This window comes from Magallana gigas, chromosome 9 (genome assembly GCF_963853765.1).
Source record: "Magallana gigas chromosome 9, xbMagGiga1.1, whole genome shotgun sequence".
NCBI lineage: Eukaryota > Metazoa > Mollusca > Bivalvia > Ostreida > Ostreidae > Magallana > Magallana gigas.
In genome coordinates this window covers 2,432,809-2,493,756 of record NC_088861.1, presented here as the reverse complement: position 1 = coordinate 2,493,756, position 60,948 = coordinate 2,432,809, and the positions used below count along the sequence as shown (strand labels likewise).

The window sequence follows — 60,948 nt, the reverse complement described above, 5'->3', positions numbered from 1 at the left end:
AGTTAGAGGGTTTACTATGAATCTGTAAGTCATGAGTTCGAATCCCATTGGGGGTTTTACAATTTTTACCTCTCCAAATCATTTCTAAAAGCCATTTTTTGGCTAAAAATTGTAAATATTTGAAATTTCTAAACCAGTGAAAGTATTCTAATTATAATATACTTTTAATCAATCCACATAAATATCGACAGATGTCCCAAACCACCTTAATGATTGTTGGTAAAATAACGACAAAAATTGCGTAAATTATATTTTCATTTAATCTCAAAAATATAAAATGAACTGTCACAAATATACATTTAATTTTATCACAGAAAACCATTTCTTGGACTTGCATAATGCATCCTTGTCAAGACGCAATACATTATAGAAACATATGTACCTGAACAAAATGGTGATAAATAATAAAACACAAACCCAATGAAATCAATTCATGTCTCTCTGACCTCCACAAACTAAATTTTACAGCACTGCTTTCTATTAAGTCTGCTTGGCACTTCTGTATATTGCATTCTACATGTATATATTTACAGTGGCATATTACCCTCTATGCATATATAACAATTCTTTCAACGAATTAATTTAAAAAAAGATGTTGGAATTTTACTACAAATATAAAAAATAAAATAAAATGTACTATTCCATTCAGTAAATTTTCTACTATCTATACCACTGAAAAATAAAACAGGTGGGAATCTTGGTTTTTGGTTTTATTAGTTGTTTGCTTTCTTAATGCATTATGGCCAATACTGCGTATACATATTGTGCTCGTGTCATCCAGTTTAAATTACAAAGCGTCTTCATTAATTAGGTTGTAAATGTACTCTTCAACAGACACAGGTAAGACACCTGTAAATCAATATCCACGTGCGGATCATTCATGCATCATTATCATTGGTTCATCAATTATTACACAATCGTTAATTATTAATCCTGAGATAGATAAAATACTCCACTCAAACAGATCATACAGATTACAGGTGTAAAAATAAACTGAACAATTACTTCATTATAGTCCTACAAATGGACTGACTGATATACCCTCTGTCTGATCAGACAGCGGCACATCTCCATGTGACTGCAGGTTACACACAAACAAATATGCATTCTGAATGAATATCTAAGACAAAAGATGTTCCCAGCAGGTCAGAATTTGGGAACATGGGATATCATGCCAGGATTTATAAAAGGCATGCATACAATAATGAGGACATTTAAACTTGACTGTTTTTCTATGTGTGAGAGAATGAAAATTATTTCAAAAATGTATCTATAAGATGCATCATATGCTCTATTGAGGAACTGGGTTTTACATTTCTGTTAAATCATAATTTGAAAAAGAAAAATTGCATCTTTTGTACAATAAAAACAATACAAGAAAATTCAAATAATAAGAGACAATGCACAGCAATAAAAAAATACATCAGCCTAGAACAGTGCTGATGTTGGGAAGAATTGGCGTGGCTCCGATTAACTTCTCCGTAGCAGCGAGTCTTTGGTGAGACTAGTGTACCTCATGTCGTAGTCTGGCCAGAAATCAGGGGCGATTCTAGCTGCATCCTTGTACAGTGGCTCCAGCAGTCTTCTGTTCATTGTACCAAACCTAGTCAATCACAAAGTTTATCATTGCACAGGTATAAATTGCTAATTAGCAAAAAATCACATAAGCCGTGGAAATGCAGCAAGATAAACTCAGAATTACAGTAAAGATGGTTGTAAAGTTGACCTTGGATCATTCTTGAAATAATTTTAAGTATTATGAATATTGAGCATATTTGTTGCTTTTTTTAACACAGTATTAATTGATGAAATAGAAATTGTATTACCACATGCTCTAAATAATTGTCTTACTTATTCCCTGTTACTTTGAGCAAAAAGTTCCAATATGCAGGCCTTAGATTGTGTGGTTCAAATACAGCCTAAAAATGATAGATCAAAACACATTACATATTATATTTATTTAGAATCTCCACTCAATTAAAAACAATGTCCTTGACCTTTAACCATCTAATGACTTTATAGGGATTATTAAGATGATGTACAATGTACTCGAATTTACTGTCAATATAAATACCCACTTTACTTACTACATGAAAGACAAAGGCAGTTGATATGGAATATATGATGATATCTGCACAGCGGATGTATGGAAGAAGACCCTTGCTGATACCCTTGAAATACAGCACCTAAAACATAATAAAAAGCATGAGGGTGATTTCTCTTTGACCTCAGAAGAATTAGAGGCATCCACAATTGGTTAAAATTAGCTGGATTTAAGATTTAATGTGGATGTATATAGCAAGCATAAGAAATTTAAAAAACAAACACACACTGGGTAAAAACTTTTTGTTAAACTCTTTCCACAAGATTCTATGCTGTGTATTATGTTATGTTTAAACTTTTGTATAACACACCTCTACTAGTTTGTATGCTGTGATTAATGCTTGTTCTACAGCATTATTAATGCTGTAGTTGAAATTTTTCTACAGCATTAATCACATTACATGCTGTGTATACTGCTATGCTTGAACTCTTGGACCACAACATAACACATCTCTGCTAATTTCTATGCTGTTTATAAAGCTATTGTTATACTTGACTTTGCAAATTTATACGCTGTCTTTTAAGCTACATATGTTTGGTTGTACGCACCTCTGCTAATTTATATGCTGTGTATAATGCTATGGTTGAACTCTTGTACCACAGCATTGACCATCCTGCTAAAAATCCTGCTAGCAAGCCATGGACCTCACTATCTTTATTTCTAAGCCAACGAAGCAGGCAATTCACAATCTAAAAAAACCCACAACAATAAGCTAACAATTATTTAACTCTTGTGTGTAGTGAGGAATTCTTACAAAATAAATTCTGAATATTTTGAAATGAAATACAACATATGCATATAGTTTTTCATTTCAATCTGACAACATGATACCTTGAAAATGGCACTAAAGCACCCCAGAAATGCCCCAAGTTTGAAATTGTCTTGATGTTTAATGGCATGCCATACAGCACTAGGGTTTCTATATATCCTGGGCAAGGCACCCAGTAATTTGACTCCTCCTTGAACTAAGTAGCCAAGTCCAAACATCTTGATAAAACTCTGTAAAGAAATGAATCAAAGAACAATATAAAACTCTCCTAATGTTTAAATTTTACAACGGTCCTATACCTGGTTAAGAATTAACTTTTGCTCAAAAAACATTTCATTTCAAAAGTAAAGGTTAAAATATCTTGATTCCTTGAAGAGTTATATGTATCATAAACAACTTTATTTCATTCTTGAACATTGATTTTTTTTAAATCACATGTACTAAAATTAATTATAGTATTCACTATGATTTTACTTCAGATGAATGAAAAGTGTTCATAACTGTGGGCAAAATAACTTTTTCCTATTCACCAGTTTTCCAATCACAATATTAATCAAAAATAAAAATTGCTTTATTAATTGGCATGCATCACAATTTACCAAAAATATGAATAAAATGGAGGCCAAACATTTAAATGACCTTGACCTGTTTTGACCTTTAACCTCTATAAATGAACTTAATTACATGTACCTTGGTGACATAATGTACACATCCATAACTATGCTGACACAGGAAGTGTTTGGGTGTGGTTTGTAAGGATTTATTGATTCTTTGAAATGTTGATGACTCTGATAATCGACTGATAAGTGTGTTGCCATGACGTCTGTGATTTGGCCCCTCCTCTCTTTCTGCGATTGGCAGCTCATCTTTACCAACTAGGAAACTGCAATGAAATATAAATTATATATCGGAATTAAAAAATGTAGACAAAATTTTAAATAATTAATTTTTGGTCAAATGCACATCAATAATGCAGTGTGCATTCTAGAAATATATCAAGTGAACAGGGTTTATCATCCCCATTACTTACCTCAGTGCACCTTTTGTCTGCTCCGCAAGATGACCTTTTCTGAAAAGAAAAAAAAAACCAGAAAGATTAAATGAAATCAAAACCTGGATTTTTATTCAAGCGAGATTTCCTCCCATTCTTGCTTCATACAATGGTACATGATTTACAGCAATGATCAAGAATTTGATATCTGATCTGAGATAGTATCTGGCCGTTATGCAGACAGTTTAGTAACCCAAGTCCCTACCAAGGACCAGGGGTTCACACTCCTAGAGGATAATGTGCTTGGCCTGGAGTGACTGTGAAGTCTGATACTGGTATTACAAAGCCATCTGATACAATCTGTATAGAGCCAGTTTATTGTACAATCCTCCATCCCTCAATGGCACACTTGGGAGGACCGAGATCCATCAAGACACCGCCATTACATCACATGTCCATCATTATACTCAAATAATGGCCCCCTCCAAAAATGCACTAATGCAAATATTTTAATCATTTATGAAACAACACCATCAAGTGTGAAGGAGCTGCTTTTGCAACTAGGTCATTTAGGGAAAGTTTCATTGTGCAATCCTCAAGGAATTTCATTTTATAAGGAGTAGCTGTCAAAATTTATTTTGAGCGGAGAAATTATTCACACTGCATCGCGGAGATATTCTCCATTTAAAACCCTTAGAGGACTTCAGACCTGACGAAAACAATTACATCTGCATCTCGCTGGAACCTCTGTCCAGCTCATAATTTTATTTTGATGCATGTTACATAAACCCAGCGAAATAAAATAATGCACTGCAAGGAGAAAAAACTCTTTTATGGCGAAATAAATCTTGGTTTGGATGCCACGCTGGTATTGAATTTTGGGCTATTACTACTTTATGGTTTGCCGTCTTTTAATAACAGAGAGTGAGATCTCCGGATGATTTCTGAGAGTCAACCATGAAAGTAACAAAACTTTCTTCTAAATCAGGAATAATATCAATTAATGGACTCTATCTCACAACCATCTAAAAATGGTGAGGTCCTTATTTCATTAAGAATATTTTATCGAAACTAGAGCTGAGACAATGGGGTGCTTTTAAGGCAATAAAAGTTACATCATTTCAGCTCTGAACTAAAAATGTGTTCAAAATCCTTCTTCAAAATGAGAATACAAAACTTTTGAGCAATACTGTAGAAATGGTTCGATTGAGTAGTCTCCCTTAGACCATATAAAAATTTGCCTCAATAAAACTGATATTGATCGGCTCACCCAAGCAGAGAGATGATAGAATTCAGCCAGGTGTGAAACAATTAGGAATCATTTAAATTCACCTGTGTGTGCAATTGACAAAGAAATAAAGATAAATAAACAAAAATCTACATAATCAATTCCATTATACAAGGTTTACTGGGCTATAAAATGGAAAGATTGACTTTTTTTGGCAATGAATGATTTATGTTTTTAGATGTCAAAAGTTAAGTGTCAATACTATCAATTCAAACCCATGCCCTATGAAATGTTTCATTAATAACCATCTAGATATTTTTGTCAAAAATAGAATAAATCTTGGATTAAATGACTACTGTAGATTCCTTATTAAACGCAAGGAATTCATATTATGTATAAAATCGCGAGAAGCAAGCCTTGCAGAATCTAAAATCTCGCTCACTTTTATTTACTGAGAGTTGAGAACTATAAGAAATTGGTATAGAAGTCCTGTGTTTGCCATTTTATATTCTTGCAATTTGATTCAAAATGGGGGAATCCAGGAATGAAGTTCTCGCGTAAAATTAGGAATCTACAATATGAAATACTCTAAGGGTGTACCGGTACTCGTTTGGTGGATTGGAGAGCTGCAAGAGTAATCCTTATTTGCTCATTTTCAGTATGGAAATCTCCTGTAAATCTACATTGTCTACTTTCCTAATAGCAGGTAGACAATGGAGATCTGCTGGAGATATTCAGGTCCAAATCTAGAGGTAGCAAACGAATACACCCTAATTCTTCATTGGAAAATATATTCTAAAAAACAGATGATTTTGAATAAGTATAATTCAAATTTTCCCTATGCAGTGTGACCGATTTATATAGTTGAATTGATCCACAAGGAAATGTAAACAGCTATATTACGTTATTTATGAACATTTTTTACCACCCTTTCTTCCTAGTGTCAATTCCTTCATTAAAACACTTTAAGTACTTTCAATATCCCTAATAAACTTAAAACAATTTTAAAACTATAACTCTTAGCCCTTTCCATAATTCTAGATCAACATTTGATAGAAGTACCGGTACTTAAATTACATGACCTTAAAGTAATAAATATGCATTGCCCATTTTACACTTTGAGTACTTTCAATATCCCTAATAAACTTAAAACAATTTGAAACTATAACTCTTAGCCCTTTCCATAATTCTAGATCAACATTTGATACATTGTAGAAGTACCGGTACTTAAATTACATGACCTTAAAGTAATAAATATGCATTGCCCATTTTACTTTACCAGCATCCACTCCTCCCCCCCCCCCCCCCATGAAACAGTCAAAACAAAATGGACATTTGGTTCAAACAACAATTCCTTTAAACCTTACTTAAACTCTTAAGACTAGCATGTCCCCACTCACATCATTAGACCTTTGGCCCAAAAACTCTGACCCCAAACCCTCTATCCCCAGTTTTACTCTGACCCCCAAAACCTCTATCCCCAGTTATCCATCAGGATTTGACAAGGATTGAATTCTGGAGGAAATCATGGCTTTGTTGTCTCTGGCTTTTGGCTTTGTGTTCTTGATTAATCTACCCTTCTCAATCTCCCCGATAAACTTGTCCCTTCTCCGTTCACACCCTCAGATGTGATTATCCGCAGATCTACACTGATGGATCTCTCGATGAATTGATACCGACGTTATCTTTTTGATTTATTAAATCTCTCGAGTTTCCCTATCTTTTCTTGATTTTCTGACAATTTTTTTTCCTCACTTCTTTCTACTTGATTAATATCTTCAAAAACTCCAATCATCGGTTTCAACAATATACTGGAATCTGACTTTCAACATTTCTGAGTCTCTGGCACAATCACTATTCATAGTTTTTTCCTTCCTTTTTTGTCTCTATACTTCAAAGTTACAGTCAATCACAATAATTTATCTGCCAAAATGCCTTTGCAAGCAAGTAATCTTCACTTCAAAAAGACCCAAATTATTATGCTACTAATGAAATCAATGAAATGGTAGGATCTATGAAATATGTGTCCTTTGTATCCACTTCAATCATATGTTCTGTTGAAAATTGAGATAAACCTAAACTTGAGCTTTTTAAAATCAAACTGCATCTTCGGCTGATGATTGTACAATATCATTGTTTTAAGCTTTATTTTGAAAATTTCTGATGTTTATCACTATTAATCTAAAAATCTCTAAATATCCTTCCTGGACCTATTATAGATTCCATATTTTACCCATGTTCTTAATTCTTAGTCTCAAATTACAGGCATCAAACTTTATTATTTTATATGGACTAAGTTAACAACTGTCAGAAAAATAGTAATGAAAATATAAATTGACAAGGGGACTTAACTCATCATGATTTTACACTGATATTTATTCCTTCATGTGTTTAATATTTAGGAATCTACAGTATATATGTTGTATGAGAACCCCCCCCCCCCAAAAGTTAGACACTCCATAAATCTTTACATAAGGTGCAGTCTTCCAGCATATGAAATAACATATTTTTCATGACACAACTGCGTAGTTATGAATACTTGGCAATATTTTTGAAAATAATTTTAAATAAATGTTTGTGTCTGAGGACAATGATCCATGTTGCAAAACAATGGAATTTCTGAGAAGAAAAATGAACATGTCTTTCAAATTTACTACCAGAAGTCAGCAAGAAATTTTATGCCATTCATTAAAATAAATTTAAACCTTCTGGAGTTATGCAGAGTTGATTCTGTCTTGGTAAATTACCATATATTCCAGTGAATGCACAAGCTCCAGTGTGGCCTTTATAAACCACCCTCTATCTCCCCAGTGCTAACGTTTCCAAACGGGCAAGAAAAAATTAAGGGTAACTCAAGCATTCACAGTTGCAATTTTCAGATTAATAAATGCAAATTACATTTTCCTAGAAATGACTTTGTGATATAGAAAAATTGACGTTTTGAAGAATTTTAATTACATTTCAATTCTAATGTGCAAATTATTATGAATAATTAAAAATAATTTCAACTCCTTATGTAACCTTGAGCTAACTTAACCAAAATTGACTTAATATTCAAAAGAAGATCATAACAAGCAATTGTATCGGATAAAAGTAAATTAAGGCCGTACCAATAAAAATCATTTCATGGGGAGTAACAAATACAAAATGGGAAGATTCATAAATTTAAAGGAATGGATAGATGGACAAAGAATAAATATACCACAAGCTTTCTTCATAAACAGCTTAACAAAAGGAATTTTAAGGAATGCCCCTAGTCAGGCTTCCTTGGTCAGCTGTGTTCGACTGAAGACTTGCACAAACATTGTGCCTTTTTTTTTTCGTGATGAGTGAAACAAAAGCTAATGCTGTCAGACGACCACCATCATTAATAAAGCCTTGACATTTATGGAGAACTCTAAAGAGCTTAATTAATAAAATCCATGCCAGCTAGAGTCTTCTGCTTGTTCTTTTTCAACTGCAGACCTGAGACGCCCAACCACTAATCGACTAGCCTCCTGAAGACTTTCTGACAAAAGTTTTGATATTTATTCATTGAATACTTGCTGAAATGGAGCAACAACTTGAAAATATATAAACGCAGCATTTTGAGTACACTTCCGTTCAAGACACAAGATAATCAAGTCAGCTAACATACGAGGGTGAATAAATGATTATAAATACTCCTACTATTTTTCAGTGTGTCAGTGTCACGTCAAAAGACAGACAATGTTTTTTACCTATTGTTAATGATAGTGATTCTTATTCATAGATGGCATTTATTGATGAGATTCCAGTATTATTCAGAGTTGACCAAATGTGACTATTTAACAATTGAATGATTTATCGCATGCAAATATGGATTTGCAATTAACCCCTCATGCTTTGAGAGGTCAAATATTAGGCAACAATTCCAATTATTTAACGAACAGCAAATTATTATCTTTAAGATGGTCATTACTCTTTCAAATAATAAAAATGCAGTTTGCTATCAACTGTCACCTGATATCTATAGTTCCTCATCTTCATTGTCTATTGTTTGATATCCAATTGTCTACTGTTCATATTTTACTGATAATTTTACAGATAATTGTAAATTCCTATCTTCTGTTTGAATATAAGTACTTTCTGATAAATTTACTGGAGCTTATACTGTTTGATATCTAAAAAGAGCTGGTTGGTCGGGGCCATTATGATTTTTAGACTGCTTTGATATCCTTTAGAAGAAGAGCCATATATAAAAATATAGGAAAATATCAAAATTTAAAAGGTAACTTTTCTTTCCTAAATAAAAGTTTACAGTCATACAATTGATATCTATAAAAAAAGAAGAAGGTATATCTGATGGTATAATTCACTGACCATTCAGCCGCCTAGTTGATCATGACCTTTGATCATGGATCTATGTAAGTATCTTCCTGATACTTGTACCATACTAATGTATTCTTTAAGTTGGTAAGTGTTGATATATCTTTGGCAAATGTTGATATCTTTGTAAAGGATATCTTTGGTAAGTGTTGATATTTTTAATGGATATCTTTGGCAATTGTTGATATCTTTTGTAAAGGATGTTTTGGTAAGTGTTGATATCTTTTGTAAAGGATGTTTTGGTAAGCGTTGAATATGTTATGGATAGCATTGGTTACTGTTGATATTGTTGGTTGTGGATATCTTAGGTTACCATTGACATATTTTGCAATATATATATCTTAGGTTACTGTTGATAGTTTTTGCTGTAAATACCATTGGTACATGTACCTGTTGGTATATTTTACAACAAATATCTTATGTTACTGTTGTTGATTTCTTTTGCCATAAATATCATAAGTACATGTACCTGTTGATATATTTTGCAACAGATATCATTGGTTACTGTTGATACATGCATCTTCTGTTAATGATAACATTGGTTATGTCTGCTGATATTGTTATAACTGTTAATATCTTATGTTTCGGTTGATATCTTTATATATGGATATCTTGTTTATATAAATGGCCTTGGTTAAAGATGCTTTTATCTTAAGATCTGAATACCTTTATATATGACCAGGTAGTTTACTGCAAAATAAAACTATTGGCATTTGAAAACAATGCACAAGAATTGAATACATCTAGTTTTTAATAGGAGCATGTTTAAATAATTGTTTCAAAGTATAGATTGACAATACTAAGATTCTAAAGAACAACACATTATACTGTCTTCAATTTCAATAGAAAAACATGTTACCACTGCAGCAGTTGGCAAATCTAATTAGCTAAAATGCTTGGAAAATGTTTTACAGTCCAAATTACACTTTTCAACTTATAATAAGTTGGTAAACTATGCTTATGTTTGTTATAAATTTCAAAATTGTAAAACAACAGTATACCTATAAATCAGCATCTCATTTTTTCCAAGAAAAAATATAACAGTTCTCACTAAAATATGGAATTTGTAAACAAGATAAACCAAGGCCGCACCATATAAACTTGGAATATGATGAAATATTTTTGTCCTTTCTATGTTTTATGCATGAAGAATCTATATTTGTCAGTTTCTGCACTAACTGAACAATACAGGTGTTAGTCTAAGTACATAAAAGTAAACTTAAGTGGTTTAAAGTAAACATATCTTTCTATTACAAGGTGAAATAACTTTACTGCGCATTCTTTTATAATAAATACCAGAATATTCACGGATTTATTATTTAAAAAGATAGTGTCTGCTTCTACTATGGAAAAAAGTTATAACCACCCCCTTTTTCACAAAACATCAAAGGTACAGGACTGTCTCCAATGGCTACTGATGGGCCATGTAGCTAGATCCCTCAGACAAATTCTGACGAGTGGAATAAGTACAATATATCATATTATTTACACGATTATTTCAGTCTATACAATGTCACTGCGACTCTAGGAATATAAGGGCAAGATAATTGTACACCCAGGATATAAATAGGTGGCAAAGATGAATTTGCCCTCTGAGACCCGAATAAACAATGGTGACACATAATGAAGAGGTAGTTTTCACTGTCAGGGTCTGAACGACTAATGGGGTGCTGAATCCGTCTGCTTAGCAGTCTAATCATGATAATGGCAGACCAGCCAACATTATTACTCTTGGTCAAAACAATCCCATACATCCTCTAATATGACCATGCACTGGTGATCAAACTTTTGCAGACTTCCATGCTAATTCAAGCAATATATCTGAAAAAGTGGGGGTTTAAGGTGGGTGCTACATGGCCATATCATCTATAAGGCTAAGGAGGCTTGGTGGCTAACTTACTACTGGTACCCATCAAATATCCCTTAAAAATTTTCAAAATGATATTTTTGGCCACTGTTAAAAGAGAGAAAATATAAAATATCTTCAATTAAAAATTTAGACATTTTTCTTTATCTGTATGTGGAACTCTTCATTTTAAGAAGATAAATATAGCCTAAAAATGACCAAGACCATCCATCCCTCTTAAGAAAAACTTTCTTGATGAATGCTGGAAAAATTTTCCAAAAAGAAAATTTCACCTTGTTCTCTTTCAGTATTAGTCAGACAACATTTTGATGGAAAAATCCTCTATCTGAATTGTCAGATACATGTACTTTCCAGACTTCAAGGGAACAATACTTCTTTCTTAATGGTTTTGATGCAATTTTCTTTTCTTGAAAAGTACACTTCACAAGGGCCCTATTATTGTCAACATGGCATGACATATGCTCTTTCAGAAAGGTTGTTAAATATATTAATATTTATAATGAGCTGGAGCTAAATTTAAATCGAGAAAGATGCATATTACACATTAAAATACAAACACAGTCAAAATGTAATTAATTGTTATTTAATGCCATTTTATACAGGAGGCAATTTTTTTTAAACATATTAATTGTCCAAATTATCATAAAAATCTCTGATATAAAACTATGAAATGCCCAACAACTTATGCTTGAGAAAATGACATTGTACAAAAATTCAAAAGTGAAAACAATTCAGCTTCTTTTAAATATCAACAGTTTTACCTGATGAAAGGAGCTAAGTGAAGAAGAAGGGTGAGGGTTATATTTTCAAAGAAACAAGGAGTAATTTGCAGTTCTTTACAGGCGATGCTGATTACTATTAATATCTACAGTTTTATTAATTTTTACATAAAAAGGAAAATATCGTGGAGTTTCGGTTATGAGAAATATGTCTAATAAATCACTGGAAATTAACTGATTACGAGCCGAATGTTTCACCATCATCCCGATCTCTTAGGAAGCTTCTCTATGAAATCCTCTCTAATTAAAAAAGGTGACGACAGGAATGAAATATTTATACCCCTTCCATCTCATTTCACTGAAAATTTAATATCGCCTGATTCTAATCAAAAGCTTGCTTATCCAACATAAATAATTCAATGCCAAATACTGGTGTCACCATGAACAGTCCAAGACAGGGTTGTCTTTCTTTACACTTAGAATCATGGGAGATTCCAAAATTTAATGCTAATTGTGGAAAAAAAATCTTTACTTTCTAATATAAAAAAGAAAAAAAACAGTGACAAGCATGCACAAACACATTAATTATATGTTCTAAAATCCCTGGGAGCAGTGCATTGGTCTGTCATAGGAAATTAATGGCTGCCCTACGACAGTAGTCCTGATCCACTTGCTTACTGCGAAAAAAAATAAACCCAAAAAACTGGTTTTACTTAGTCTCAGGGAAAATTTGTAATAAAGACAGCTGTGCATGTACAAAAATTTCGTGTCACGTCTTTTCCATTTTACGAAAAATTTGAATATATATGTACGGTATTTCTTGTTGCATGTAAATAACTGAATAAAATTATCGGTACAATCATTCTCACCATTCTACTGATTACACACCATGTAGTCTAAGACTTTTCTTCTGAATCATTACATGTACAAGTAAACAAAAATTATACTTCATTAGTTTGAATTTCTTTAGTTTAATAGTTTAACTGTGTGTCATGATCAAATTAATTCATAAAACTTTGACAATCTAAGATAAGAATCTCTCCCGTAATTTTTTTAAGGATCAGCTTATACTTGTGTCTCTATTGATCAACTGGAGCAGTTCTCATTCTGTTGCAAACACATCAAAACCATAACCATCAAATTTTGATTTTTCCTGCTCGTAAACAATCAGATATTGACAGAGAGGGCCCGCTGTCAGATAGCATGACATAATAACTATGGATTTCGATGTTGTTTAGGCATATAATCTTTGATTTATGACCATGAGAGAGAGAGAGAGAGAGAGAGAGAGAGAGAGAGAGAGAGAGAGAGAGAGAGAGAATAAAACAATGACAATTAAATTTCTAATTTTACTATAATTGGTCAATATTTAAGGTGATGTACATATGTGGCTAGATTCTTCACTACATACTGTTTTATGATAATAGAATAATAGAATGATGGAATTTGAGAATTGAGAGAGAGAGAGAGAAAGAGAGAAAGAAAGAGTAAGCTGGCAGGGAACGACAATGATAGATTTGTACAGGAGGAGCTTTGGAACATCTGTAGACTAAATCTGTTTGCACAGTAAGCATACACAGACCTGGACAAGCTGGGGAATTACCTCTGTTTGTCAGGCTAGGAGCTTAGAGGGGAAAAAACATGTATATCACAGTAATCCGTCCCCCTGACAAATTGAAAAATGAAGCCCCCAGATGTTGGCTTGTCCCTCGGTGAACTCAGGGATGACAGGTACAGGCAATACCAGCTCCGTGTGAGATTCTCCAGGACTTCCTTAAGCATCCTTGAAATTTCAAACTTTTAATTTCAATTTATTGATTTGTCATAATGCAGACACCCTGTCTATCTGCTGCCCTGCAAAGTAAACTATGAAAAGTGGAAAATGATGTCGAGATTTGGCGGAGACATGCCGATATTAGATGCCAGGACATTTGGGAGCTAATACTGGCCCAAGTCTTGCTGGCTCACCATTCCTCAAGTTCTCCTATTTGTCACGACAAAAGCCTGACATTTTGACAGCGTAAGCTTCGATCAATGCCCAAGATTGGCAACCCGAATATTTCTATCATTGGGACGGGAAATTTTGACCAATTAATCATTCCCTCCCAAATACCCGAAACATTCAAAATCAATCTATATTCATTTCCTTTGGTGGAGGCATCCTTAGGTAAATCGCGGCTCATTTGGACCAGCTTTATTAGGGCTAAACCTCCATGGAAACCTAAGGAATAGCAGTCAAATTAATTTCTGAAATACCTCTTCAATGATAGCAGTAGCGTTTGGGCTTCACCAGCCGGAATCCTGACATGTGTGGCTGTGATAAGAGGCAGGATGTCAGAGTTTACTTAAACAAATTACAAAATCTAATTCAGAAATCCCTCAAATTAATCATTATCCCCAGCATTACATCACACGAGACTCCTGAATAAACAACGCTTGTATTCCCCCAACTTCATATCACTTTTTAAAACATTTTAATTGCTCTAATAATGTTCCATGCCTCTGATTTTCTGCTAATCTAACAAGATTTTAAGATTTCTGAAAATTTCATATTTTTGTCCTGCACTAGCTGATTCCAAGTCAATTTCTTATTTGACTTGCACTGAGCAAAGAGAATTTGTAAGGTAAGCTGGGTCTTAATTTACATTATATGAGGCACTGAAAAATACCCTTTTTACCCTTATATTGTATCGAATTATAAACATACCAGCAGTATTGCAATTTCTAGTAACAGAGACTATGATGGATCCACATTGTACATGACTCAGACCCAAAGATAGGTATAACAAAGCTATCGTGTGGCCATTTTCATAATTCCAACCATTTCACCCTTACCAGAAATCAGAGAGCTCTGCTTTAAATTGTAATTTATATGGATGTTTCTCCCCACAGGAAAATAGCTCAAACACTTTGAAGACCTGGATTTTCAAGGGAGATAATAAAGCACCCATGTCAAGAATTCAAATGAGTGAGCAGGGATCTGACACACCGTTTTGAGGGGTAGGAGAGCCCCGCTGCGAAGGATGGTCAGATTTCATGACTGATCTGTTCCACTAATTGCAAATCACACGTGGACAAAGGCTACGAAAAGAAAAGTGAAGAAGTCAGGTTTCTCATCAAGTTTAGTGTATTCAAGGCTCCCTGCCATGAACAAAAAAAGTGTTTTTAAGGAAAATTTGGGAGTTATTTATTTTCAAAAAAAAAAAAAGGAAAAAAATAAGGCATTGAAGAATCTTGGTTTCTTGGTCATAAATGAGTAAAATTTAAGACACATTCCAGCTAAATATCGATGCAAATTGTCAATTTTCATTCACTTAATGGAATCCATGATTTGTGCAAGTCAGCCTCTTACAACAAGACGATCACATTGAATTGTTTATCAGTCATGAGAATAAATATTTACATAGACTATTTTGCCAATAAATGTTAACAGACCAACCTCCCATTAAAATCATTCCTCAATAATTTAGACCCTCCAAAACATCAAAGGGGTCTGTCTGATTCCCCATGCTGCTGATCTAAACTATCACAAACTGATTAGAAATCACTCGTCCTGGCTTCTATACTAGACAGGTAAAAGGCAAACTTATTTTAAACAAAAAGACTCATTTTCAGCTTATAAAAATGCGCTGCTGTCAATTTAAGAAGCTTTTTCCATCATAAGCTTAATCTAATCTTCTGTAAATGCATTTGAAAACACATGCAGTTGTCTTGAAATACCAATTGTACTCTCTCTCTCTCTCTCCTTCCTCTCTCTCTCTCTTATAGATTCTCAATTCTATACAGGTAATTCAATCATTCTTTTTTTTCATGAAACTTATAACATACTAAAGAATTTTCAGATAGCTTTTTGAAAAGCAGGCTATCATCAGTGTACAGATGTATGTATCTCCTAGCCACACAAATAACGACCATCTGTAGTAAAATATTAAAAATTTATTTTATAAAACCATCAAAAGAAATTGCATCCCTATATAGACCAATATCATGCAACACCCACCTCCCAAATTGAAAAAAATGATTAAGTCTTTATGGATCCAGTACCTAAACATTTTTCGGAAAATCCACAAAAATTAGCCCTCAAAATTAAATGATTCCATGGTACATGTTGACTTTGAATCTGAAGATGGTAAATATCTACAACATTTGATCAAATTGGATTTTTCTCTTCTTCAATCAAATTGAACCAACATCTAGAATTAAGACAGAGGGACAATTCCTCTTAAAAGTTTGCTTGGGAAGACAAGATTTATATCGACTGTTGACAAACTATCCATCAAAATTAGCCCATTTCATCACTAAACCCTACTGGACTGTTGAAAACTCATAGAAAATTAGGATCTGGACCCTGCAAGCCCTCCATATTCTCCAATTAGATCTTGAATTCAAGAGTTTGTAATCTTGCCGTCTGATTAAACATGCATTGATTTTTTTTGCAGCAATGGCAGCCCTATAACTCTACAACCATCAACAAATGTTTATTCAAAGATAAATGGACCAAACTTTTATACTTTTCCACTTCAAGTTAATCCAAATTTTCAAACAAAATTATATGGAGGTTCCCAAATTTCCCGGACTCGCTTCGCTTTTGTCTGCTCGGGTTTGTAAACACGCCACTCGAAGGTGAAAAACCCTGCTGTTGCTTCTATGTTTCCAAGGAATGCCGACAGTCGTGTGGAAAAAATATTTGCACTTTGGTGAAAAATGAAGTTGCAAATGCACACTAACAGGAAAACATGACCAAATGCACCACCTCAATCTCACCTCTAATGCTACCATATCACTCCATTAATGCAATGTTGTCTTTTTCCTTTTTTGTTCCCCTCTATTGGATAAATTAGAGAGTTGTGGATACATGTATTTCAAAAGGTACTACATTCTAAGCATAACACCTTTTTAAGAAGAATAAAATTTGAGATTTTTTTTGATTTGCGTATGTTTTCTTTTTTCTTCTTCTTTTTTTTTTTTTTAAAAAGGGGAAGGGTAGCGATTCTTTCATTTTTTGAGGGTAGGAAAGGGTTAGAAGGTAGAAGTACACAAATTTGTGTCTGTAGAATAAAGGAAACCTTAAAGTAAGAGATTCTGTATTGCTTTGATTCAAGTCAGTATTCTAAACAAAAAAAAATTGGGTTTTTATGTAGCAGAGATTTCAAAACTACAAAAAACAAGGATATTTTGGTTTTACAGTAAGGGTTAATATCATAACTAAAATAAATCTTGGATAAAAAAAATTTCAAATGATTATGAATAAAGACTTAGAAAACTTTGACATTTGGTATTTATTTTTGTAGATAAAATTCATCTGTCTCTGAGCTTGGACTGCTCTCTGACCCCAGGTGTTTCCAGAATTCCTCGCGCCCCAGCGATAAACCTGCTCTCCAGACACAGAAGAGCTCCTTCACTGCTACGGCTCCGAATTTCTGGGTAGCGTGTTTTGAGCGAGTACTTTAAACATTGGACAAGAGGACAAGAAGAGCAGCCCAGAATTCCAGTCGATCGCTCAGTAGCCATGATCCAATCACAGCAAGATTAAAATTGTCATCAGAAGTACTCCTGATCAAAGCGGGGAAACCATGTGTTTTGGATGGAGCTTTTGCCTGTCTTCTTGCCTGTCATGGACCTGTATTATCAATGGATGTGTCATTTCCAATCAATTTCAAGTTCCTTCTCATTCCCTCTTAGAACCTTATCTAATTTTTGGTCCTTATACACTATGGTATTGTGACATCATTGGGTTATTTACATCAAGTGACCGACAATAGAAATCTCAGATAACCTGCTCTTAAGCTCAAGAATTTCATATCTCAGGTCACATGCAGTTTCAATGAAACTCTTGCAAGCAAAAATCAATTGTTGACTACAGTTCTCAATTATTAAAATTTGGATAAAACCAAAAATAATCTTAATTTTAAAAAAATCAACGCACGAGGATTTTTAACACCCGTAGTATAAGACATTCTTTAATACAGCCAAGTTGTAAACACAAACTAGATTGTGATAACTATTAAAAAGTCAAAGACATTTGAGTGTAATTCTTGAATACTAAATATGTATCTAAATCAATGTGCATGGTGAATGTCTGACCTCGTCTACATGTGGGATGTCATTCCACTGTGTTTCAAAGTAGAACAGCTAACTTAACAAGTATGTTTAGCACATCATTCATAAAATTTATGATGCATATATGTACTATGTAAAAAAACCAGTGTTTAATTGGTATTCAAGGAACACTATTTATGGTAAAGCAATGGTTAACACATGCAGAGTCGGATTGTGTAAGACGAACAATTTGGTCATTAACCATAGGAAATCCAGACAAGAAATAAACATGGCATGGAGGAACCATCAACACTTTGAAAATTAGGAAAACATCTTCAAAGAGAGCAAGGCATTGAAATTCGGTACTTGAAAGAGCAAGAACAAAAAATCTGGGAGTCCTAACGATTGTCAACGGACAAAATGCACCTGGTAGTCTGTAAACGGCCTCATGGGAAAACATTCGGGAGATTCCAAAACAACGTAAAGTAGTTAATCTGTTGCATAAAACCAAAGAATTTCTTTTGTCTCGGGTCAAAACTCAAGAGATGAAATTAAAGAGAATAGAAAACACATCCATCATTTCTGTGGGGTTCGTCAAGAATACGCTGTCAAAAAACTTAGGTGTCGGGTATTATGGGCTGAACAAAAAAATACGGGAGATCCTATCCCCTGTGTCAACCAAACAATAATGTGAAATCTCATTAAATTAATCAAAATATGAAAGAAATGTGGCAGGATTAGCGAAGATAATTCATAAACTAAGGATTGTAATAGGACTCTAGTGTTTATCAGGAGGAAATTTATACACCACTGTCAAAAGAAAATGACTACAGACACTTTAAATGTCAATAATATGAGACTGGAGGTTCAGATTCCCTTGGCTTACATAATTGTATCAACGTTAAACTTCTTTTATTAATATTTTTTTTCCTCTGTGATCGTCCATTATGAATTTTTCTTGGACTGCGATAAACTCTGCTAAGAATTTAATAATGATTAATATTGGAATAAGGTGGCTTAATTGCCTTTATTTAAGGTTGCAAAGGAAATGAGTACAGAAATTCGCTTCTTATCATTTTTCTATTCCACACCCAGAGGAAATTCAATGTAGCCGATCTTATAGCATTAGATGTCAAATGTCACAAACTCTGCTGATAATCACCAAACCATCAGCATTCCATCCCATAATGATCACTAAATGGTACAAATTTCTTTCGTTAATTCATAATTTATACAAGAGAAAAACACGAAACACACTCCATGTCGATCAAATTCATGGATTCCCATTTCCTGCAAAGTTTCAGTATTCAAACCAAATCTTCTACCTTGTCCCAATCTTCTTCTTAACACGTCAATTATTAATGAAACCAACAAATTAAAAAAAAAAAAAAACACCCTTAGGTCCATTACAAATGATCTCAGATCAGAGTTTTCTCCCTTCGTCCATGCAAAACAGCGGCTCTTTCCTAAAGGCATGGAGATTTACGCATGGTGAGGAATGTTGTCTTTGCCGTGGTATAAAGATGTGTTGAGTGTTTATACCATAATGATGGCAGTGTAACAACTAAGGAATTAACTATTATAACCATGTTTATATACAGCATGGTCTCTGATTAAGGTGTTGTGGGGTCCTACAAATAGAGCCGAAATTTCACTCTTACTCATGTGTTTTTGTTTGATAAAGTTGTGCAGGATGATAAATGGTCAAGTTTAAATGAACATTTATCTACAAATGGTGGACAGAAAACACACACAGGTGGAGCTGAACCTTTGAATACCTCCATAAAAACGCCAGAAGTTCTCAGACAAGGGGGAGCCAATGTAGTGTCGATTCCTAGTGGCTCAACTCACTGGAACCTCTCTCACTTGTCTCCTGTTATCATGTTCCAGCGCTCTGGCATGCTTCAGATGCTTCGGACCAGAAATACCCGGGAATCTGACATCTGTCACGTCGCAGTTTGTTATATCATAATACTCCGCAGACTGGTACAGCCAAATACCAAGAGAGCCATCCAACACTCTTCCTCCATAACCATCACATGCAATCTCTCTCTTTCTCTCTTTCTTTCTCTCTCCTCTCTCTCTCTCTCGCTCTCGCTCTCTCTGGTCTTACTTAATCACATTGAGTTAGTATACCAAGTCTTTATTTGTGCATTAGCAGTATAAACAATGATTATAATCTATTCACTTACCTAAAGAAGTAGAGATAAATGGCAGATGCTATGCTAAACAACAGGACCTGAAAGTACATAAAATACATATCATTACTGGTATACTGATAGGGCTAATTAGATGAGTATGCTTGTACGGATCAGTTTTCAGTAACTATTACTTAAGACCTACTTTTAGTCATTACACAATGGAGCTTGCACTCACATTAGTATTTCTGAACGAAACATAAGGAAAAAAAAAAACAACGTTCTATTATTCATTAAGGAAAACAAAACCCATCATAAAGTCTTGCCCGGTCCTTTTAATTGTGTACCACGGCAAGCAGCCATTAAAGGAGAACATGGTCTTTATGCTCCGTAAATGAGAGCCGAGCTCTGGTGAAATCGGAGTCCAGAATTACAAGGACATAGTTATCCGCCTTTGAAGTAGGAACTCTACGTTGAATTCTTCATGACAATTTCTTATTTCTCGATTTAATAATGACATAAAAAAATACTCTGTCGTAGATTCTCTTCAAGTCATTAGGCTACAGGTTCTGTTTCATATCTGCCGGGTTTAACGACTTTATTAATGATTTTAATTATAAACTATGTATAAGCCACCCACTTGGATGATAATCGAGTTGGAAAACTCTCTACAATTATTACGTGGTGGAAAGTCGTAGAATTCAAAACAAGATATAAGAGATGCCAATCTTAACAATACTGCATGATAAATGTATTACCATGAGATTGGAGTAACGAGACCCCACATTGTGGATGGTACAAGAAGTATTCATAGAAACCAAACTCAATCCACAAAACATCACTCAAACTCAGGAACTAATAGGACTTTAATGAGGCTCAAAGACATCTCGAGTGAGACAGATAAAACTCATAAGATGTGGATTGTAATAATGGTATTTGACATGCACATTTGGAACGTCTCAACTGGCTTATGTGGATGAAATTCATAATATATAATGATGATACTCCTTCATTCTATCAACTCATTACATGAGATGTGATGGAAGTCATCATGTGATTCAGTGACAAAAGTTTTCTTGATTCGATTAGCAACACTTAATTAATCTAATAAGTTTTTGGCTATATACATAAGCTTCATAATGACAATTAAGACAGCTAACAACCCAGCTAACCGCATTTTGAAATAAACATAAGAAATTTTAAAATAATTTACAGTTAAACTAACAATTTATATTAATTACGTACATATATTCCTTTATTAATTTTTGAATCACTTTTGATATTTAATTCTGCTGCGAATATCTCTGCTTTAATTGTATAACTTATTTCAAGAAAATGGTTAAAATTAGTTATTTTAATGAGAGAAATTTTAATTCAAAGAAATAGATTGTATAAAACAAAATTGAAGTTTGATTTTTCTAGAATCTGAAGTGCGCAGAAAATTAAATATTTATTTTTAAATAATTGTAAACTATGTTCACTTTGCAAAAAAGAACGATCAAAAGTAAAACAACATTTTGCACTTTTGCATGTACATTTTTTAATTGCTTATATAACTTATTTTGGGACAATTAAAACTGGCATTATTCCCGTCCAAGATAATGAGAATTTTACGAGCATTTGCTGTCACTGGAGAGAAAGGCCATAATGGCCTCCCATCTTACACTGGATGTATATGTGCATTAAGCAAGGTTTATCCCACAATGCCCATTAATGGAAATACTTCTGTCATAACTGAAAAATTAGACAACATCCTTTGTCATTAATCAAATTTCTGTATGGAAACGCGAACATAAAAAACAATGACCGCAGTGGGTAATGCAATGTACAACACTCAACGTTTTCCTGACATGAATTTTAACATCTTAATTTGAAAATATAAAATGAAATTTACCTGTATTTCAATTTTCACTCATTAGAATGGAGAAATAAAACCATCTTAATGACGGATCATTCTTCTGTCACATACAATACTTTAGTAATGTTGTATATTAAAAATATTAAGGGGCTAGAGCATAAAATTTCAAAATAAAAAATATAATACGTAGAGACAATGTTAAACTCTATACAGCAATCTATATAGTACATCTGCATGTGTAAGCCTCAATTTAGATCTATTCCTCGATCAACCTATCTCAGTTAAAAATCTATATGAATGTCTGGGCTATTCATACAAACAGGCAGTAACTATGATAATCCCATTATAATCATTTAAGGATGTACATTGTCAAGCAGGGGGCAAAAAATCAATCTGGGGTAAAATGGTGTCCATAAGTATCATGTGTCCCATCAAATTTCTGTCTGAATGCAGGCAAGCATGCAACAGCATCCGTACCCCCATTCAATTTACAGATGTAATTTAAGAATAATTCACCACATTCAATTCAAGAATATCTTTTATTGGGGAGGGAATTTCAACAGGTTTCGTTGTTTTTTTTCAAGGACAAAATGCAGTAGCTTCGGAAGTGCACTTATCGACATACATTGAATGCACACAAGTAATGTTTACATGTGCTGTAATCGTCGGGGGATAATCCATTAAGAATACAATGTATCGGAAAATTATTTTTCAAATTCTCGCCTCCACCCTCAAACATTTTCAATGTTGCGATGAAAAAAAAGAAAGAAAGAAAAGAAACCTAAAAATGAACACCTGTATAAATTAAATTCAAGCACTAATTAAACTTGGGAACCTTGTATATTTCATCATCAGTGCCGTACATTGCAAGCAGATGTCGGTCATAGGGGAATGGTAACAACAAGATTTTGCATTTTGTTTTACACAATGATATTCATAAAGCTTTTAAGAACATTGACCTTGAATAATCTCACAATGGATTCTCTTGTTCATGCATCCATTTGAGAAGGGGGTTTCTTCTGCTTCACATTCATGTCTGTATTACTATACTAGTGCTTTTTTATTACTTATCTTGTAGCGTATCTCATCGTTCAACTTCACTCTCGCCTCTTATAACTTAAAAGTGAAAAGCTTTATTGAAGATTTTAGTTTTCAAAGTTTACAATTCTAAAATTAATTTAACCCATTTTTAAACTGACCTATTATCATTTCCTTTTTTCGTCGTTAAATATTTGTTTAAGACATGTATCATTTAACAATGTAAATCATCCATTAGCGAGAAACACAAAATTCCTGGACGTTACTGAATACTACCCCAAGCTTCTTTCAATTTCCAATGAATGAGTTCTTAATCAAGTGAAAGAACTTAATGCGCCCTATTCTCAGAAGGCGTTTAAGGTGAACATTTGTCTTTTACCTGCAGCCTACATGCACTCTTAATATGTTTCTATATATGTGTGTGTAGGACATCATCTGACCCAGTATTGACTCCTACCCTGAATATTTCTGACCCACTTTCCCCCGTGTACACAGACGAATCCTCCAAAATATACAGGCACTCGGACAGAGCAAATAATTACATTATGTGGAGAGATTGGGCAGTAAACAAAACGTCCCAGCCCATCAATAACCCTGAGTGTTGTTTACATTCCAAATACGGGGTACATTACAATGCCAGCACGGTCAGATCTGTGTATGTCCCCACAGGCAGCTGACAATGACCGCTGCAGTGTTAAAAATCACACACTCTGTGAGTGTCCCCGCCCATTAAAGGGTCACAGATTTGGATAAACTCATAATTTAATAAAATAACAGATAAACAAACTTTAATTCTTGTCCCCCCCCCCCTTTCTGAAAAAATCAAAATTTCTTTTCCATTCGTGTGCTCTAACATATTGGTATACATGTACATATAACATGTACTTTTATATCCTACGACCATGCACCAACAATCTATTATATACATGTAGAAAATTATAATGTATGAATCTTACATTCAAACTTTTCAATGTTATCCTCCATGGATACCATATTTATTCCCTGTGTATTGGATACATGTAGCATACTAGTACATGTAAATGTATTCATTTACCACATGTAGATTAATGTATTCATTTACCACATGCAGATTAATGTATTCATTTATCGTAAATTATGACCAAACAATCATGAGAATTAGGTGGCACATATGAACCTTTGCCCTTATACATACATGTCAGTGGTGAATCGGCAATTTGACATGTTCCAAGACTAAACAGATGAACACCACAGATGATGCTCTAATTAGAACATATGTTACAACCAGGATAGCGGAAAAAAGGAAAGGCAAAAAAAATAATAAAATGGTCCCATGCAACAAAGTCATCAACATCTGTTTAATTACGACATAAATGTACGTCAAATAATTGATTCTGATGAAAATAAAGTTTCATAGATGACAAAGCAAATTCACAATAATGCATGCATCCGTTTGAATCTAAAAAATAATTTAAAAACTTGCATACTTAGGGTTTCCATTACTATTTTTGAGGGGGGGGGGGGGGGGGCAAATGAAAAAAAGAAAAATTTAGAGAGAAATTTATTTTTCCTTTTGTCGGTAGTTTACAATTCGTGATCCTCTCAATATCAGTTTATACAGGTATAATTAATCGAAAATCTGTGTTTATCGGGAATAAATATTTAACTGTGGCTTGCCATGCTGAAATCAGGAACCCCCACTCCAACTGTCAGTGTGGAACCTATCAAAAGACCTGCCAATCGGTCTCCGGGCTTTATCACCCACGGAGAAGGTTAGGGGATGTTTTACTTACACACTCACAGATGCCAAAAGAATTGATGGTTAACCACCTTCAGCACATCAATAATAGCCTGTCATGTCAGGAGGGGAAAAAACACAGGATATATATATATCCCTCCCCCCATGAGCATGCAAATCTCTGACCAAAATATGACAATTCACACCCCAGCCTTGCCATTATATAATCATAAGTTGTACAGACATGTTTTTCAAACAGAGAAGCAATAATAAATTCCGGAATCATCATTAATTTTGCTAAATGCTTTGTCATAACATTTTGAATGTACTGCAGCTACTTAATTAAATGATTTTTTTCTTTTAAATTTCACTTCAAACTGACTATTGGTTGCTTTCACACAGTAGCCACATTCAGAAGCCGGATAGTCTTCGGTAGCCAACCTTCCAACCTTCCAGACTGACTCCCCGTGATTAAGACTGTCTCCTTTTTTGTGCACTCATCGCTGTCTTTTTGTACACTTCCCTAAATGTGACGACCAATTACCATCACAAAAGACAGACTGAAGGGTATTGATGAGGCATTGTGGGAGATTTGCAGCAGTTCCTGCCGTCGACAGACATGCCTGCATGCCGTGTCTGCCAATAAACCTGCTAGTGACACACTGCTTGGCTTATTCAGGATAGCAGTTACATAACCACCATATGGCTGAGAGTGCACCCAGGTTAATTAGAAATGATCACCATGAACAAAGCAACACAAGGTTTTTTTAAGGAAGAAGAATTTTTGCATCTGTGTAATTTCTTTTCTTTTTTTCGAATTGTTTACTGTACAAATAACTTGTTTTAAGGTCATCTACTAATGAAAAGGTCAAGGTCATACTTGTAATAAAAGATTCCTGAGGTCAAGCTCATGAAAATTCAGTTGTGAAGGTGACCCTTTACTGTTTTTCTCTTTGACGAAACAAATGTGAATTCACACGTTTGCTATAAATATTAGAAATAGCAATGGGTTCCAGAAATGATATATATTTATTTTGAATAGTGCTAAGTTTCTCCCCTTATGTTGGAATGTCATCAATCCAAAAAGAAACTGTATTATGTAATTAGAAATACCTTTTCTCTCAGAAAAAATTCTGTATTTACAATCCAATTGGCTTATAGAAATTCATTGCATGCACATTACGAATTATGAAATCAAGGGAGTTTGTTTTATATAGCTGAAGTTCCGACTTCATTCATTTTTATACCAGGTGATTCGTCGTTATTATACAAGGACGGTGTCTGCTATGGAAATAAAATTTGAATAAAAGTAGCTCTTAGAGACACATATTAGTTCACTGACACGGTTAATTTACTTACATTGCAGTTCTTAGGTAAATTACAACGAATTACTGTATTTTGTCATTTCTTTACCTTTTTTTGAAATCTTAAAATTGAGAGTTACCCATCACATTTTATGAAAATACATTTTACACGAAGTTTTAAAAACCTGACTTCTAAATTTCAATAATTCATTTTCCTATAAAAGTGGTATGAGACACCTGCTGATACCGATATGGATAAAAATGCTTTATAATCAAAATACTTTCACTAGTTTAGAAGTTTCAGATCTTACAATATTTGACCAAAAAAAGTTTTAACATGAAAAAAAAAGCCCCAGCAGGACTCAAACTCATGACTTAAAAGAGTTTTATAGGTAGCACTCTGACCCACTGCGTTATGCTTATAGGGAACAAGTTTGGGGAAAAAAAACAATTATGAAATTGTACTTGATTTCATTATTTCGATAGGACATAGGTCACAATATGGAGGCGTACCATACCACCGACATTTTTATCAGAAGTCAATGTATTTTAAATTAGCTAAAATGGATTAAGATTAGATTCCAACAACAACAAATTCAAATACAGTATCATTTTATAAGAAATAAATGTTTCACTAAACCAAAAGGGCTATCTAGTAATTTGAAGAAAAAGACGCATATTTAAATAAATATGCAATCAAGGTGTTAAAACCTAATCCTTCTTCATGTAGGCCGAGTCTTAGTTTGACAGAGACGAGTTTGCTGGGAAAATATTAGTTCTCCGCAACCTGATATTTGGTAATGTCGACACTCAATACCGGTTGGATAATGCTATAATAGGTCCTGTCTATTTGTCAGCTACTGAGCTTGATGGTTTTATTGGGACGTGATGGGAAAATAACAGCCAACACGACAAACAAACTTAAAGTACACACAGCTTCATGGCATTCCAAACTTGCAATTGATAATTTCCTTTTAGAACAATTCATCAAAATATAAATTAAGTGTTATAAAGAAAATGTTATTTGTATTTTAATATCAGAGAAATTCAGAAGACTTGATTTTGTAATATAATCTCACAAGAAGTCTTCCAAACTCTGTGATTATCTTTTAAAAAATACAACACCGCTACAGAATTATTAGGAAGGATGCTACAAGTGGACAATTTATGACACGTACTATACGGGCATTTTATTGCAAATGACATGACCTCCTTGAACACGTACCACATCCCCCTTCAATTTATTCTCAGGAAATTAATCATAATCATTGCCCTACAAAATATGAACCTAGATGTCCAAAAAACACTTAATAGTGTTGATTTAACATTTTGCTTGTAAATTGCTTGTATATTTAAAAAACAAAATAAGATAAACTAAGTACAAAGTTACTGATATTATAAAGATTTCCTGGAAATTCAATGAAAAAACCTTGAAAGAGTTAATATTTATATATTATGAGTTTTTTAACATTAATCTACACATTAACCGGTATATAATTTACTTATATGACTCTCTAGGAATCAAAGCACGGTGTTCTTTGTAAGTATTGTTCTGCAGAGTAATAAAAGAAATGGTCTTATATGGTCTTCTTGCTGGACAAATCAACTGTATTTTATCAAACACAGAGTCACTTCTTAAAATTATGACCAGATTGAGTGTGTATACCTTTAGTAAAATTATTGTCAATTTGACCTTGAAATTTAAATGTCCTTCACCTTTCACCTTGGCCTTAAAAATTGCAGATTGACACATCTTTTGATAAATATGTATTTTAAAAACAATCTGAATCCATATCACCCAAGCATCAGCAAAGAACAAAATTATTTTTAACAGTAATTATGAATAAACTGTGCACCTGTATTGCATTTAGAGTGTGATTCAATCATGGACAACAATCAACAGTGTCAGAGGTCAAATTGTTAAAGTAAGTACATGACTACTGTATTACTGTAAACCAATTTTTTTTATTTGCGATGACTTTTTTCGTGAATAACCAGTTAGATAAACTCGGTTGCTGCCAGGGACTACTTTTCACGATCGAGCCTTCCCAGTTATCTACAACAATGTTGTTATTACACCCATAGTGCAAGGGGCAGTTCACGGCAAGGAAAGTTTGCAACCAAGAGGCTCTCGCAAATCTCGCTAAAAATTACTTGTATGCTAATTAAAGCAGTTTTACAGTATTTTTTAACATTTTTTAACTCTGTCCAAAGGGGATATATAACCTATATTATTGGAAACCTTTACATGGGTATTTTCTTTTAAACATAGAAATAATGTGAACTGAATTTATCTGATTTTTATTTTTTTTTTAAAGTAAACAAAAAATAATAATTAATCATTAATTGTACAAGTTCATAAGATTTGCACAAAAATGTGATGTTTTCCCCTTGACAATAATATATTCATGACAGGCATTCTTTTACATAATCTTATTTCACCAACTCCGATTTTTCAACCTGTTTGTGGACACATTAGAGTCAGGATATGTGGACCCCTTCAGATAGAGTGCTAAAATGACACTTGAGAAATGAGAGGAGGGAAGGAAAGAGACAAAATTCTGCGGTAAATTACGGCAATATTCCTCATAAAAAACAGCTGACACACCTCTTTTTTATAGTTGGGTTTCCTGAACTAAGACTAGAGTGTAATATACAACAATTGTTTAAAACTTGAGTTTATATACAAGTATCATTAAATCACAATTCATATATTCTTTACTTAAGCGATACTTTGGGGACATTGTTTACCTTCAAGGAATCAAAATCAAATTTGTTTGTAAAGTGCAGTGCTCGATTAATGAAAAAATTCATCTGACACTAATTAATTCAAATCTTAGGTAACTTGCACCTTTCTGGTCAAAAATAGGAATGTGTTTACTAAACACTGCAATTTTATGGTAACTATGATAACCACCTGCATATGGCTTTGTGTCACCTCGTGCTAGCTGCCGCACCTAAGATTAATTTCAGATCCACTCCCCAGGCCTTCTCTACTGACCTCTGGAGGTCAACAAGAGGTCATTTAAGGTGAAGACTGGAGGTAAATGCCCCGGATATTTTAACCCCCCATCATAGCGCCTAGTGATTAGAGTGATAAATGTTGCATATTACTCGAGTTACTGTCACCACATAATATGGAATGGCCCAGACAATGCTGGGCTGAAATTCTGATTTCTTATTGTCGATTATCAAAACAATTTTACGACAGGTAGATTCAAGCTTTATAATCGATGCACTGGTTTGAAAGAAACAACAAATCATTAGTTGTGGACTTTTATTATTTTCTTTGCCCTGTATGAAAGTCTAATGACTGCATATGTCTAGCTGAAGGGGGCAAAAAATAAAAACTGGCACTAAAAATAGATAAATTTAGAATTATAGTTATCTATATTAAATGTCACACATTAACAATATAGGACCAGTAAATTGGAGCATTGAGTGGTATACCACTGACATTAACTTGATAGGGTTAAATGTAAAACTGACAAAGAAGCAAACAAAAAAGTCTCCAGGTTTTCCTTTTTTAAATGAAGACAGTGGCTAATGTTGAGCAACTTCATCGTAGATTAACGTCGTCATATTCGTCAGGCATTTCTCCTTGACACATGTCAGAGTCTGCCTGCCGTGAAATACATACACATGACATATATCTGCCATAAACAAACATGACCTGTGAGATTTTAGCAGAAGTTATCAATGTCAAAAACTCTGATTTAACTTTGGGGTGAAGAGGGGTGACACCTAGTCTTGGCTGGCACCTGCATATCCTTATCTTCTGTTAGACAGTTATGAATGGTTTCCTTTTTACTCTTTCCAGCCTCTCTCTACTATATGAAATATGAGTAATGGTGCCCTCAGACCCCAAAACTTTCTTTCATACAATTATGTCTTGTGTCCAGAATTTTCATAAAATTTTTGCAACGTACTTCTCCTAAGAAAGGTTTACCTGATTTTTTGGCCAAACTTTTGCATTATTTAATGTCATTATTACCAACACTCTCTCCTTGATAACTAACATTTGACTTTATTTTTTCATTCAAGTCAATTAAGATTTGCTGACATGCAAAATTTCCTTTTCTTTTTCTTTTATTTTTTTCCCTAAAATTAAGGTTTCAGCTTTTTTCTTTGAATTCTGTTTTCGTCATAAATTCAACAATCAACCTCAAACTTCAATGATTAGCATCCATAAAATCTGTAAAAATATGACTTTTTCAAAAATTCCAACCCCATCCCCCTCTAGCATGAGCATACCTCAAGTTTTTTTTTCCTACATTGGAATAATTTTGATTGATATTTCTAATTTGCAAAAAAGCTACATTTTCTCCCCAAAACATCTACCCTATCTGCAACTTCTAGAAAAGCAAAAAAATAAATCCCGCAAAACTTATAGTGTGATGAATGGTGGAATTTATCAAGGGAAGCAGAATCTGATTTTTCTCCAAGAATTCCCCAGCACCAAATGGACCTAAAAAATCTCCCGATCATCTGTACATAATGAATCAAAGTCAGGTCTTAGATAGCTTATCATCGAAAATGTCAACATGGAAGGCACTGAAATCCCATGTCTGTCAAAGTCTATAAGATCTCGCCAGATTAAAAACATCTTTCTCAACAAGTAATGATAATTATGGATACCAAACAAATGGGAGTTCATTCAGAGCAAACAAACAAACTGAAAGCTAACACCCAAAAAAATTATCAGAAAATAGGTAATTAAAGGGCTATATATATTGTTCTAGGGGCCCTGGATTGTGTCTACAATTTACATATATACCGTTAACAACACATAATTTTTTTTTCTGTACTAAAAGATCAATATCAAAAGCTATTAAATTGAAGGAAATTTGAAGAAAAAAAAATCTAAAAATTAAAAATTTTCAAATGTATTCGATAAAAATCTCATATATAATTGCATATTGAAGTTTTTACCACTACAGGATGTTGAAAAAACTCTATTATCAATATTTGCATAAGACCTAGTAAAAATATGACATTGTACTCTGCGTTTGCCTTATATCATTGCAAACACCTTCACAAATAGCTATACAAAAATGGCCATAATCCTACCAAAAGTACTTTTAGTCCACATTAGGAGCAGGAAATGGCTTTATAATTGCACCTGTGTGCACTACGATTAACATTATTCTAATAATACTAACTGCCTCATTGGTTTATTCCCAGCAAAAATTATTATGGTAATACGAAAAGCCTTAACTCATAGATGCTCTAAAAATATATTCACATTAAAGATTTGGCTGCTATTTCTCTACCTCCATTTCCAATTTTTTATTCTTAACATCTAGATCTTATTTTTTATTTGTTAATAGTGTGTGTATATATTTATATGTGAGTGAAATGTTGTTTTATTGAAACTTCTTGAAGCCAGTTCCGTTTCTTGGTCAGTCATGTTTTCTGAAGTTTGAAGCAGCTGACTTTTTCAAACAAAGCTCAAGTACATTGCCTTGACCTGATATTGCAGATTTTCTCAACTGACACCTCGTATCTTGTGCTGAAAGACACATCCAGGATCCCTTCACCTTTCAGCAGACCTCTGGATGTTTTTGCTTCATTAGAAGACCTCTGGCCTTTTCAAACTCCTCAAACAAACATGATTTATTCCGTCTTGCTCCAAAATAAACCAGAAGACCTGTCAAAACTCCTGGAGAAAAAATGTGGTGAAAAAAAAAGCGAAAACTGCCAGACTGTACAACATGTCTGCTGCTGAAACCATAGAAACACACGCTAAGGCACTGACAGACACACAGTGTTCATTTCCTGTCAGAAGATACCAACAACCACAACATGAGGGACTATCTCAAACTAGGGTGTGTGTTATATACAATTAAACTATAGTTATCACTTTTTAAGTATCCTATCTTTAAAATCAAAGTACTGAAAGTACTGAAATGTTGAATCACATATTCTGGATAAAAACAACACAAACCTTTTTTATGCAGGAATTAACATTTTCAATTAACTGACACAGTATGAATGTTTTGTGTCTGAATTACCATCAATATAAATTCTTGAACTGAAAAGGTACTTTAATTGTCAAAAGTTTTTGATATCTGAATTGTTAAAATTCCCATTCAGAATATTTCATTCATTATAAGGCATGAATATAAGTTTTCCCACATCAACATAAACCTACTGCTATGTGTCCCCATCACTCACCTGATCTCATCCAAAAGTCTAATAATTCTAAATATTTTAAATCAAGAACTCAGGATCTGAAAACAGCCAAAACTGAATGGTTGATGAGCTTTTCAAATACAGATATACAAAGATGGAATGAATGAAGAAGAATACTTTGTGATATCAGGACGGTAGCACCAACTGATATTTCTAAAATAGAGATTAGAAAATCCAAAACACCAATAAGTCAATGACAGAGGCCCCAGATGCATCTTCACAAGTCAAGATTTTCTGATCTGGTCCGATCTATATAAACCCTTGATCAAACAGATAAAACATATGCGGGTTTACAATTGCACTATCTAGTGAGAGTACAAGTTTTTAAAATTTTGCGACCTCTTGTTCTGACCAGTCAGAAAGTGCATATCAAACAAACTACAGCAGTATGGCTGCTCCCATAAGCAAGTTGTTTATAGCAATCATGCAAATATATTTGTAGAAAAGATGGTTTCACTCAGACTAAAAACCGATAGCAGTAAGTAAACTACTTACTAGTCTGTCTCAAATTCATTTGACAATGACTTAAACATTGATCGATGCATGATTAACATCATTTTTGAAACAACGTTTCTTATTGGATCATGCAAACTTTAATGAGGCCACCCAGAAAACATGGTTTCTAACCCCGTCAAACTCTACCTTTTTAGTCATTGGTTTGCGAGAAGCGGAGCTGATCAGAAACCCTTGGCTTGGAAAGATGTCCCAGATGCTACTGAAGAAATATGAGACATGAATTAATTCACACTTTGACACAACCCCCAACTTCTGTCAGAGGTCTGTTTGGTGTTATTTTTAATGTGATAATGGGACATAACAAGCAATAGGCAGGCTGAGCATTCAGTGCTGATTAGCCAGAGATACATGTCTTATCTCCATCTGTACATCACTTCCTCTCTTGCAGCAAAGTCAAATCTGTCTATCTGTACTAGTACTACAAGTAGCTATTCATGGGCATGACTATGCAAAGATTAAACTACATGGAAGATAATGGCAATTATATTGCTGGTCAAAATTTGAATTCTTGCAATGTCACTGATTAAAATGGATAAAAATACATGGAAATAGTGAGAAAAAAAAATACATGTGCAATGAGATATAAACCAATTATGACCACTGCCATTTCAATTTAAATGGGACATGAATTTTATCTTTTTGTTGTTAAGTATCAAAAAATTTTAAAATGTGGCAGAAGACATAATAGTTTAACCATGACATGGCTAATCCCGCAAATCACCTTATCAACCCTTTCACCAGCAGATTCAACACCGATTGCAATTACTGAAATTAAAACAGCTGTTTTGTTCCAAGATAAACTGTCCGTATTTCTGCTCCGATGCTTCTGAAAGCATCTAATTTTTCCTTCAGCAAAGTCTTGTACTAATTCTCTCCTACATTTCTGAAAATTGTAAGATCAAACACTGACATATCGGTGGATGGTTATCAAAACCGATCATGCATGATGTTGCTTTCACTAATTACCCTAAAATTCCCTACAAGCAAAATTTTCATAATGTTTTGTTTTTTTGCTTTTTGCTCCAAGCACCCTACAAACTTCTTACATTGCTATTCCATAATATCCAGTTCATCTGAATAAATGACAATGTAATACAAATAAAACGCGTATTAATCCTTCACTAAAATTGCTACGCAAGAAAACAGTTTGGAGACTCTGATCAGATACGACTAGACCTTAAAGGCTAGAAATGCAGAGATCCACAACCCTAACCTTGTCCTCACAAACATTAACTTATAAACTATTATAATAAAGGATGTTTTTGAACCATAATCACTGCCAATTGATTCTGTCTAGCACAGATGAACATTACTGCTTCTAAGGTTAGGATTATCAACAAAAAAACAAATTGGACAAATTAATGTCTCACATCATTAAAGATTAAACATGACAATCATTGTCTATTTGTTATGAAAAAGAAGAACAATCCTGTGTATTGGACTGTGCAGCAAATGGGAACCGTTGACTGTTTGAGCACTCAGTAGCCTTGTATTTATCTTCCTGCTGATTTTGAATGGAACCAGCAGGTCAGGAAATAGATGATAAATAGTCCCAGAAAATGGCATGATAAATGCACACACCTGGCCGATACACATTGATTTTCGTCCAATGATTAATTATTCCCAATTCTTGGCACGGCACAATGAATTCATCATTGATCTAATGTCTCTTGACTTTTTGAAAACATTATCATAAATTTCCATAAAATATCTTTTTTGAAATTCTTAAAAACACTTTTTTGTATTAACAGTGATAGATAAAACACATATATAATGATTAATCTCATTGGTTGAATGATGCATATCCTATAAAAGATAGCGTTTTATATCTTTAAAAGTTATCAATGAAATATTTCAATGCCAGTTTCCTCATTGCTCTGAAGGGTGGGGTTCATAGTGTGTGGAAAGCTACTGCAATTATAATGCTGTAACACACACAGGGTACTGAAAGGTTAAAATGATGAGTTCCATTATGACGTCACAAACGTTGAACGCTGTAAAATGCAACGTCACAAGTGAAAATTAAAGTTCGCGCTTGTGACTGCTACAGTGGCTCTTCCATTTATATGAACTTACCCTTAGGATAAAATAGGATTTTAAAGGTATAAATCACATTTGCAGACAAGGCAAGAAGTGGATAAATGTACATTATCAAAATAATTTTACCAGTTTTAAATTTTGCAATATTTGACCAAAAATATGCTTTAAAAATTTTTGGAATGGTAAAAATTATCAAAGCTCCACCTGGATTCGAACTCATAACTTATGTATTTGTAGATAACGTTCTAACCCAATCTGCTTAGCTGTTAGGTAACAATATTAGGAAAGAAAAATTTTTCATAAAAATTAAACATGATTCTATTGTTTATTTTGATAGGAAGTATGTTACAATATGGAGGTGTCCCATACCACCTAAACAAGTTTTGCAAACATACCAAAGCCCTTCACCTTGGATGTTTGTACTTTTTACCCTGTACTTTTCAAAACATGCCACTAGTACTAGTACCAACAGGAAAATGTCGTTTAATTCTACATGCCTTGAGCAAACGAGTTTTTGATATTTCCTAGAATCTGAACAGAAAATCTAAAAGCTTTTCATGCTTAGAGCCCCAAACTTGGAACCAATTTTTTGCAGTCTTACAGCAGGAGTCCCTTATTATACGCATCATCAAAGGAGGATCTTAGGAACACGGAATGAATGTATTTCTTGATCCTTTTTCAAATGTCTCTTCCTGGCAGAACAAACAGCATATTTCCTGGATTTCCTGACAATTTATCAGAGATGGCCCATAGCCATGATGAGTTATGACAGCCTCGATGATGCAGGGAGATGAGCATGTCGGTAAGAATAAGCAACAGCAATGTGTTCAAACATTGCAAAATGACATGTTAAAGCCCTTTCGAAGGATGCATCATTCCTGCATGTTTTAAATGGTTTTAGAAAGTGTCATGAGTTTGTGTATTAGTCAGTTTTATCAGTTTTAATTACTTCAGAATTATATGATTTTTATTAAGGGGAGGGGGTGTAGGCGGAGAGGGAAGATGAAAGGAAAAGGGGTGTTCAGTGCATTAGTTACAGTGTGAACTTATAAAATTGTCTATTAAATTGTTTATCACGTTGGAATTCAAAATTCAATAAAATGAAATTTACGAAGCAAGAAAAACAATTTTTCACTTAATGTTTTCGTTTAACTGTGAAACTCAGCAAGGTTAATACTGAAAGACATGAAGTGAAAGAAGGCAGGCAACCTATTGCATGTCCAGTGGGAAGATCAGAGTTGCATTGTTTTCATTAGATTTACGTTCTATGCCGAAAATTGAGAATGTTTCATTATCTTTGGTCATGTTGCAACAAATACAATTCAAACCAAACAAATTATTTCCTAACTTGATTTGCACATAAATCAAATGAACAATTACACGCTTTATGATTAGTTCCAAAAATCAATAACCAGAACCATATAATCGGCTTGCACCGAAAATTTTCCCCGAAATGTCATAGAAATTTCCCGATTTCAGCAGACAGCCTGTCACCATTACAATAAAACGGGGGACTGTAAAATTCCGAGTTTATTCCTCCCTTGCAATAAACAACATCAGATAATTCGGATCCACCAGATCTAATCCCCTAACTGCCAAGACAATGCCCATTCATCAACGATTTTGAATTATTCCTCACCCATCTGTCAGGCGCGATTTGGTCATTAGAGATTTGTGACGTAATCCACGCACGTAACGTGGTTTCGAAAAATTATGACTCACCTCTCCGTGCTTGACTGGTTTTATCCAACCCCTGGACAGGACCATTCTGTATGCCGTCTCTGTGGCCTAATTAAAATAAAGTTAACGAAATTTAAAGTAATCAAAACATAATCAAGTTGGAAATCAAAATATATTGTTATCCTCCACTTTAAACTAAGTCCCCTTTTGAAATTAAAAAACGAAATAAGATTTCCATGTCTATTATCTTAAAATGGCATTTATCCAGACAATGATGGGGATTCAGTTGCATGCGCATTAATTAAATATTCATCTAACTGCATGTGATATAATCACAAGATACATATTTAATAGCAATTTCGTTCCATTCGGTAATGTTCATTTTATTTCTGCAACTACATATTTTGTTACAATTATTTTTCCATATTCCTTGTTCAAATTTTCTAATGTTCAATTTATTTCTGCAACCATAGGCTCTATAGCTATATATTTTGTTATAAACATTTTCCCATATTCCTTGTTCAATTACCAAATTCCCAAAGTCAATACATCACGCAGGGATGTGACTACTATGTAGTTTGCTGAGCGTATTATTCCATTTTCTAATTTTACAATTCATTCATCAATGCGTAATGAATTATATAAACCATTAATCACTGGGCATAGATGTATTAGTTGACAGCGGGATTTTGACGTCTGCTTACAATGGAAGCTTTTATGGGATTACATTTTATCTTCTGCTTCTGCTCTTCTTCAATAGGAAATGACAAATGCTCATTTCACATTCCATCTTAATGTGCGCTCGACTTGTTAAGTCAACCAAAAAAAAAAAGAAGGTTGAAGCTTAAACTCACACAAACATAAAAATAAGCTACAGGAGGAAGAAAAAATATCTAAATGGCGGTCTCATTATCTTCCTTGGTGGCTTCAGTTTTCAAAACAATATAAGTTTCTCTACAGTGAAACAATAAAGCTTAAATGAAGGATGCCTCTTTTGCAATCACTTTCAATCCATGATGATTTGGGCGTTCCGTCAAAAATGATACAGTGCCTACGATACATTCCAAATATTATCATTCAGTATGTTTAGATTTCAAAAGCAGTTGTATGTAATATATATATGTATTTATAGAGCATTTTTGCAAAAAATCCAATTTCAATTTTATTTACAACTGCAGTTTAATTGCAGCTAGATACTACTATACAGCTATAATTATTGCCAACTGTCACATGTTGGCCTAATGGGTTGTCACACAGCACACAAAACACTGCAGTACCATTACCCACAATTCAATGTGAATCATTCATTCTGGGCCAGTGTTTTGAGTTCATAATTCATTGCTGTTTTTGAAAGAGAGTTGTTATTTTTTGTGGTCTACTTGTTTCACAGCAGAAGCCGAATGGTGGAATTAAAAGAGATAATTTTTGCCAGATTTGCGTACTTGAAAACCCTGGGCCAACAATGCGACACACGGTGGGATATTGAATCGGCCCAGCTTCGGCTGAGAGGTTAATTCCACTCGGCATTTACTGCAGAAATTGCCAGGCTTTCAGTCATAAAGCTTCATCAGCAGTCAAATGTCACGCTTCACTGAGCATCACCAGCTTATTGTCATGCATCACTGAACACAAAATAACAACATCCTGTCAATCAGTAATTTTTTTTTTTTTTATCAAACTCTTATCTGCATCATGTCAGGTTCCATAATCTCAAAAGAAAAGATATTCTCTCCAAATGAGAATGCCAATCTTCTGAATGAAAAGGATGTGCTTAAAGTGTCAAGTTTAGAGTTTACTTAGTTCAAATGTACACAAAATTCACCTATATTAAGTTTCATGGAAACAATTTTAGCATAATCCGGCTGAATGGCTTGACTATAATGGTTTTAATGGGAAAGAATGAGGCGGCATTCAAAATTCCCTACAATAGATACTTTTAATATTTCAGTTGCTCGATCATGAGAATTCAGTTTTTCAATGTTTAGGTGTATTTTGCCATGCAATAAACGAGACTGCTTTAAATGATGGCCTATTAAATTACACTCCCCATTAAACTTCATACAACACAGTATGTGTTTTTGTTATTGTAAAAAACACTTATGGTATAGAATATCTTACCACATTAGCCATGTAGATTGCAAGAAGTCCTCTTCTACAATTAAAAAAACAAAAGAACCGTTAAATATTTTATTGTTTTTCCATCAAATAAAGAAAATTAATGCACAAAGAAAAAGGCTATCGTGTTCGTGTATAATCAACAATCTGTCCTGGAGAATTCATCTTATTTCAAATATCAATTTTTTATTCATATCCTTGTCAGTTGATAGCCTCTATGCTTATACTCTCTTTATTTTCTCAATGAATGAAAACAGACACATTAATGGCAGATTAGTTTGTTTGAGTATGGAAATCATATACAGCATGCCTCCCACCCCCATCGCTGGCATTTGGCCCCTAGGTCGCTGCGTAGTATTAATTAATGTGCCCTGTGCGCTTCTGCAATGGTTTTTTTAATCAATTCATCGGGCAATCTGCTGGATTCTGTATCGTATAATCGCTGTCACAAATAAAACTGTCATGATGATATATAAATTTACTGGCCCTGAGCATGAATAATTTTCCATTATTATTACTTTTTCTATATGACCAGGTATTCCAGCATGCTAATATCATTTCAAATCCCAGCCACAATTTTTTTTAAATCCCCCATTTTTTTATATTATGGACTATTATACATGCTGGCCCGGCAAGTAATTTCTTAAAGTTGATGAATAATCATCCTTCAGATTTTTTTCCCCCATTAAAAACATTTATGACATCATCATATATTTTCTTGTCCATGTGCAAAAAATAAAATACTTAAACAAAAATTTAGATCGCAAAAATCTTATTTTATCTTTATCAAAATGGACTGTTTTTCAAGCGCTCTAAGGCCAAGGTCTAATATTTCATCAATACTATGTGTCACAGGTATCATTTCTCCCTTTCTCATAAATTAGAGAGATAGAAGGATTAAAGGTCATAATATATTTAGCAGAATGAGTAAATCCTGCTGGGACCCCTTTTTTGACATCCAGGTCACTGCCAGCAGCTGTACCTTGAGATACTATCTCGAGATATCTCACTAATTGTAACAGACAGAGATGCATCACCCACTCCGTGACTCCAACAACCAATACCAGATAAACAAAAAGAGGCGTCCATTCCTCAAGAACTTCGGAATTATCAGTTTGGGTAACGTTGTAAAAATGGCAATGACAAGACGAGATTGGTTCGGCTGTCAAAACAAATGCATAAAGTATATCCGAAATCTTCCGACTGCTACAGAATCCAGGCCCATAGCCGTATCACTGCCTGCATAATCTGATTGAATTATCTCCCCTGATAATCACGACCTCACTACCAACATACAAATATATACCAGTACAACCCCTGTGATCTTTGGAAATCAGAAACAACAGCATGAAATGTATAATAATTTATGATAAGTCACGGGGCACATGTTTACTAGTCGTAAACCTATATTCAGCGGAGAAACAATTCCAGGTTAAAGACTTGGGGGCTGGGTTTATGATAACATAGCAGTGATACCACCGAGTCTATGATGTTGTCATTGTATACAAGTTTTTTTTTTTGTTCTCAGCAGGATTAGATTTGAACAGAATTCTAAAAATTGTAGGTTTCTTACTGCAAAAATTAGTCAAATATGTAGGCTGTTTAGTAAAAATTAAGTCGCATATTACACAAATTTTATCTCTTCCATCTACAGGCTTCCTGGAAGTTTTAGTATGACATAATGTGCAGTCAGACTCTTTTAAAAAAAAATTTATTTTGTCATTAGGAGCTACAGAGGCGGGAAAAAGTAGAAAGAGCACCGTTTCACCATTAGCTGCTGCACAGTAAGAGAGGATATTTATCACAAAGTTTTGTTTGTTTAAGAGCTGAGAATACTCAGATACGTACTTGTCTTTGAAATTAATATTGCATTAGATTTCAGCATCGTATCTCCAGACATCAACAATGTGTGCACCTACATGCCACTATATGCAAGCACAATGACATCTGACAGAAGTGCCTGCATTGTGAGGAGAGATGGTGTAATTCTAGATGATGTACAGGTGAATCTCGATAACTCGAACTTCGGGGGACCATGATTAAACTTCGAGAGATCAAGAGTTCGAGAGATCGAAAGTTTACAAAAATCCGGAAATTTTTGTTCCGGTCATTTTGGTTCTAAAATTATAGTAGCCGGAAATTTATATTTATAACATGGAAGGATAGTCTGACATGATTTCAGTCGTGTTTTCTGCTACATTACTTCAATTTAAACAATACAGAATTTACTTGTATGGTTATTAAGTGTATTCTTTTTCACGTTTTTTAAGCAGATAATGTTTTCTTAATCATTACGTTAGAATATTTTAAATAAAGAGCATTTACCGTAACATTCACAAATTTTTGAAATTAATAGATCACTTACAAATTACTTATCTACCCTTTGAAGGAAGCAATGGGTAGTGTCACTTACGTAATCAACCAATTAACACTACCACACTAGCCCCCAGGAGTTCACTCAACCGTCCAGGTAAGGTCCACTCGGAGCTATAATTATACGCTTGATCGGCCGCGTGTGTACACAGCAATCACTTCGAGCCATCAAGAGTGAAAAACAATGAAATATGTGTAACGGGACCCAGGTGTTACTTCGAGAGATCAAGAACTTCGAGAGATCGGAGTTCGAGAGATCCAGAGTAAATTTGCTGAGTTATATAGAGAAAAAAATTGGGACCGTGAGTTCACTTCGAGAGATCAAGAACTTCGAGAGATCGAAGTTCGAGCCATCGAGTGTCACCTGTAATTAGTTTTTTCCATTTAGAGACTTGGAGAGGGTGCTTCATAGTCCCCTCCCCTCATGACTGTCACCCTACCAGCTCCTCAAAATCCTGCCCACAATTTTAAATTCTGACTTTTATCACCTCTTTATCGGTATTATCTATTAAAGGTGTGTAAAATAACAGAGTGGCATTTTCTGGTAATATCTACCGAGTTTTTAAAGGTCTGAACCACAAGGAAAAAAAAAAACTGTTTAAAGAAAAATATTATTGCTGAACAGCATCAAATTCCCTGACAGACAAATTTATGGCAGGGTGAGAAATTAGAAAAACTTTTCAAATCCCCAAGGTGTCTCAGTTTACAGTTAAACTATTTCGTTTTGAGTTCTTGAGGTAGAAATCTCCACCTCATTGTGTTGTTTTTGTGGACTGGTGTCTTCCTAATGACAGCATGTCAAAACTGACCTATTATCGAATACTGGATGTTGAGCAGACTTTCTCCTTGAAATGTCCATGGAACACAATAACAATTGATATCCTAATCCAATGCTGAATTGCACAATAAATGAAAAACTTGTTTATTAAAAATAATCATTGAATTTCGCTTTGCCTCCGCTCGGGGAACGGTATTCAACTCTGCACAATATTGAATAGTCAATTCTAATATTGATAAAAACTTGTGTAAAAAATCCATACAAACAATTTCCTCTCAAGTTAAATGGGAAAATTGACAGATTAGCTTTGCACTATGAAAATGAAATGAGTTTTCTAATACATAATCTTTGTCGTTCTCCGCGACCCTAATTTCCTGCTGTGAAGAATTTGTGCACCCAAAAAGAGGGTGGTTGGCATTCTACCCTTTTGTTCCGTCCATGTCACTCCTCTAAGTGGTATTGAAAAATCTATAGGCGAGTTGAATCTCCTTTTACAAGGAGGAAAATAATTAACGAGTTTAAAGATATAGAAAATGCAGTTTACAATTGTGTACCGAAAATAGAGCTAGAGATACTTGCTCCTATTGTTCAAATTTGTGAGCTCTTTACACAGTTGGAAAACAGAAGAATTGCAGATGAGATTTGAACATGTGGCAGACATATTGGATTGGACCCAGCATCTCCACCGAAAAAAAAAAAACGAGAAATCCATGAATAATGACACTTGTCAAAAATCATTAGAGTAAATCTGCGATAAAAAAAGCGGATTTACAGCGCGAGGAAAAAGAGCGAGGCAGAAAGCATTTTATTTATCTACAGCACTAGATGGTGTCACTTCCTATCACAACTCCGCAAACACATGAATCTCTTTACGGAGATCGATACTACTACCACTAGCAGATAATGGCGCTGCACTTACCTAATTCTTATTACACTAATATTCAGACAAGAATCCTAATTATTCAAGTTTGATAAGAATCTAGTTGACAAATAGGATGCATTAGGAGGACTCTTCACCACTACAAGATCAATTAACAGCTTTGTTATCTGTCGGTTCTCATAATTCCCCCCAAAAAATCAATTTGGACTGTCTGGAAAAAATTATGACTTTTGTTGGAAATGACTTCATCCTTTTTTTATTAACTTTGTTGGGTAAATGCATCTATTTTTTAATGTAAGAATACGAAAACAGCCATAAACTCATCTTACCTTGCAAAAAATTATCAGAAATATTTAAAGTGAACTAACCTTCAAATTCTTGAAAATTTTGCACCCAAAGGTTGCTATTTCCATGCTTTTAATAACATAAAAGTAAAAACACCTATCTCTTTCAAAGCAATCGTAATCAAGACCCAAAGAAAAAAAAAAGAGAGAAAAGTCAGATATTATTATAATTCCGTGGCGTGCATCAAAACACTCCAATCTCCTTATCAAAAGTAAGTTATCTTGGAATTTGATTCAACTTGACCAGGGTGTATCAAAGCCTCCTGCAAAAATAATAACAAAAACCTAATTAGGTGTAGGGGTCGGAGACGAATTAATTTCTAATCTGTCCGCATTGTTTGAAAGTGATAAACCATAATCTTTAAGATTGGGATTTAGAAACCTGTTATACGATAAGCCTAACTACCAATTAACCTCTGGGTTTGTCGTGTACATAGTTAGGTTTATTAATTTTGCAAAAAATACGATCCTATGGTACCCTATCAAGTCCGCCCTCATCTGAAAAGGACTCTTTTGACGAATGCAACTTTATCCTGCACTGAAAAAGTCAAAAGGCCTGAAAATTAATTTTCATTTCTCAAAAAGATTACATGGCACATAATCGCATAGTTAGCGAGGTCCAACCCTTTTTGCGTGCCAAAGCTCCGGCGTATTGTCCTATTCCGAGATGTCATCCAGCCCTTTTATTCAGTTGGTAAATACATGCAGTCATTGCAGATGTATGATGGGAGAAGCCATTGTGTCACCTTCATTCAAATCCGTTTCTGTACGCAGTAAATACATTACTTCTATATACAAAAGTCCCCCATTCAGAGGTTTTATCAATGAATTTGTAAAGATAACAAGACTGAGAACTTAACATTGATTTACCGGCCATTTACACATAGAAAGATTTAATAAGGAATTATTTTTAGGTAAAAAGTCGTGGGGTTTGCTTTTCTTTCCAGAAACAAATGCGGTTACGTCATTGACTGTCACAGCTATTTAGACCCTGAGGTTGTGAAAGTGCAAAACAGAAATTAAAAACCCGAATCATAAGGGGCAAAAGCCAATTAATAAGAGGTCCTACCACGGTATTTTTTTTTATATTATTTCCTTCCAGCAATCTATTTCTGTCCTCCCATTTCTTGATACAACATTTTAATTTTTTTTCACAATGAATGACAGATATTGATTTTTTTTTTCAATGCTTCCGATCATTTTTAAAATGTGTTGAATGGTTGATTAAATTACCTAGACACATAATTATACGCATCCAGAAATGAGGTAATTTCTAAAAATTAATCATAATCTGTTTTTCTTACATAACAGCATTTCAGGTAACGAATGATTTATCTGTTATGTATTTTCTTTTTCTATTGATTATGTGAATTATATAATGAATAATGGATGCCCCCTCCCCAAAAATAAATTAAAATTCCACTTTTGACATGTACCAGCATGCACCCCAAAATAAATCAAATTGACTATAAAATTCACATGCATGGTTTGAATTTAGTATCAAAATAAGTAATTATATACTATATATAGCATATGGGACTCTAAAATGAGCTACATTTTCACACTGGCTTATCCATGCTTGTAACATAAGGTATGGGGACAGGGTGGGAAAATCTAATTGCTATTCATGTTATTATGTTAGCATATACAGAAAAATATACATTTTGGATATAAATGTACATAATTATGTCAGTTTAAGAAGGTTTCAGTAGAAACATGCTTGCTAGCAAACAGATTGACATTGAGTGGCAGTCACCAACTTCCAAAAATAATCTGATTTTCTGCTGAGTTTTAGATACTGCATGGTTAGAGAAAAATTTGTCTGCATGTAAATGTTAGTAAGGGACAACAATTGGTAGCATCTACATTGTAAGCTCATTACATTCTTGTATACAAAAATTTCAACAAAGCAATCAACAAGAACACCATTGGCAACTCCATGCATGAAGGTCTATACAATGTTAGATATACATTTCTAAAAAAACGAGCAGCCTAATTAGAAAATGTTTGACATCATGCGAAACCAAACTATAATGATACAGTATCAACCAAGCTCCGCAACAAATTACATGTAACTCAATACAAAAGTTACTGAACGTAGATTATATATGATACACCTACATTCCAGCCAAAATCAGCAACAATTAATGAGATACAAAATTGACTGAAGATAGATTTTCATTTTATAAAATATAATACGCCTATATTCCTACTTCATACTCTGTTGTCACGGCAACAACTCGCATACCTTGACTTCCTCTCTAGCAAGATGGCGGTTAGGGAGGCAGAGGCTGCAGCTACGAACCCCGTTGTGGAGTAAAAGAATCGACCCAGTAACTTCCTGGGGGACAAGAAAAAGAAAAAGAAAGGTATAGAAGTTTCATCATGCAATGCCAGTGTTGCACCCTGAACCTTCAATATACTCCCAGCGATGTCTTCCATATTATAACCAATGCTACCCTATGTTTACTTGATGTCCTGCATTTCCTTACCAATGCTACCCTATACATATGTCTTTCATATCCCAACTAATACAACCCTATGCCTGGTGTCTTCTGTATCTTAACCAATAAAACTCTTTGACTGGTTTTGGTATTGAGAGGAAATTCTGGCTAAATGTGGCCTGGTTTGGGAGAAATTTCAACATTCTTTCAGAGGGAGGGGAAGGTACTAGCATCACAAAATGCTTTGGGAAATCTGAGAGAACTAAGGTTAGCAATCAAGTATACTCATACTCATAATTCTAATAATCTTGCATCTAAAAGTAATATCATACAATGCAACTCTTAGTTAAATATTCTTAAAGATGATACTCTTAAAGGGGTCAGTTAAGGGCCTACTTGTTCATGACACACATGCACTTCTATTGTTCAAAGTCTATAATGAAAAATAACATGAAGTTTTGTTAAAGTATCAAGATAAAGTGAAGTGTAAAGTATATAATAGAGAGAAGCCATCTAAAGACAAGATGCGCCTATTAGTCATTCATAATTTTGAACTGCAGCTAAACCAGAGTAAAATATACATGAATTTTTTTTTTTTTAAATAGAAGGATAGTTAGTTATGTAGCTGAAAAATCTTAATGTATTTCACCACATTAATAGGGGTAAAAACACACAAAAAGGTTAATTTAATTAATAATTAATATAGGTAAGGATAAGAATCACTCTGCCAGAGATTAAAACTCTTGGAATTTACATTTTCTATTTCTATAAAGATGTACAACAGTTCTACAACAACATAAAAAAAAACCCACCCACCCCTTCCAACATCCGACCCCTTCAAATTACTGTGGAGCCAATATACACAATTAAACATCTGAGTGTCACTACATTGAGATGCCACATTAGTAGCAGCCAGAAATCTATGCTAGAAAAGCATTTTATCACATGATATGTATCTAAAATCAATACTTGTGACTTCAGTGAAAGTGCAGATTTAGAAATTTGTACATATTTATTCTTACTCACACTGTGGGCAAACTCTACCCACATTGCATTTTGTAGCAGTACGTCCCAACTGAACTCACTGCACTGCTTAAAATTGGAAATAAAAAGTTCTAATTTCTTAGTGAAGTGCAATAATAAAACTAGCATTAGTGCATAAATCATCCACACATTATTTAAAGGATCTGTATTCTTTATGATCTACTAAATAATTCAAACCCTATCTATTTTTATGGGAAATCTGATTCAATAAAGCTTGTGCTGCAGCTAGTATTTCTGTCAAGATCAGTATGGTGGGCAGTTTCTATCATAATACCCTAGCAACTATCACCAAATATATTTCTTATGACACATTCAAAAACTCAAAAAATCCTTATTCCTCACTCCAATCCCTTCCTTTAAAAATATTGAAATGTATCCCTCCCCGTAAGTCCTCTCCAAAAGACAAACAAGAAAAAAATAATAGAAATTGAGAAAAAATTACAAAATAAGAGACCCTAAATCAATAAAGACATCAAAAAAAGATTCAGTTCAAAGTCGATCATTATACTTATATCCAGAATATGTGGTATTTTGAAATGAAAGTTAAAAGTGAAAGTAGACTCATTCTGGAAAGAAGGATATATTGACCTTGAACTGAGCGACTTAGTACAGGGTGCAACACGGTTTACTTGGAATACCTGTCACTTCTCTCCACACTGACCGACATAGCACACGCCGGAATTCCACACAGAAACGTACAGTAGGAGGAATAAAAACCTGCAAGCTTTCTGTAAAGAAAAACCATTAAACAAAGCATGTGGATAACATGTAAACACTAATAATGGTTAAAACTTTAAATGTATTTGTGAAACACTCAGGGTCCTGATGACAGTAACAGGGTTCAAGCAGGACAGTTTCACTGGAAGTTTCTGAAAAATTTCAAATATTTAAGTACCAGTAGACATGATTGGTTGAATTACTTTAGCTTTATAGATTTTTAAATTGTTACTTAGTTGGGGTCTTGGGATATTGGTTGAAAATTTTAGCTATGAAAAAGATCTAAGCTTTATAGATTTTGAAATTGTTACATTGTTGGGGTCTTGGGATATTGGTTGAAAATTTTATCTATGAAAAAGATCTTTCAAGGTCAATTACAAATGTTCATGATTTTTATGCAGATGCCAAAATGGGACTAAAAATTAAGTCCTAGCTTTACCATATATTCACTTCTTAAACTGGAATACTGAAAAATGATCCTAAATTTTGTGCTTTACTGAGACATATTACCTATAAATACTTTGTACATAGAACTAAAATATAAAGTAAACGACAGTTAAAAGTTTTTAATTGACCTTAAAAAAATCCAAAGTAGAGACAGCTATTGAGCTTCGTTAGTTTGATTCAACAATCAATTTCACATATTTCCTAAAAAATTTCACCCCGTGAGTCTTGCCAATTAGAACCTAGTTATATAGAAAAACAAATACCGGTACTTGTACATATATGATTGTAAATTTACAATTAATGATTGTTTCCAGTTAAGCTAGCTAGTCCTTGTTAAACACAATAGTTTTTGCTACTAATTGTGTCCGATTAGTACAGAAACCCCATATAAGTGTTCAAGTACCATAATGAATCATAAATTCATAGCAATATTTTTTTCCTCTTTCTGATAAATTTTTACATTTACAAACTCCAAGTAAAGTTCTGTGTAAAAATTTCTTAAGTTTTTATATAAACAACACTTTTAAGAAAGCATAAAACCATTTTTACCTCCATATACAGAAGAATGAGATGAAGAGTGTGCCATTGGTGGTCAGGAATAGAACAGACTGTGCTATTTCCCTCAGCAGCTTCTCCTTAAAGTACCTCAGGTCCCTCTTCTTTAGTATACCCGCCACCTACAACACAAGGTAGCAAGAAATCTTAACATTCAAATAATCTACCAACAATACTATAGATTCCTAATTAAACATGAGGAATTAATATCTGCGGACATTTTAGGGATTTTAAAATCTTCCTTTTATTTTTCAGACAGATGTAAAGTAAACTAAATAAGACTGTGAATCGTTTTATATTCTTGTGATTTGATGCAAAACTGGTTGAATCACGAAATTAAGTACTCCCTTAAAATAAGGAATCTACAGTATAAAGTTAACAACAATTAGTCCAATTCATTGCATTATCATATCAAAACAGGCCGTTTTTCTAATTTCTAATTTTTAAACAGTACATGCTGTAATTTTTTCTAAGAACTGTTTTGAATATAGGGTGTAGGTTCTTATCAAGTCACTCTTAGATTGTAGACTTTTGTGAGTCAGTAAGGAAATGTTGATTTCCTGTTAATGACAGAAGAATTACTGTCGATAAAAAACAAAATTGTGAAACTGAACCGAGAACTTGAGAAACTGGAATTTTGAAGTAAAGTTGCGGGGCTTTCTATCAATTTTTAGGAAAAAGAATATCTTATATGCATTAATTAGAACAAGAATGATACATGAAAAAGTGAAAAGGAAAACATCATTATTTGTCAGCAACACATGGTATCTGTACCGAGTATATGGTTGGATTTCTGCAGTGGAGGATAATGTTCATAATTGCAAAAAGTGACCAAAAGAGAATGATAATGACAAAGACTTAGAGGAAATAAAAATATCCATAAATAAGCAAGCTTAGTGATTAAAGCCTGCACCTTTGAATTAGATGAGCCAAATATTAACAATTGAAAGCAAATGGAGAGGAAATAAAAACATTTCTTAATGAAAGCAGACACTTCAGGCCAATAATCATAAAAATAATTCATCAGTTCTCACATGCTAAGATGAAAAAGCAATTAAAGCTCATGATAGCAGGAATCAAAATTAAAAACTTCCTTGCACCAATATTAAATCTGAATAATAAACAACATTCCTCTCGTGAAAAATAAGAGTCAAATTATCACTTAATGATTTCTAATCATGCCATCTGTCAATGGATACCACATATCAAAATTTCATAATTTGTAAAACAGTTGACCCAAAGCACATTTAAAGGGTGTGCATTTTTGACCCCCAACCATCTGGCTAGGTAGGGACTGTGCTGTATATGTGTGGGACTCATCTCTGACATTAACACCTTCACCACTTTTGCTTTCACCTACAAAAAATTGAGTGACATCCAAATCTGCAGCAGATGATATTGGCGGGTCTCCTTTCCATGAGAAGTCGCACAGGTGTTAGGAATTGGCCATAAAAGCCCAACTTCAACACCTCTCAGGTATCCGGACAGCAACACTAGAAATATTGACGACGAATAAGCCTTATTTCCGTCTGGACATTTTATGCCATGCCATAAACCTTTCAATGGGGCCTCCTAAATATCGAAAATCTGCTGCCATTTCAGGGTAATTAATGATTCAGATACAGAAACCAACCATCATTTGAATAAAATAAAAAATACAAACTTTTCTGAACCCAATCTATGGAGAAAAAACTTGAGGAAATCTGATCATCTTACAAACAGGTACAAGTACTTCTGATAATGAGGGATACTTCACAACTCTATAAGGACCAACACTTTCATCTAAACAAAAACAATGTCTACATCCATATCCATCCCACTTTTTGTATGAATACAAATAATTGGCACTTGAAAAAATTAGGATCTTTGTCTACACTGCATATTAGATATATTATGCATTTTGCTTGTTTATGAAAAACATATTGGACCCTGCACTTACTTCCAACTTCATTAACAGCTTGCATAAAAAGATTTAAGTACAAATGTATATTTGATGTTGCATTCAATAGAAATGCAATCCATTTGAAACAAATAAATGGGTAAGAGATATACCCACAGTTCTACATTCTAGTATTTTAATCCTAAATGAATTATGACAATTTTTAGGTATTACATGAGCTCATGGTCAATATAAAATAACAATGTGACCTTTCGTCAGATTCTGAACATGCTTGCCAAAAATGTTACATAATAATTCAAAAATCAAGCATCATATGTCAGTGTACCGCATTATGTTAAAGGACCATAATGTAATGTACGCACCATGTGAACCTGTCCCCTATATTACATGTATTTTTATGTATATCGTGAACAAAACATCTATCTTGTACGGTATACCATTCATCTGTCTGATTTCTATGATGCACACTGCCTATAATCTTAAAAAGGTATTAAAAAAGAAACCAACCCCTTCTCTGTTTAAACTTTTTTAAATGCCTATGAATGGCACAAATATCAATTTTTTTTAAAATATCAGTTATTTTGCCCAAATTTTGCCAAATATGGAAACCAACTACCACCACAGGAAGTGAGGGGGATAGGAGGACATCATAAATCTATAGCAAGTCAAAGCATTTGTAATGGGGATGAGAGAAATAATGACGGACCAGACCAGGATTCAAACCTCGGCCCCCTGAATCTCTTGTCAGGTGCTCTACCAACTGAGCTATCTGGCGCTGGTATTCAAACCAGTCTGACCATCACATTCCTCTCCCCTTAAATGATCTTTACCCTCGAAGATCACCCCAGGCTCTTACCCTGGACGGAGTTAACATGTCAGTTCCAGGGGTTGGTCATGGCACCAAATGTAACGGGGATGAGAGTAATAATGACAGACCAGAACGGGATTCGAACCCTGAATCTCTAGTCAGGTGCTCTACCAACTGAGCTATCTGACACCTGTATTCGAACCCGTCTGACCGTCACATATAATTCAATGCACTAACCTCCATAAGCTGCTATTAGAACCATTTTAACAGGAGCTTGGACTTGAGGTAGTTGTGTCAAACAGCAATGTGACGTAGGCCTGTCTATTTTATTGCTGGGCACTCACCATGGCTCTTTGAAATCAAAAAGATTTGTCTGGCTTTTGAGCTAAGACTACGCAATCGATGCATATTTCGCATGAAAATGCGTCATTTTTAACTTGTTTTGATGCAAAGAATAAACAGCTACGCCCTACTGAAAGTCCAAGGTCTTGTTAAAATGGTTCTATTAATATATTTTGATGATAAACAAATATAATAAGAGGAGGGGTGAAGGGGTACAAGGATGCTCTAATCCAAAACTATACCTCTCTAATTCAAGGAAGACAATAGGCCTAAATGTAATACAATATCGCTACCCTGCACTATCTTCAATTTGACAAAATAATGTTTCGTGAAATGGCTAGATACTTTCTACCATGGTGCGTTTGCTCTTCAGTTCAACCTAATCTGGAATGTATGCCCCATAGAAAAGGCCTGGGTTAAGAACTCATTTATCAGAACAAAATGAATGAATACATATTCAAGCATATTCACTTCACTACGACTATATTGCAAGCATAAAGGACAGATTCTTACAGTGACCTGAGCGTAGCCTGGTGGGGGCGGGTTAAAACGGTACAGTATGTATTAACTGAGCAAAGTCTTACTATATTCTTTAACCAAATGATGCATTCTACAGACTCGTGCAAAGGGTGTCCAATGTCAATATAGAACATTTCAGTAACTAATTGTTAAAATGTGTGTATAAAGCACTTATTTATATTTCTTGTTTGTATCAATATGGGCTACATGTAAATACTTAACAAGCTTTTTACAGTTAATTGTACTAAAACTGATTTAGTCACTTTGTTTTACAATGATATCTTCAAAATCAGGAATACTGAATGCATTAAAAAATAAACAGCATTCCTAATTAATTTCCAAACGCTTCTTTCATAAATAATCCAGAATTTTCTTCTTTTAAGGGCATTTTTGTTGCATTTCAAAATAGGTCCAAAGTCGAACTGGAGTGGGGTAGCTATATAAACTCTATATTACAAGCCTCCCATACCGTATATAGTGTTCCATATATTTTGAGAGCTTGCTTTAATACTTCTAGTAACACATCGGTTGATGCACGAAGACATGACGGTGTCCATGTGTGTCCTAACTCGTAACATGTGCAGGTCACCGACTTCGGCTTTCCTAAGACCGCCATCTTTGTTTACGCCAACTATTATGACCAATCAACGTTTAGTTTAAATTTCTCTGCGGTTCTGAAATATTCTGTTTTTGTATACAAACCCACGTGGTTATCGTTTACATTAGAGACCTATTTTCTATAACTAGTACGTCACGTACATGCATAGATATGTATATCTACACACACAGAATTGATTTTGATATGCTGCATTGAACGCGAATGGGACTTTTCACTTGTTATCTTATTTCAATCCCAGGATATATACTGTTTGGTATGCTGTAAATTGTTTCGAATATTTCTATCGATCTACATGTATCAGTGCACTGAGGTATATCTATTCAAGTATTCAAGTTCTGCTATCTGTGGGGGGGGGGGGTCCTTATCTACGTAAAATTAGTTTTTTGTTTTTCTTTTTTTAGGGGGGGGGGGGGGGGGGCTAGTCTTATATTTACATTCACCGTACTTAACACGAAATATATATCCCTATATTATTTTTTTTGTAAAATACTCAGTAAAAACCTAAAGTTTTAATTCCTTCTTTAAATTCAAGCAATATTAAATAACATTTTTGAACATTGCTATTTTAATATATTGTCCATTAATGTATGCTTTAAAAGTTAATCAATCTTCATTGACTTTTTCGAATTAATTTAACAAAAACGCATGGACTGATTTTTATTTTCTGTCTATATCAAATAAAATCTCTGACCTTTAATACTTTTACCTTAATTTATTTGAATAACATACGAGATATTCAACTAGAAACGTAACTTTAAACAGCAAAATGCTTGCAATTGATAGTTCACAAACAGACAGATTGAGACGAAGAGATGAAGACAGACAGTCAGAGATTATATTGAACAAGACAATACTGAAACTTGAATGAAGTGATCACAATGAGTTCAAACGCCTGTTTATGAATACGCAAATTGTAAATTATCAAGACAAATATTATTTTAATTAGCGAGAAAATGATAACGTCGAAATGGAGTACTATCCTTACGACAAAGTATCACTGTTTGCATATGATAGGTACGTGGTCTTTGAAAACGCTCAAATAAAGCGGTCCTCTTCCACATGAATGTGTGGAAACGTGATAAAAAATGAGACAAATACAAAGGAATTGAAAAACGAGAAATTTTCAAAAGATGACAATATTCTTACATTACATCTAACATCACATTTGATTCTCTTGCCGTCGGATTATTATCTGATTGATTCGAAATTTTCCTCTCTTTTTTTTAATTCCAAATTTTCAATAATAGAAATTCTTGTATAAGTACATATATGAATCAAAACCGCAGTTTTATACTTTCTAATTCCATATATTTGATATTTTCTCGTTTTACTGCGTTGATAATATTCCCGTCAAATATCCTATTTGAAATTTTAAAATGTATTCATAGAATTAATATTTGCTTTTTAGCTCACCTGGACTTTTCTGAACACATTTTGTCCGGTGTTTTAGCCCCCGTCTGTCTTTACACCCTTTACTTCCTATTTTCGACTTTTCGAAAACTACTGCACCAGCATTGTTGTTGATAATATCTAGATTCTTAATTGTTTATATCGTAATCCAATGGCCATGCAGCACAGTGGGGCCCAGGAATGAATACAAGTTTAACACAGAATTATAAGGAGGGAGGTGGGGGGGACTCTTTAGGAATCTTCTGTTCAAGATATATAAAGTTATAGTATGTATTATCATGAAGTAACTCCCTAATAAAGTGTAGTCTAAATTATTTAGGCCATGATCCCGAGACTAATATCTAATATAAAGGGTAATCATCTTTAAAAATCTTATTACCAAGAACTATACAATGATTTTACATTTTCATTTTTTTTTTTTTTTTTTTTTTTTTTTTGTTGTTGCTTGTAGTTTTTATTATTACTTTTCACTGTTAATGACAACGTGTGAGTATATTCTACGATTTTGTTTGTTTAAAAATAGGAATTTATATACAAGATTTGATCTTCATTTTTTCAAGGTCTATTTTCCCAAATGTAATGAGTAGGATGGTTTACTTATTATAATAGGTATTCCTGATATTTGACCAAAATTTGATATTCCTGATCTTAGTTGTAGTTTGCTTGGAACTCACTTTATAGCATTTAAAATTTGGCTAAGCATTAGAAATTCCGAAGTTATAGTCTTTCAAAAGTTAGACATTCTATAAAGGACTATATATGGTAAGGGCCTAAAATGGCCCCCTACATTTTACTGCAATTCTTTGTTTTCTTCGTACAGATATATATATATGTGATGTTTTCATATTATGTTCATTTTGATTTAAGTGCCCACAATTTAGGAATATGGTATCATGAAGACAGCCTTATCCGCCGTTTTTGCATTTTTAGCATAAAACAGCTTGTTTTCAAGCAGTTTTTCTTTCAGAGAACATAGAGCGCATGCTTGAACAAACAAAATATTTTAATCAGAGATGTAACTAGCCAAGACTAATAAATGACAAAAAAATTTCCTTGTTCAAGCATGCGCTCTATGTTTCCCATTCGTTAAAAGGTAAGAAAAATGTAAATTTTTGACTGATTTTGATTGAATTATAGAGATAGCTTCACTTCTGACGTCTTATACTGCAATTGAGTGCAAATAAATCAAATAAATAGGTGAAAAATATATTTTATATCAACTCCTCTAAAAAATAACATAACATTTTAATGTTCCTGAAGCACTTTAAAAAATGGCGAATTATGGGGGCCAAATTCAACTCATATCATATATAGTTCTTTATAAGGATGTTGACCTTAAATCGTGTTTATGCCCCTTAATTAAATTCGCATAAATTCAGTTTCTCAGAAAATTCATCAAAATATGCATGTATATACAAAATTACATTTGAATATTACCATTTTATTAAAGATAATTTGTATCTCTGTTCTCATTAAAATAAAGACAATAAATGTCGACAAAGCTTTATTCAATATTGCTTGCTCTAAAAAAAGAATTCAAACAATACACCGCAACCTACATGTACTTTTCTTTTCATTACCACTGCCACTCAATAGTAAGGTCATATTTTTTCTTGACATATGAACCTGTCAAAAGTCATTTTCTTATCTAAAAACAACGCGATTGTTTAATCGGCGATATCAAAAGATTAGCGTTTTCTCAGAAAATTCAAAATATATATACAAAATGAATTATCAGAATTAAATATTACCATTTTATTACAGATAATTTGTACCTCTGTTCTCATTAAAATGAAGACAATAAATGACGACAAAGCTTGATTCCAAAAAAAGAATTCAAACAATACATCGCAACCTACTTTTCTTTTCATTACCACTGCCACTCAAAATTAAGGTCATTTTTTTTTTTGACATATGAACCTGTCAAAAGTCATTTTCTTATCTAAAAACAACGCGATTGTTTAATCGGCGATATCAAAAGATTAGCGTTTAAAGTTTCGTCGTTGGACCAAAAAGCCTATTGTGTACTTTTTCGTTGGGATAATGGACTTCGTCAAGGTTGCTTCTTCAATCCTGTTTATTTCTATGAAGATGAAGTTCAAGATAAATTACCTGTCATTTCTGCACAAATTAATATAAACAAGACGACAGCAATTTTCTTTCTGGTTTAAAAGAATTGTTATCGCTTTTTTCATCTCCCTTCGCCAATGCTTTCCGCATTAGACTCTGTTATCGTCCCCGATCTCTCCTAGTTTGTCACATAACTCATTCGGAGTGTAATGAGGCTAGTGAATTCGGTAGTTATGAACAATAGCTGAAATGTCAGGACCAATCATAACTGATGAGACTTTGCGATAAAATACTAAAAATTCGCGCTCTTTATTACTTTCGAAACCAGTCATTATCAAACATATATAACACCAATTTTGACTCCCTTTCATTTCATTTTATCGGCGCGTTCGATTGTCTTCCGGTGGCCAAAGTACACAGTCAGTATCCGCTTAGTTTAATGCAGAAGCACGCTGGGGGATATACAGTTGATGGGTTAGTCTTGCGTTACAAGGACTTGCAAGGTTAAACATCAGTCCATTTTACCAGGGGGTAGGTTCTTGACCAGACTTAAGTCATTGCCCGAAATATTTAGCACTCAAGGAGTCAAGGTTTAGAGATAGAAGTACTTTTAGTGATCCCCTTGTGTAATAATAGCGAACGAATTGTCGGAGTATGTTCAACATGTCATAAATTAAGTTCTAAAAAATAGCAATCTCCTGCCATAAAACATTGTCAACTTACAAAAAAAAACCTAACAAAAGACATAACAAGTTGCGTTTGTTTCGTGGCCCCCACCAAGTTTAAGAAAAATAGTCAACGTTTACATATTTTCTTGACATCTGTCAATCACCAATTTTATAGAGGTAATTTAATCTAATTATAGTGTCTATTACATACGGTCATAAAACAATGGCCGAGTATATGGAGACTTAACATCACACACACGGATTAGCGTCGTCTGACTGAATTCAAACCAAGGTCACCCTTCTTGTCCGTCTACACGCGCAAGAAGGTTTTGGCAAAAAATTGCACAGCATTCTGGTTTATATAATCTTGAATGGACATCTGTCAAGAGAAACAAACATGTCTAATTAGAAACTATATGTATGCAGACGTATTCATGAGCACCGAGAATAGGTCTCTGCGAGTATATTTCTGGAAGTAGTCCGTCTTGTGAAACTCCAAGGTTTCTGATATCATATAAAGTTGATCGATACTGTTAAAACCAGGGTTGTAAATTAAACTGGAAGATTTCCTGTTAGCATTTTGAACGACGGAATGATTTATATTTCACTATAAAAAAAGGAAAAGAATGGGCCTTGCTCCATATACGTTCATATTGGACCACCTTGCGTGGTCTTCCATCAAGTGGGACTATTGTTTGTCCCCAGACCCCAGTAAATCACGCCAATCTTTAATACTCTTCTATTTGGCAATTACAGACACATCGAAACGTCCAAAGCTTTTGGAATGTTAAAACATATATAACTTTAAAAGTTGTCAACATTAGCATACCGATAAGATATAATTCTAAACGAGGGCGAGATTATAGGGAACTATATATTATACGGTCCGATATTATTGTGCAGCAGATGTTAAACCCGGTTTAGTTATTGAAACATTGAAATATTGCTAGTTTCACCCTTGACCCGTCTGAAAACTAACATTACAAAGATACAACACTGATTTATCTTGGTATAAATTAAGTGTGAAATCGATGCCGTTCAATGTGAATTGCTATTGTGCTGATCTGCGACCCGGGCGCACCAAGGGCCGTGCGGCTTTTGTAATCGGGATCGTAGATCACGTAAATCCTCCTCGATAAGAAAGAAATACCCCGCCAGTGTTCCAAATGGCTAAGTTTTCACAAAGTAGAATTGAAGTGTCACCGCCCCACCGTGTACAGAGTAGATGCTTCATAAATGTCCCCTATCCAGAAAGGGGGCGGCCTTTTCACGCAGACGACCGCGCAGTGGCATGAAACATGGATACATATATTGACTTTTTGTTTAAAAGTCAAATGGTGAAACCCATTCATTTTCAAGCGTATAGTCTTAAACAACAACTGATAATGCGAATGTTGTAAAATATTACATTAATATACATGCAAGCATACTAGTACTACATGTATTTTATAGATTTAGTGTCTCTTGAACAATTCAAAATACCTACAATGTTTTGTGCAAAATACAGTTTTGTGAGAATAAGGCGGGGCAGCATGCATCTGGCATCATTCCTCTTTAATACCACGGGCACGGGATAGATTCAGATATCCAGAACGAGACCACCCGCGGGAATCTGTCATGTTCCGTAGCAATGTACCGCGAAACCACTTTGGAAACCTACAAGTCTTCAAAGCCCTTACACGTCTGGGTGATCCTTGATCAAAAAAAGTCACAAAAAGCGTCATGAGAATGTTTATTTGCACGAACAGGAACCCATTTGAAAAGCACTTTTAAGATGCAATGTGCACTCGATTGAGGAGGAAAAAACGGTGGAAATCAATTTTTTACACCCCATAGGATATTTTGAGCGTAACTGCGATAAAAGTTTTCCCAATATCTATCAATATTTAACAAAGGAATGGGTTTATGAAAAATGTAAGATTTGTCGTAAGATTTTCTCAGCTGCATCTATAAAGTCAGACTTGAAGACACCGTCAATGATAAACATGGGACACAAAGGCTGTCAAGGAACACGATGCCAGATTAATCGCTTCAACAGTGTCAATCTAAGGAACAATAGCTGGCGGGCCATGGTCTTGTTTACAGATATTACAACCTGTGGTTTTTCTGTATACATGTACCCACATCCCTGCCCCCTGATCGCGACAGCACTGACAGGACAGCATTTATTTAGGGGTCACGGAAGGTCAACGGCGTCGAAAAACGTCACTCCGGGTTTGACGTTTGATTTGGAGGCCTTTTGTTACCTGTGAAAAGATACCCCATCGTCTTCAAATACAGCTGCCGATGCCAAAATTGCAACAGCAACTGAATTAGTAAGACAAGGGAAACTACATTGAACTTTTCTAACTTCTTGGCGCAGAGTTCACCCTTACAAGCGACAGCAAGTTGAAATGCGAAACCTCGATATTAATACTATTTAGTTTTTTACTTTTGAGAACTAGTTGATAATGTTTCGGTTCTGTAGCACCCAATATACTAGTTATTTACGTAATGACACAATTTTGACACTTTGTATCAATTTGAATCATTATACCCATTTAAAAAACTCTATCCCCTCAAGACGGCGAGAAACCACTTCAGTTCTCCACCCCTAGCAAAAGGACCATTACCGTCACCCAGACCGCTGTAATAAATTATCTGCAAGTTAACCTCATTCACCAGAGGTATATAATTAGAACTCAAACTAACACCAGGTAAAGAAAAGATATTTCCTATAGATAAAATATGTAGAAACGTGTACTGGAATTGGTCCAAACGCACCCCAGAGAGAACAATGGCGCTATCCTGAAAAGATTAAAAAAAAACGATTTTGAAGCCAAAATATTCCATTTTGTTGTTGCACAATGCATGAAAATGCTTCCTTCGATTCTTTCTCGTGGCTGAGACGTCTATATTGTTTTGAAGGTCATGTTTGAGAAAATGATTGTCGGTGCCTAGGTTCCTACAATAAGCATACCCGGTTTCTACATAATTTACGCCATTCAGCCTACCTGTCAGGCGATGTAAGGATTATCAATGTAGCGCGCTAAACAAAACCATGACTTTTTGTTCAGTTCCATAGACTTTATGATTTATGCCCTAGCACGGGATACGATTCCAGTGAGAGAAAACGACGTCAATTATTTGTATAATGTTATGGCAGGAGAAATGCTACATGTTTTTTTTTATTTTTATCCTCCCATGTTAAATCACCTTGATGGTTCATAACTGAAATTTATGGGTATATAATTGTACACAATTGCTTTTCCGATAATTCGCAGGCATTATTTTCCACTTCAGAAATTAATATGAATTAGTTTTTATCTTCGCTGCATCAATAAGTTTTTTGAGTAGCTCTAAATGAAGTAAAAATGGATTTATTTTATCTACAATACCTGTCTTTATCAGGGGGTTTCTAAATGATGTCTAACTGCGATAATCCCGTTTAAAGGACTTAATACGCTAATTATAGTGTAATTATTGTTAAAATGAAATTTACTGTGAAGCCATTTTTCTGATCTCGGTAGCCAGTTCCGAACTATTCTTCCACAGTGAAAAGAAAATTCCGTTTGCAATTATAACACGAATTCGCAGCACAAACAAAAATAATTTCTATACCTGAAAGATGCTTTGGCCGCGTTTTATCTGGGACTTTGGACACCTCGGAGAACGGCTGATGTATACAACATGTCACCATGGCAACAAACAACATAAAGCCACCAATACATACTTTTTAATGTTAATATCGAAATGAATTGTTCCTATTCCCATATTGTCCAAATGTGACTGTGGAACCTGGTATATTTTGCTCAATACCAGATGTAAAATTTTGAAATGGGTTTTGAGATTTGCATTTAAAAGTATACTCAGTTAAATTAAATGCAACATCAAAGTTTTTTCAAAATCAATTAATGGTGTTATTTTTTTTTTCGTCGATAAGAAATGCTTATGATCCTTATCAAGAGACTGATGTTAGAATAAAAAAAAAGATGCCAAATTCTGAAACATATATAAAACAACTGCCATTCATGGTATTCGATAGCGGATCCAAAACACTAGGGACTGTTGAAATTGTTTCAGAGATCGATTTGCTACGGGTATTTAGTAGAATTTGTTTTAACTAAATATATATATATATATATATATATATATATATATAATAAAGTTCCCTTTCTCTGCAATATTGAGGCATACTTTTTTATACTTTGGTAAGATTATTTTTCTTTTCTTTTCAATACCTCGCTCAAAATACCTCACGGATAACGACACACAATACATGATTCATGTACACGTATCTCATCAAATAAAACAACTGTGTGGATTGTTTTTTCGTAAACAAATTAATGTCAAACCAATTTCTGGCATAATATTTGTTGCCTCCTA

General features: G+C 34.1%; 1 protein-coding gene across 2 annotated transcripts; it reads right to left on the bottom strand.

Moving 5' to 3' along the window:
• Positions 1-242: 242 nt before the first annotated feature.
• Positions 243-52,470, bottom strand: LOC105334063 (transmembrane protein 135). 2 transcript variants are annotated; one of them, XM_011437364.4, is made up of 13 exons: positions 52,286-52,470; positions 48,242-48,369; positions 47,167-47,256; positions 38,669-38,702; positions 36,593-36,658; positions 20,257-20,303; positions 3,904-3,942; positions 3,564-3,756; positions 2,936-3,103; positions 2,653-2,793; positions 2,088-2,186; positions 1,852-1,919; positions 243-1,603 (listed from the first exon to the last, which is right to left on the bottom strand). In XM_011437364.4, the coding sequence occupies exons 1-13, from the start codon at positions 52,430-52,432 to the stop codon at positions 1,471-1,473; spliced, it is 1,353 nt and encodes a 450-aa protein (XP_011435666.2). In that variant the 5' UTR covers positions 52,433-52,470; the 3' UTR covers positions 243-1,470. The 2 variants fall into 2 exon arrangements, with proteins under 2 accessions (XP_011435666.2, XP_011435665.2); XM_011437363.4 differs by lacking the exon at positions 47,167-47,256 and adding an exon at positions 45,289-45,381.
• Positions 52,471-60,948: the final 8,478 nt, after the last annotated feature.

Excerpts from the sequence above, each read along its gene's own strand:
- LOC105334063 (XM_011437363.4), bottom strand. The coding sequence starts at position 52,432 with ATGGCGGTCTTAGGAAAGCCGAAGTCGGTGACCTGCACATGTTACGAG. Across the intron at positions 48,370-52,285 it reads TATATGGAACACTATATACG|GTGGCGGGTATACTAAAGAA; the intron begins GTATGGGAGGCT and ends CTTGTGTTGTAG. Across the intron at positions 3,757-3,903 it reads CAGACAAAAGGTGCACTGAG|TTTCCTAGTTGGTAAAGATG; the intron begins GTAAGTAATGGG and ends ATTTCATTGCAG.